Source organism: Coffea arabica, chromosome 8c, assembly GCF_036785885.1.
Source record: "Coffea arabica cultivar ET-39 chromosome 8c, Coffea Arabica ET-39 HiFi, whole genome shotgun sequence".
Classification (NCBI taxonomy): domain Eukaryota; kingdom Viridiplantae; phylum Streptophyta; class Magnoliopsida; order Gentianales; family Rubiaceae; genus Coffea; species Coffea arabica.
In genome coordinates, this window is record NC_092325.1 from 3960414 (window position 1) to 4019101 (window position 58688).

General features: G+C 39.1%; 5 protein-coding genes and 1 non-coding gene across 7 annotated transcripts; 3 read left to right on the forward strand and 3 right to left on the reverse strand.

Moving 5' to 3' along the window:
* Positions 1-7224: 7224 nt before the first annotated feature.
* On the reverse strand, positions 7225-8511 carry LOC113707109 (uncharacterized). Its single transcript, XM_027229269.2, has one exon. It carries the CDS (start codon positions 8509-8511, stop codon positions 7225-7227), a length of 1287 nt encoding a protein of 428 aa, XP_027085070.1.
* Positions 7892-7998, forward strand: LOC113707496 (small nucleolar RNA R71). Its single transcript, XR_003452225.1, has one exon. It is a non-coding gene; the product is annotated as a small nucleolar RNA R71 (small nucleolar RNA).
* Positions 8512-14316: 5805 nt separating the features above from the next.
* On the reverse strand, positions 14317-15162 carry LOC113706468 (dirigent protein 23-like). Its single transcript, XM_027228375.2, has one exon. The coding sequence runs from the start codon at positions 14951-14953 to the stop codon at positions 14390-14392; it is 564 nt and encodes a 187-aa protein (XP_027084176.1). The 5' UTR covers positions 14954-15162; the 3' UTR covers positions 14317-14389.
* Positions 15163-25519: 10357 nt separating this feature from the next.
* LOC113707274 (uncharacterized) lies at positions 25520-27992 on the forward strand. The gene has a single exon (XM_072063336.1). The coding sequence runs from the start codon at positions 25601-25603 to the stop codon at positions 27779-27781; it is 2181 nt and encodes a 726-aa protein (XP_071919437.1). The 5' UTR covers positions 25520-25600; the 3' UTR covers positions 27782-27992.
* Positions 27993-30751: 2759 nt separating this feature from the next.
* Positions 30752-35133, forward strand: LOC113707110 (receptor kinase-like protein Xa21). Of its 2 annotated transcripts, XM_072063651.1 has the most exons (3): positions 30753-31186; positions 31376-33732; positions 34329-35133. In XM_072063651.1, the coding sequence occupies exons 1-3, from the start codon at positions 30945-30947 to the stop codon at positions 34715-34717; spliced, it is 2988 nt and encodes a 995-aa protein (XP_071919752.1). In that variant the 5' UTR covers positions 30753-30944; the 3' UTR covers positions 34718-35133. The 2 variants fall into 2 exon arrangements, with proteins under 2 accessions (XP_071919751.1, XP_071919752.1); XM_072063650.1 differs by having other exon boundaries at positions 30752-33732.
* Positions 35134-44036: 8903 nt separating this feature from the next.
* LOC140013774 (uncharacterized) lies at positions 44037-44603 on the reverse strand. The gene is made up of 2 exons (XM_072063885.1): positions 44231-44603; positions 44037-44167 (listed from the first exon to the last, which is right to left on the reverse strand). Exons 1-2 carry the CDS (start codon positions 44601-44603, stop codon positions 44037-44039), a joined length of 504 nt encoding a protein of 167 aa, XP_071919986.1.
* Between the last annotated feature and the right edge of the window lie 14085 nt (positions 44604-58688).

A 58688-nucleotide genomic window follows, 5' to 3' on the forward strand; every position in this document is an offset into this window, starting at 1 on the left:
TTTCCTAACTCTTACTCTATAATTTCTGTTAATGAGATTGATTTTGTTATACCGGAAGTTTTTGAGTCTCATGGCAGAAATAAGTTAAGAGTAGCTATGGTCAAATATCTTTAACCGTTGAGTGCTCTTGATGGAGGAGTGGATGAAGAATTGAGATCACTACTTGATTATTTGACCTCATCTACTAGTCCAAGGAAAACCGTAGCTCGTGTGCTCAAGAATTACTCTATTTATTAGGGTTATCAGGACTATATAAATGATGAAGCATTGAAACGAGACACAAGATTTTATCCTCCCTGAGCAAAGATGACAATGTCTAGCCAAAGACATTAAAAAAAAAGGCGCTTTTTGGGAGGCAACCCAAATATTAATTTTATTATTTTTCGTTGTTCATTTCTTTCGTTTTTTGTTTCTCAATTGAGCAGTAATGGTCTTCATATTTTTCTCTACTGTGGCAGGAAGTTCAATCTTGGCGTGCCCACGCGGTGTTTGTGTCTCTTGAGATCAGTGGACGTTTTATAATCTTGGCGTGCCCACGCAATGTTTGACGACCCAAAAATGAATTCAAAAAATTTTTTTTTTTAAATTTACATTGAAAAAGAAAATTGAAAAAAAACATTTTTTTTCTTTTTCTTCAAAAATTCAGATTTTGAAAATTTAAATTCGGGAAAAAATTTTTGGAAAAAAAACATTGAAAAAAACCCAAAATCTATTTTTTTTCCTTTTTCTTTTTTCTTTCTTTCTTCTTCTTTCTTTCTTCCCCGCTACCCTGCTTCCCTTTTCTTTTATTTCTTCTTTCGGCTGCCCTCCATTCGCCACCACCTACTTTGCATCAACTCCCCATCGCACGCCATTGCCCATCGCCAGCCACTCGCCTCGCCGACCGCCGCTAGTGACGTCCTCCAGAAGCCCCGACGCTCGCCCACCCTCGCGGCTGAGCAGCGCAGCTCGTCTCTCTCCGCCACTACTCGCCGCGTGCCACTGCCTCCCTCCAGCTCGCTTCCAGCTCTGCCCAGCCGCACCTAGCTCGCCGTTCTCCGCCCGTCGCACGCGGCCCTCTCCCTTCACCTCGCGGTCCATCACTCACCTCGCGCCACCTGAAGCCCGCCAAGCAGCCATGCGCCGCCAGTTCCCCGTTGCCCAGCTGCCATCGCCGCCGCCTCCAAGCTCCACCCTCTCGGCCACCTCAGCTCTTATCCCCTCACTCTCCCTCTCGAGCTCACACTCTACCGCGCCTCGCCGTTTGAAGCCTCCGCCACCAGATATTTCTCCCTCCCACGCAGCTCACGCTCCACCAACGCCACAAGCAGCCGCGCGCCTCCCTCGCTCATCATCGCGAGCTCACAGCCGCACACCGATAGCCGCACACCACCAGCAGCTCCACCCCCTCCACGAGCTCACTCCGCGCGCATCTCTCTTTCTCCTCCATCAGCACGTCGGAGGTACTCGCTTTCTACCCTTGTTTTAGTATTGTTTTGATGGATAGAGCAAGAGCTGAATTGGCCGTTTTCTGGGTTTAATTTTCGGGTGATATTATGTTTCTTTGCTGCTCCATTTGGGGATATTTTCTGGTACTGATTACATTGTTAAGCATTGATTGGGTTTTGACTACTCGAGGCCTTTATTTTCATCTGTGGGGATAAAATTTGAGTTGGCAATTTGATTTAGTTTTTCCCTATGCATTCACCAGTGGTACTGGCGATGGTAGTTGTTTTACCTTTTGTTAATTCTGTGTTATTGGTTGCCTAATTGATCGAGTTGTGACTACCGAGCATTTGTGATTGAGCTGTTTCTGTCCAGCTTCTAAACCGTTGTTGTTGGAATTGCCCTCTTCTTGGGTCAATCGCTAATTTTAGCAGGTTGAATTGGGTAATTGACTGTCCAATTGGAGACAATTTTTTACGATTTTGGGTCCGATTGTGTCTAATTTGTATAATTTGTGTCGAACTGTGGGTAATTTTCTGCGATTGTTTGTTAAATTGGGAGGTGCCTGCGACACTTATCTTTGCTTATTTACATTGGTTGCGCTTTCTAAGAGGCTCTTGTGGCTGATTTAATTTTTGTTGTGCACCAGTGGTATTGGTTGGGGTATTATAACTACATTTGTTGATACTTGGTTCTAGTTGGTTGGCCATCTGATTGCAAACTGACACAACATTTTGATTTAGTTGTAGTCCAAATTTTGAACTACTATTGCTTGTTTTGTCGGTTTCTTGGGGCATTTGCTAATCTCAGTTGGTTAAGTTGTGTAAAACTGTGATAGTTTTTTACGATTTTGGGTGGAACTGTGTCTAATTGCTGAAATTTGTTAATTTGTTTAGACATGAACGCTGCTCATAGTTTGAGTGAAATTGGTTGGACGTCCTTTGCCCGTGGAGTTTAGATGTTACATTGTTTGGGGTGGTTTCCTGGTACTGATTGAATTATTGGGCATAAATTGCTCAGGGCTTTACATTGCTAATTTGGTGGGCCATTTATTATGCACTACCCTTTTGAATTGGGAGATACCTGTGCTTATTGGGTTGATTGTTGACTTCACTAGAGGATATTGATTTCTACTGATCTGCATTTACTTGTTCCTCTATATGTTTGACAGGTGCCGAACCTGTGCAATAATAATTACTAAAAAATCCTAATTACCACCTTAATTAAATAATTATAGAACAAATCCAAGTACTGGAGCAGGGACCCTAGGTGTGCAATGGGTTACTTGATTCACCCTGTTCCCGAAGAGTTTGCTTGATCCGATATACCGGATTTGTCTATAAAAATACTAATTTTGCGTACAATGGCAAGTAGGGTCGATTCCACAGGGAGCAGGTAGAAAATTATTTCTTTCCAAATTAGTAGAACGAAATTGGGGGATTTTCAATGGGAGGCAAATAAAAATAACATAAAATAAAACAAACAAAATTCAAAACTAACTCATAAAGCACAATTCACTAAAAATAGCAATTAACAAAATTCCACCCAAAGGATCAACTGCTCAGGCACGGTCCAATTAAATGATCATCGATGCAAAGATATTTCACCAATTCATCACTAGATTGGTTATAGTTATCAATAAGCTCTGACAACCAATTCTTCCTTACCTTTTCGACAGTCAAGGTACGACCATTGACTGCTTCCCTAATCAGATAACAACTCTAGGTACGACCGTAGGAATTTAATTACCCAATTGCATTAAAACTAGAAGAACCCAACTCTAACCAATAAACACGCTAAGAGGGTTTATTTAAGCTAGATCTTGCGTTTCCCCATCATAAAACCAATTATGGTGGTTGCCACGAGGTGTCAATTAAATGAACAATTACGGATTCTATTTAATTAATGTGGCAGTAGGCTATTAAATTAAATCAAATACCCGGCCGTTGATATTCAATTAATCAAATACCCATGAACAATTAATTCAGAAAATACACGAATAGCAATAAATTGGAAGAAATAATGAAGATTCGATTAGATCTCACAGATTTTATGGACCGCGCCCTCGCGTCAACCTTTGGGTAGACGAGAAAATTAGCCGTTCCTCATCATATCAATCCCGCGTGACTTAATTGAATTCATTCAATTAATTGCCGAAGAATTGAAAAAGATGAATTAATGTAGGAACTGCTGAAAAAGCTTCGCTTCCCTTTGTTGGGTTTCGTGTTCGTACCCCTGGAGCGAGAGTAGAAGCAAAAGTCGAATAGGAAAAATTGTACAGAAGCCAAAAGCAAAAGCTACAGCAACGGAGAAAGTCTCCAATGTCTGACCCAGAGCCGCAGAAGGAACAAAAGAAAAACCAAAAGAAAACCGTCTGACCAATCTTCCCCAAAAAGTAGAAAAAGAGAACCTAAGGCTAAAAAATAGATGATGCTCAATCTTGCTTTGTCCTTTTCTTTTTATAGCCGCCGTCCAAGAAGAGTCAAAGAAGGAAACGTCTGGTGCAATTGATTCTACAAAAGCCATTTCCCTTTTGGAGTTTTGATCCCATGTGCCTGGTCCACATGGACCACGGTCCGTCTTTCGGTTTCGTCCACCTTCCAAGGCGTGGTCACGCCCTGGGACGACAAGTCTTCTGGAAATCTACCCCGCGAGATCATTTTTAATGCCGATCACCTATAATTCATACGAATGTGAGATATGAGTTAAATCTCAGTATTTAGCACCGTAAATAGCCAAAATTAGGCCAAAATAACACTGCAAAATATGCCCAATAACTGCTCTATCAAATCCCCCCACACCTAGACAATGCTTGCCCTCAAGCATTTCAAAGCTCAGAAGTACAACCAAGAGAGCGGAGGTCATGCAGTAGTCTATACTAACACAAGCATCTAATGTCCCTGACAATATCACCAAAAGTAGAGCACACCAGACCTGTTGTAATTCAAAGAATATATATGAATACTAAGAACGCTCAAATCAACATCACGGAATGCCATTACCATACGCTTGCACATTCATCATATCTCCACCACTTAAAAGTGAACTAAACACATAAATCAAAGGGGCTTTAATAAGGTTGTAATGGGGCTCAGGTGAAAGGCGGGTTAAGAAGATATAGATAGGGGGTAAAGTGTCAAGAAAATGTCCGAAACCCACCAATAACCACAGTGCTTCACCGGAGGAGTTTCACAAACAAGGCAGTTTTCATTTGCTGTACCCTTTGTACAAGTGTCCCCAATTTTTTTCTCTTTCTCTCTTTTTTTTTTTTGGATTGAATACTGCTCGCAAGGCGTGGGCACGCCTTGTACCCCATAGTCCTCTGGTCACGAGGTCTCTTCAGGATTTTTTTTTTTTTTTAAGGAGAAAGTCCTGTAAGGCGTGGGCACGCCCTGTAAGCCAAAGTCCTCTGGTCAGTGGCCTTTTTCCAATTTTCCCTTCTTTATACAAGGATAGCATCATATAGCTCCTAATCTAACAGCACTTGCAACCCCAATTTTGTTTGCTTTGCACAAATGATGAAATTCAGGCATCCCTTGACAACACAGGGGTAAACAAGAAAGTTTAAAGAGGGTTTGGATTAACAAACACGGATAACAACCAGAAACGAAGGACAAAAGCTCAAATTAGTTCACTATTGGGAGATAAGATGAGGGCTTGATTTTTTTAGATAGCTAAAGAGGGTTAAATCCTAAATGCCCATATCATTTCAAATGCATCCAATTCAACAAAAATGTGGCATTGACATGTATAAACTAGCAAGTTCTAGAATGCCAATACCATGTGTGATACCCACTCAATCAAACAAAAATAGAGCAAACAAGAATAATGTGCTCATATAAGGCTCAAAAACTCCCCCAAAAGTTACAAGAATGGGTCAATTCCAGCATATTCAACATTCAACGACACTACCAAGGGAAACAAAATGCACAGCTAGTATATTCGACCACATACCCACTCACTTTGATTGTGTCATTCATCACAGCAACATGCCCTAATACTAACAAGCATAGAAATAGCCAAAAAGCCGCCTAACTACAATATTTTATTTTATTTTTCATTTTGTTTTTGTTTTGTTTTTGTTTTTGTTTTTTTTGTTTTTTGTTTTTTGTTTTTTTTTAAGTAACAAAGAAAAAAAATAATGGAAGCCATTAATCCCCCCACACCTAAAACCTACATTGTTCTCAATGTAGAAAAGACAAATGAAGTATTAGGGGAAAAGAAAAGAAACTTCCCTGACCACTGGGGAGAGAAAGTGAGACACTAAGGCGGAGGAGGTGAGACGGCTGCGTGTACAAGGTGGTGTGGTGGCGGCGGACGTAACACCAACAGGAAGGAGAAGACTGAAGTTTCTTTTTCGGAAGTGTTGGAAGGCGTGGGCACGCCTTAGAAGTTATAGTCGTCTGACCGTCAATTCCAAAACTCCATTCCTTAGGTGTGATGACCTAGCGTGGGTATGTCTAGCTGCCAACTTCCTGTCACAAAATAACAACCCACTAAATGACACTAACACTTAACAAAAACTTCAAAAATATAAGAAAACTAAAACAAAAGAAGGCTTGGGTTGCCTCCCAAGCAGCGCCTTTCTTTAATGTCTTTGGCTAGACATAACACCACTCTTTAGTCTGGATGTAATTGAATTTTCCTTGTAATTGGTGGCCCTCCTCCAGGATCCACATGGCCATTGAGTGCAACTTTTTTCCTAAATTTTCTCTCCATTTTTACCTCATGAATTGCTTTTATCCTATAGGACTTGTTCGCAGCAACCTTGGATTTACCCCTATAAGGAAACTTAGAAAATTCTTGCACAGAGGGATTAGTGGCATACATAGCAAACACAGAATGAGAGTTAACAGGATATTTCATTGTATCAAAAATATTAAAGTGGACTATTTCTCCATCAAATTTCATCGTGAGAGTACCCTTACTAACATCAATTTTAGTTTGGGCAGTACTCAAAAATGGTATTCCTAATATAATGGGTGATGGATTTAGGGCACTTCTATCATCCATGTAAAGCACATAAAAATCAGCAGAAAAAATTAATCCATCTATTTGCACTAAAACATCCTTAACTATCCCATCCGGATAAGCACATGTACGATCAGCCAATTGAATTATTATCCCCGTTTCTTTTAAAGGTCCTAAATTTAGCGAATCATAGATTGACTTAGGCATCACATTAATAGAAGCTCCTAAATCTATCATGGCATTTTTGATACTAGAATGACCAATCTTACAGGGGATAGCAAACATACCTGGATCTCCGCATTTGGGTGGGAGTTTCCTTTGAAGTACAGCTGATACATTCTCTCCTACCATCACTCTTTCATCACCCCTTAACTTTCTTTTGTTAACGCACAAGTCTTTCAAGAACTTTGCGTACTTGAGTATCTGCTTGATCGCGTCCAATAGGGGGATGTTTACTTGAACTTTGCGGAACACATCTAGGATTTCTTTTTCCTTTTCTGCCCCCTTTGTTTTTTCCAATCTGCAAGGAAAAGGAGCTAGATAAGATTTAATAGGGATCGAAGGAATAGATGTTACCTTAGACTCTTTCCGAATACGCTCTTCCTCTTCAATTCCCTTTTCTATCTATTCCTCACTTTTGCTTTTCGAATTTACCAACTTAGGTCCTTCCACCTCTTTGCCACTCCTTAATGTCATGGCGCTTACATTCTTGGGATTTGCCTCGGATTGTGATGGCAATTTCCCATAGACGTGGGACTCCAGGCGGTTAATGGCAGTTGCCATTTGACTCATTCGAATCTCCATGTCCTTCATGCCTGCTTTGGTGTCCTATTGGAACTGAGTAGTACTCGCGACTAAGGACCTTGTCTCCTGCTGGAGCTGAGTGGTGGTTGTGACGAGTTGAGTGGTAGTCATGGCCAAACTCTTGACAATTTCCTCCAAAGAGCTTCCTGAATTGGAGGACGAGGGTTGAGACTTTTGTTGCCACGGTTGCTGGAATCCTGGTGGACGATCAGAAAATGAATTATGTGGCTTATTACCATAACTGAAATTGGGGTGGTCTCGCCAACCCGGATTGTATGTGTTGGAGTATGGATCGTACTGTCTACGAGGCGCGGGCACGCCTCCAGCCATGTTCACTTGTTCAGCCCCATTCTCTTGCAACAGAGGACATGAGTCAGTAGGGTGGCCCATATTTGTGCAGATTCCACAGGCTTTTACTTGGGGCACATTTCTCACAGCTAATTGTCGAACAATGGATGTCAGCTCCGACAACTGTTGCTGAATAGATGTCGTCTCCACCTCATTAACCCTACGGGTAGGGTTACTCTCACGGAAGCCAAACTGTTGAGAATTTTCTGCCATCGACTCAATGAGTAGCCATGCTTCCCTTGGTGTTTTGTTTGCTAATACTCCCCCACTTGCTGCATCAATGATACTCCTGTCGGACGTCTGTAGTCCCTCATAAAAGTATTGGATCAATAGTTGTTCACTAATTTGATGCTGTGGGCATCTAGTGCACAACTTATTGAATCTTTCCCAATAATCATATAGGGACTCCCCGGGATACTGTTTAATACTACATATTTCTTTTTTTAGACTTGCAGCCCGGGAGGCAGGGAAGAATTTTTCTAAAAATTTCTTCTTAAGTTGGGCCCATGTTGTGATACTACCTGTGGGTAGGTAGTATAACCAATCCTTCGCTGCATCCTTGAGGGAAAAAGGGAAGGCTCTCAGTCTAATTTGCTCTTCAGTGACCCCAGGAGGTTTCATACTAGAGCAAACCACCTCGAACTCCTTGACGTGTTTGTGGGGTTCTTCGCCAGAGAGACCATGGAAAGAAGGTAAGAGGTGAATCAACCCCGACTTCAGTTCGAAAGCCGTATTCTCAGCCAAAGTAGGGAATGTGATGCACAAGGGCTGGTGAGTCAGTTCCGGGGCAGCCAACTCCCTTAATGTTTGGGTGTTGGCCATGCTTATTTCGTCTTCTACTGACTCGTTTGCAATAAATGAGTGCCCTTCTTTTCGTCTCTTGGTCTCTTGCCTCCGCTTACGCGCTACCTTCTCAACCTCCGCGTCGTATATCAATTCACCTGTGCGAGAAGAACGGGGCATAAACTAGCAAAAATACCAAGAAGAATAAAATAAAATAAAAACTGAATTTGAAAAGAAACAAATAATCCAAACGCCAGCTCCCCGGCAACGGCGCCAAAAATTGACAGGTGCCGAACCTGTGCAATAATAATTACTAAAAAATCCTAATTACCACCTTAATTAAATAATTATAGAACAAATCCAAGTACTGGAGCAGGGACACTAGGTGTGCAATGGGTTACTTGATTCACCCTGTTCCCGAAGAGTTTGCTTGATCCGATATACCGGATTTGTCTATAAAAATACTAATTTTGCGTACAATGGCAAGTAGGGTCGATTCCACAGGGAGCAGGTAGAAAATTATTTCTTTCCAAATTAGTAGAATGAAATTGGGGGATTTTCAATGGGAGGCAAATAAAAATAACATAAAATAAAACAAACAAAATTCAAAACTAACTCACAAAGCACAATTCACTAAAAATAGCAATTAACAAAATTCCACCCAAAGGATCAACTGCTCAGGCACGGTCCAATTAAATGATCATCGATGCAAAGATATTTCACCCATTCATCACTAGGTTGGTTATAGTTATCAATAAGCTCTGACAACCAATTCTTCCTTACCTTTTCGACAGTCAAGGTACGACCATTGACTGCTTCCCTAACCAGATAACAACCCTAGGTACGATCGTAGGAATTTAATTACCCAATTGCATTAAAGCTAGAAGAACCCAACCCTAACCAATAAACACGCTAAGAGGGTTTATTTAAGCTAGATCTTGCGTTTCCCCATCATAAAACCAATTATGGTGGTTGCCACGAGGTGTCAATTAAATGAACAATTACGGATTCTATTTAATTAACGTGGCAGTAGGCTATTAAATTAAATCAAATACCCGGCCGTTGATATTCAATTAATCAAATACCCATGAACAATTAATTCAGAAAATGCACGAATAGCAATAAATTGGAAGAAATAATGAAGATTCGATTAGATCTCACAGATTTTATGGACCGCGCCCTCGCGTCAACCTTTGGGTAGAGGAGAAAATTAGCCGCTCCTCATCGTATCAATCCCGCGTGACTTAAATGAATTCATTCAATTAATTGCCGAAGAATTGAAAAAGATGAATTAACGTAGGAACTGCTGAAAAAGCTTCGCTTCCCTTTGTTGGGTTTCGTGTTCGTACCCCTGGAGCGAGAGTAGAAGCAAAAGTCGAATAGGAAAAATTGTACAGAAGCCAAAAGCAAAAGCTACAGCAACGGAGAAAGTCTCCAATGTCTGACCCAGAGCCGCAGAAGGAACAAATGAAAAACCAAAAGAAAACCGTCTGACCAATCTTCCCCAAAAAGTAGAAAAAGAGAACCTAAGGCTAAAAAGTAGATGATGCTCAATCTTGCTTTGTCCTTTTCTTTTTATAGCCGCCGTCCAAGAAGAGTCAAAGAAGGAAACGTCTGGTGCAATTGATTCTACAAAAGCCATTTCCCTTTTGGAGTTTTGATCCCATATGCCTGGTCCACATGGACCACGGTCCGTCTTTCGTTTTCGTCCACCTTCCAAGGCGTGGTCACGCCCTGGGACGACAAGTCTTCTGGAAATCTACCCCGCGAGATCATTTTTAATGCCGATCATCTATAATTCATACGAATGTGAGATATGAGTTAAATCTCAGTATTTAGCACCGTAAATAGCCAAAATTAGGCCAAAATAACACTGCAAAATATGCCCAATAACTGCTCTATCAATGTTGGTAATTTTGTTTCTGTTGATTGGGTTACCTGTTAGCGACAATGGTGAGATCAAAGTTCTCTTCTAGGTCCGGAACCTCTCGACCTTAGCCTACCCCAACCCAACTCAACCATTTCCCGCCTCACCCACTGCTGTGGCCCCGTCATGACCCCCGTGATTTCAGGGAAGTACCGTTGCTCTTTTGCTAAAGAAGGGAAGTGGAGTACCACAACCTCCTTCAATTGGGGAACTGTCAAAGGGCTCCCAACACCTCGACAATTCTACACAAGGGCTCTCATTGGGGTTTGGGAACCCCATTAAGGGAGGGCTCCACCACCTCAGACACATCCATATAACACACCTCCTGATTAATCTTCTTTACTAGTATCAGTACACTGTCCATCCCCATTTCAATACTAGAACCTTTCCTTTTCCCTGGTTCAGCCTTATTAATACTGTTCGAAATGTCACTAAGAGGTTTCCTTCTCCCTACTTCTTGCACTAACCTCTTCTAGCTCCTGCAATTCCTTTCTTTACCCTTCTCCCTAGGATTACTACTGGCACTATGCTCCTCATTCTTTACCTCCCACTTGTTTTTTACATTTAGAATGACCTCTCTTACCTCAACAGATATAAGTTGTTCCGTCCCCTTGTTAGTGTCACAGTCCATCCATACCTGATCATACCCCAACCCCTCTTTTGATTTTTCCCCACCTATCTCCTCTACCCCTCTCCTTCTTGCTCTCTGACCTTTCCCCTTAGTATTAACTACCCCTTCTTCTTCTATATCTTGCTTTCCTACCCCCCTTCTTGTTCTACTTCGTTCCTCCTGTTCTTTCCTATCCATACTGACCTCCTTGACTTGCAATCCTCTTTACCCTTTCTAACCTCCTTATCCCCCACAGACCCTATTTATTTTTCTACCTCTTTCCCACCTTTTTTATGGAACTCCTCTGTATATGTCAAAAGTAAGTTCTGAATCCTTCTGTAGGAATTATTTTGGTGTGTATTATACTTCTTAGGGTTGCTATTATCTTGTTTTTGCTCTTTCTCACTTCCTCCATATCTACTATTAGTCTTCCTATTCGGCCTTCTAAGAAAGCTAGCTCTCAGCCAGTTACCATATTGCTGTTCACCTTTCATATCAAAGCCTTTAAATCCACAATTCTTCTCATTATGACCAATGGCTTCACAACAAAAGCAAAAATTCGGGCATTTTTCATATCTAAATTCTACCCATCTCATCATGCCATTACATTTGACCATAGTGCCTCTAGGAAGAGGTTTAGTAAGATCAAATTCAACTAGCAATTTCATGTTTTTACCTTCTTTCCCCCTACCTCTCTCTGGTGATTACCTCAATGACTTCATTGAATATTCCTCCCATCTTCCTCCCTACCTCTTTGGTGATCCAGTGTAGAGGTAGGTTCCAAACCTGCACCTATATTCTGCACTTGTCAAAAGCATTTTGCTCGTCTTCAATTCCCTCCGTCCATTTCACAAGTATTAGCGGTTGGCCATCATAGATCCATGGCTTGTCGTTCAATGCTCGTTCCAAATCTGATTTCTGAACAAACGTAAATTGAAACATATTAGTACGGATCTCCGTTACCTTCAAATTTTTCAGATGAAACCACATATGCTCCGCAAAACTCCTAATCCCATTTATATTCGCTATCTTCTCTCCCTAGATATTCCCCAACAAGCTCAGACTACATTCGTCAACTCCCTTCGTGAACTCCTCCTTCTCCAACCACACGCCTTCTTTCTTTGTACTTGAAAGAGTAAATTTCTTCATCACCCTCTCCAGGTCGTCCATCCTTCACAGAAACCACAGTCCTCCAGTGATCCAAGGTCAGCAACCTCTCCTTAGCTAAGCAAGAAGGAGCTGTAACTTCTATGCTTCCTCACTAATTACCTAAACCACAAAACAAATAGAGATAAGCTAAAAGAAACAGACGCTAAAATCTACATAATAAGAGAAATAACCAGAATCAAATTTGGGTATCTTTGAATGCATTATAGTTCCTGTTGAATGCGAGATCTAGCTCAGAGTTCAACCCTAGGCTCCCAAATTAGAAATTCCTTACATAGATCAGGGAAATGGAAACAATCTATATTGGGAAATAATTGAATACGATTCTGGATTATAAATGTGGAAGCAGTTATGGAGACTTGACGTTAATTTTTGAAAGGAGTAAAAACACCCACTACGGGAAAAAGACTCTCTAGAGAGAGAAAGTACTCTCAAAGAGAGAGACCTCTTACAGCGGTTCTTTTGGAAGCACAAGGTTGTAGAGAGATTTGATGGCAAAATTACAGATTTTACGTGTAACTTACTATGCGATTTCACCTAGCTTTGAGTGGCCTAAATTGTTTGTTGGGCATAAAACGAAACTCTTCGTACTATGGTTTGAGGTCAAATTCACTTGCCTCCCCTCCCCTCGTGTATTCTTCCCAGGATGTTCAAAGTGCTTGCTTTATGCTTTGCACACAGTAAAGCAGCAAGTCATAATCATTTAGGTGACTGGTTCGATATCATTCTGGTCAGCAAGACTGCAACATCGTTAGCCTCTGCCTACTATCATTAAAGTTGTCTCGGGACCATTGGTTGATGGATTATTAGGCCATATTATTTAGGCCGAACAGAACCACTCATCAATGCTTCACTGGCTACAGATGAAATTGACATAAATCAGTATTAACCGAATTGACTTTAATCAGGCTAGCTCGAAGTTCGAGCTCTTGCTGGAATGGATTATTGTATTCTTTTATATGTGTATTAGTTGTCCTATACGATTAATGTAAAATTTTACTACACTAATACATTGGGATGCACGACATTTAAGTTATGTTCAAATTTTACTTACGTGAGATGCATCTAAATTTGCTAATAAGAAAGGATATTTATCTTGATGATATCAAATGAATTAAGATATTTATCTTACTGTTTGCATTTATCGATATAAAGCAAAATCCATCTTATATGATGAAATTATTTATTTATATTACTTCACGTTGATTAGGTTCAATTAGTCTCGATCAGTACTCATATGAAAAGATCTTTATAGTCACGATATCAAATGAATTAAGATTTTTATCTTGCTATTTTCATTTATCGATATAAGTTGAAATCCATTTTACATTACAAAATTATTTATTTATATTACTTCGCATTGATTAAGTTCAATTAAGCTCTATTAGTACTTAAGACAGAGCTTATTTGAGTCGAGCTCAAATTGTTATATTTTATCTTAATGCTTGAGCTTAAGATCTCATATTTCAGTCGAGTTGAGGTCAAATAGTTTATTGCTCAAATTCAACTCCTTTAATTGTTTGCATCCTTCGACAACTCAGTTAACCATGCAACTGCTAGTCTGCTATGCCTGTCAGGGTCAAAGCAAAGCATGACAGCTTAGATGTGCTTAGGCATCTAAACAAGAAATTTCCTAATAAAATACTAATTTCTAAACAATAAAATTACTATAGCTTAACCCCAATAAAACTATCGAAAATTTGATTTAACCAAAACACTACTAAATAACAATATGAAAATTTCTATTTTTGAGTCTTGATTTAATATGCTAACATCTTTTAGCTCAAAAGATTTCAACCTTTGTTGTTGCTAACCATTCGCCTATCTAAAACATGCCCAATATAAATTATTTCGTAACGTAATGCCTTCCACATTAAAAGATTAATAGAACTCACAAAATCATAAAAGAAAAGTAGAAATGCAACATACCACAAGTATTTTGTCTCCCGCATCAATCATGAATAGGAGAATTACAATCATTTTAAAGATCTCTGCTTTGATAACAGATAGGGAGGGGTTGAATATTGAGTTCCAACTTCTTACTTTTTTTATGACAAATGGATGGAATTACCATTTCCACAATGCTTAAGGCTTCAAATCCTTCTTTACCACCATCAATGTGATCAACAGGACAAGGCCATCGAATGAACTAAACTCACTAGTCTCTGATATAAAAGATTCCTAAAGGAAGAATTTAATTCAAAGTCAAAAAAGTGGTCACCAAACTCCCAACAAAATGAATAAATAACAAGCACAGGCAGAAAGTTCAATTGGGAATGTATTTCAACGTGGCAAACCTAGAAATGATCATCTCTTATTCAACAAATGCAAATTAAAATTGAGTACTCAATAACTCAAATATATGTGGCTAAGGTCACATTATAGCCCACGACTGCATCACCGGTTGTGGGATCCAAAGAGTAGGTTTGGGCAATAGCATATCCCCGAGCCAACCGGAACAAACCGGTTCCACCCACTACGGTCATTTCTCGAACCGGATTTAATGCCGGGTTGATGCTGAGAATGCTAAATGAGCTGTCCTTGTATGTCCCATCTAGGAACTCATAGCACATCACCATTACGAGCCCGAAATCGGTTTGACCGGCTGAACCGTACATTCCCCTTGCCCGCCCCACAAGTCTCGAGTTAGGGTCCGGTCCTACCGTTAATGGATCATCCACCATCATCAACGATCCGAACCCATTGGGCGTAGAGTTGGCCTGGGAAGCTTGGGCTATCCTTACTGCACTAGGGTTTCTTCCGCTGAGCACGTCGTGAAAGTAGAATTGAAGAGTGGAAACCACTTCTTTCCCGGAATCAACCCGCTTGGCCCATGTAGTGTCATCTTGGGCTTGAGCCCATGAAGCCATTGCTGCCACCAGGGTGATCAACATCGCTAGGAGGACTAGCCTGGCCATCTCTCAATCCCTCTCTCCCTATCTTTCTGTCAATTTTTTGAGCAGCAGAATTTGAGCAAAGAAACTCAGGAGAAATGGAAAGCTGGGGCTCGGCAATTTATACTGGCAGGAAGTACGAAATAGGAAGTAAGCAAAAGTGTTTCAAAGTTTCCAAAAGATATTCTGACCAAAAATAATACATAGTTGTTAAACCGACTCAACTAGTTTAATGTCAGAAGGTGGCAAGTGTAACTAAAGCTCAATTGGACAAAGCGAACAATTTAAGTAGTTGGCTGGTAAGTGGCAAACTGGAACTATAACCCTACAAGAAAGAGCCACTATAGTATGGAAAGTCCAAGTTGGACCCCATGAAACTGTCAACATCTAACCTCGTTTGTTCCCTTTTTTTTTTTTTAAGTTATTTGCAAAGTAATAATTGTTGGCAAAATAAAAGAAGTTTAGAAGTATTTATTTACTTATTTACTAACTAGTTTTATTGGAGTCAAGTTTTTAGTAGTTGTGTTATTTAGGAGTATGTGTTTTATTTGATAATTGTTGATGTAAGTGGTTTCTTTTTCAATAAGTCTGATAGGTTATAAATAGAGAATTAATTGTAATATTTTCTTAAGAGAGTCCAAAATGAGTTTGTAAGATTTTATTGTGGCGCGATTTTCTTACACTATTTTGAGATATCAATAATATTGTGAGTTATTTATTACTTCTATCCCACATAAATATTTCGAGCGATTATTTTATTCCTTCAGTTCTATAATCCTGCACGTAATTATTATTAGAACTCTAAATTTGGGTTCTACAATAATTTATTTGGTAGTTGATGTGTATTAATCTAATCTAAGCATGCATTTGTACGTAATAATATGTATGTCATAAACTACTAATCAATAGTAAATCACTAGTCATAGACTTAACTGATAAGCAATGAGGATTGTTTATTCTAATCCGACAATGTAGTACTAACAAAACAATATGTAACTCCTCAATAACAAGTTAGGCACAAAATAGGGTGCTTAGTGAAGAGGAATAATTTCTTATCCTCCCCAAATAAATTTGATATTTCCTAGTGGTTAAATCTTTAAATAACAATTTAATACTAGCACTCTTTGTAAATTTTGACATTTTCCACCTTTTAGCATTTTTTACGGTCTTTAATGTAACCCTTTATATATATATATATATATATATATATATATATATATATAGCGCTAACGATGTAGTTTTGAAAATACTTTATTTTTGCTTTCACCAAGTTATTGAAAAGTGTGAATTTCGCTAGTTTTGTAATTTGATGCAAATGAACATGTTATTGGAACTTCTTGTCGTTTATCAGTCATTAGGAAAATAAGTTACGTGGATTCTTTTCTTTTTTGATATGTTACAAATTAGCATTTTAGGAATATTAGAATCTAATCATAATTGGTGGGATGAAAACTAAAACAGTAAAACATAAGGTTAGACTGTGTAGAACCCAAAAAAATTTTAACAAAAGAGTATAGGAGATAAATTTCATAGAATCAATGTATATTGGGATGCAATTTACAACATACAAGTATATGTGAGAGAAGATGAATAATACCAACAATAATATATTAATCACACACCTTAATAACAAGTGATAGGTTGCAATTTTATCATTTATTTTATTATTAATTTTCCCTATTACTTGACCTGATGTGAATTAATTGTTAGATTCTACTCACTTTTCGTAATTTATATTTATTTCAGGGAGTAGAACAAAAATATCACAATAAAGGCCAATTTGATAGTTATCGGGAAAGAGTTCACATAGCAAGCAATCGAGGATATTTTTGGAATAAGGAGATACAAGTCCTTTTTGGTAATTCGCAGAGGGCAACATTAAAAGGAGGAACGAAGGGCTGAAGTAGGGAGTCTTCTTCCCCCTGGGGGAACCGCCGCACAGCACAGGGCTGTCTGGTCCTCTTAGTTTTTCCGTTTCTTTAGTTTTAGCTTAGGATTTTGACTTTTCTTCTCGTAGGAATTTTGGGTAGCCTTTAGCTTAGCAACTTTTGTTGACCCCTTTTTTTGGCCTTTTAGCTAGTTTGTTCTTACGCATGGAAGATGGCTGAATAGCTGAGGCTTGTTCTTTGTTTTTCTTTGACTTTTCCTTTTGGTTTGCTTCCTGCGGACGCCCAGACCGAAGGAAAACTATGAAGTCCCTTTTGTAGCTTTCTCTCTTTATTAAATAGACGAATTGAATTCCCTCAACTTGCGAATTGCTGGCCGCAGCTTTTGCTTCAATTTCTTGTGGGTTTAGTTCATTAATTATGAACTAATTCTACAATTCTAGTCAAGGGACAACGGATGCTTTGATTCGCCTAAAAATTGTGAGATCGATTTAATTTTATCTCTTTATTTTATTTATTGGTATTTGCATATTCTCTGATTGTATTGCTTATGGTTGTTTAATTAATTGATTGTCTTGGATCCGGATAATTAGTTAATTTAATAATCTATTGTCAATTGAGGTGTTAAATCCGTAATTGTTTAATTACCTCAAAATAGTGACAACTGGCACGATTAGATTCGTGTCAGGGGGGTATGCGGGCTAATCTAAAATAACCCTGGTAGTGCGTTATTTGGTTAGAATAGGGCTCCTCTAATACGTAAGGCAATTGGGGAATTAAATTCTACGGGCGTACCTAGGATTATTTCTCAATTAGAGCAGTGATTAACGGGCGTACCTTGATCACCGACACAGTAAGGAGGGGTTGACTGTCATCGCTTGTTTGGTAGTTATAACCTATTTATTAGTAAATAATTGGAATTGCCTTTGTTTATCGATAATCAATTAGGTGAACCATTGCTGAAGTTATTCCTTGGCTAGATCCTTAATTATCACTCATTAGATTTTAGTAATTTGTTATTTAATTTTTAGTAGTTTCTTAGATTTTATTTGAATTTATTTGATTGTCACTTTCTGCATAAAAACACCCACTTGTCACTGTGAATTTGAAAGAAACAATTACTCCCAGTCCCTGTGGATTCGACCCTGCTTACCACTGTCTACAGAAATTATTTTTAGTTTGAGCAGGTATTTATTATTGCACAGGCTTCGACAACCTGTCAATTTTTGGCGCCGTTGCCGGGGACTGATGTCAGATTAATTTGTTTCTTTTTGAGTTCACCTTGTTTTCATTTTTAATTTATTTTTTTTTCTTATTTTTTTTATGGCTTCTAACACTTCGTATTTTGGTGAAATACTGGATTTTCTTTCCGGGAAATGCGATATGACTAGTTTTATTGCTGAATCTGCATATGCAGAGGCAGTAAACTCTATTAGAAAAAGAATGGCTGCTGCAACCTGTAAAATTTGTTATGCCAGGGATCATTCAACAGGTATGTGCCCCGAATATCAAGATAATCAGAGTGTCCCATTCAATAATTACGGAGATTTTTCACCCTGGTCTCAAACGTGGTATGACCCTAATCCATACGGGTATGATCAAGGATGGTGGGATAACTCCAATTATAATTATTCAACGGGGCCAATGAATTTTCAGCAGTATGAGTCTCAAGAATCGTCATCTATGTCAGGTATGTATCCTGAAGAAATAGTTGAACCAATAGCTACTCACACATACCAATTCTAACAGGAGACACAAATGGAGGATGAGATGATGAAGGATGCAATGAATTATCTGGCAGATCAACTATGTCTATTGACATTCAGAGTGAATCGATTGGCTTCTCAAAGGGAAGAATTGCCCTCGAAAACCATTGTTGATCTAGAAGAAGATGAGAGTGCAATTGTCCGGCCAAATGACATGGAACTGCAAGAGTTTCAAGAAAACGGATTTAAAGATGCAGTTGAAAAGGAAGCTGAAGTGCAAGAAATGAGACTCCAGGATCAACTCATTCAAGTGAACGAATCCAGTGAACAATTTCCAAATGCGGTGACATCTTCTCCACTCCTTAATCAATATTTTCCTAATTCATCTTCTTCAATTCCTGTTTACTGAAATTGATTTTATTATACCAGAAAATTTAAAATTTCATGACAGGAATAAGTTAAGAGTGGAGATGGCAAAATATCTTGAACCAATGAATGCGTGTGATGGAGGAGTGAGTGGAGAATGCAGATCATTGTTGACTTGTTTAGCGCCATTTATTAGTCCATGGAAGCCCGTAACTCGTGTGCCCAAGAATTACTCCATCTATGAGGGTTACCAGGATCACGTTGAAGATGAAGCATTGAAGCGAGCCACAATATTTTATCCTCCATGAGCAAAACATGATAATGTCTAGCCAAAAACATTAAAGAAAGGCACTCATTGGGAGGCAACCCAATTTCTTTTAGTTGTTTGTTTGATTTTATTTGTTAGTTTAAATCTGTCTTCCTTGAATTTGACTGATTTTGGGTGTTAATTTTCGTTTTTGCTGATTTAGAGGTGCCCTGCAGTCATGACGCGCCCGCGTGGTGATGTGCAGGACGCTCCCGATCAGAAAGTTCTGAAACTTCTGGGAGCTCTCTTGCCCTCATGACGTGCCCGCGTGGTGATGTGCAGGAGGCTCACGATCAGAAACTTCAGAAACTTCTGGGAGCTCTCTTGCTCTCTTGACGTGCCCGCGTCAAGTTCACGGGAAAGGTAAGGATTAAAAAAAAAAAAAAAAATTTCAACCGTAGCAAATATTTCTCACTAAAAAAAAAAAAAAAAAATTTCTTTTTTCTTTCTTTCCTTTTCTTTCTTTTCTTTCTTTTTTCTTTCTTTCTTCTTCTTCTTTCTTCCTCCCCTGCTCCCTCTCTGTTGCCCGAATCTCTTCGCCGCGCGCCGCCACTACGTGGCTCTCTTCTTCCTCGGTCTCCACAGTCGCGCCGCCACCATCTTCACCACGAGCTACCATCGCGCGCCATCGCAAGCTGCTGCCCTCTGCGCAGCCACTGCCGCTTCAACGCACGAGGCGCGCCCCTCCCATCTCTCTCTCTCTCTCTTCACGAGACCGTGGCCGAGCAACCCACGCCGCCTCCACTCCAGCTTGTTCGCCGCTGAAGCTCGATCCGCCGCCCACTGCGCGGCTTCCTTCCATCTTCCTCTAGCTCTGCTGAGCTCCGCTGCCCCCGCTACTGTCCGCCGACCACCGGCCATAGCCTCTCGCTCGTAGCCACCACAGCTCCGTGCTCATCTCCCTCGCTCAACCGCACGCCACCTCCGCAGCAGCAGCCTCCACCTCGCTGCACACGCTCTCACCTCACGCCTCCCTCGCCTGCCACCACCACGCGAGCACCACCAGCTTGCCACCCTTTCAACCACCGCCGCACGCCAACAGCCCAACCTCCCTGGTGCCAGGTTTTTCTTTATTAATTTTCTGGTCCCCGATTCCAATTTCTTGATGTTGATGGGATTTTGATGATTGCGATTTCATTGAGTAAATTTGTTTGGATTGCATCTGTGTTACTGGAGCCAGTGGGTTGGGTTATGTCCTGCAGCTGATTTGCCTAGTCTGATATAACTGCCGGTTGTTTAGGCTCTTGGAGTATTGTCTGGTGCTGTTTGTATTTTTTAGTGGCTTTGGTTGGCCATTTGATTTACTTTTTCCTTGAGCATTTACCAGTGGTACTGGTAGCAGTAGTTGGCCTCAAATTTCTTAATCTTAAGTGCTTGACTGCCTAATTGACTACTGGGCTCTTGTGCTTAAAGTGTTGCCCGAATTCTGCATTGTGATTGCTGGAATTCCCCCTCTCTTGGGTCATTTGCTGTTTTTAGTCGGTTGAACTATGTAATTGACTGTCCAATTGGAGACAGTTGTTGAGATTTTGGGTGGAGTTGTGTCCAATTGCTGAATTTGTTATTTTGATTAGCCACTAGCACCGCTCTTCGTGGTTCGAGTTGTTGTTTTGTTGCATTGTTGGGAGCTGTGCTCGGGTATGGTGGGTCCTTTTCTGCGTCCATTTGCTGAATTAGGATATGAATGTGACTTTGCATTTGCTTATTGAAGTGAGTTGCCTCTAATTGCCTTGTGTGGGAGTATTTTGTCTTGTTCATCTCAATTACTTAGTTCATTGGGGTACCTTTACGGCCTTTGGGTGCCTTAGGTGTGCATTTTACTGTTTGGTTTGGCCGCGTGATTTACTTCTTTTCTGCATGTGCACCAGTGGTACTGGTTGAGGTGTTTGGCTTATAATTTATTCATCTTTTGTGCACTAATGATACTGGTTGGAATATTTCCCCTTGCATGTGTCAGTTCTACTTGGTTGGATACTTGATTGACTGCTAGGCATGTGTGACTGAGTTGTTCTTGTACAATTGGAGATATTTAGAGAGATTTTGAGTGGGCGAGTGGTGTCGCTTTCTATTGATATTTGGGAGGCATCGGTGGCTATTAAATTGTTATTGCTTTGAATTTGCTGTTTACATTACCTGTGGGCAATTTTTGTCTCTTGTTGATTGAAATGACATTTGGAGAAAATGGTAAGACCCGAGCCCTCTTCTTCTGCGCCTCCCCCATCGATGGCCTCCACTGTTCCCTCCTATCCCTTAGCTGTTCAACAGGGAAGTTTCATTGTTCTCTTCGCTTTCATTACTTTATTATCTCCATTGAGGACAATGTAGGATTTAGGTGTGGGGGGAGCAGTTATGGTGCTAGTGTCTTTCATTCATTTTTTTTTTCTTTTTAGTGATTGGCTCGTAAGTGCATGCCAAGGTTTGATGTTGGATTATTGCCTCTATTTCTACTATTACCAATTTTAATAATAAAAGGGTATCAAGTTCATGTGGTTGAATCCAAAAACATCTCTTTGGTGAATATCGATGATTGTTTTACTCTTATAATTTTGGGTTAACTTTCCTAGACATAGGGAATGATTATTGGCATTTTCATGTGAATTGGTCCGGTTATTAACTTTAGTTCTCCATGTTTGAAAATGAGGCAGGCTGATGCAAGTTTCTTTTGGTTCTTGTGTTATATTAAGTTTTTGTGATTTTTAGTTATGAATAAATTTGACTGTACTCCGCTATTAGTTACTACTGAGTAACCGGGGATCTGCACCTAAAAGTGTTGATTCTCGCGTCAAAAAGTAGTAATTGCTATGAGTACGTGGTCACGTGGCGATAGAAGCTGAGTAACCGGGCTCCTTCATCTGGCCAATGTTGGAGTTCGCGTCAAAAGGCTCAAATGGCTAGCGACTAAGTCTTTTGTTACTATTGAAAAACAAAAAAAAAAACAAAAAAAAAAGAAAAAAAAAGAAAAAAGAGAAAAGTAGGAAAGTGTGAAAAAAAAAAAGAAAAAAAGTGAAGGTTGTGTTAGTGTGTAATAAAAGTCAGCTTGCCGAATTATGGATTTAATGTTGAGATTTTGGTTAATAGTTGGACCATTTGCTGATAAATGTTATGCGTTATTCCTTTTTCTTAAATTAGTTAACCTGAAATTAGAGCAGTTTGTGGTTTAGAAGCTAACCGGAGTGATGTTTCTTGGACTTGACCATTGATGCTTGATTATTATTTTTCTTGGTACCTTGGCAATTTGTTGGATAGAGCAATGACCATTATCAAATTTTGGTGTCTGTGTACTTTTCTCATGCTTGAGGACAAGCATGGTTTAGGTGTGGGGGAAATTGATAGGTTGCAATTTTATCATTTATTTTATTATTAATTTTCCCTATTACTTGACCTGATGTGAATTAATTGTTAGATTCTGCTCACTTTTCGTAATTTATATTTATTTCAGGGAGTAGAACAAAAATATCACAATAAAGGCCAATTTGATAGTTATCGGGAAAGAGTTCACATAGCAAGCAATCGAGGATATTTTTGGAATAAGGAGATACAAGTCCTTTTTGGTAATTCGCAGAGGGCAACATTAAAAGGAGGAACGAAGGGCTGAAGTAGGGAGTCTTCTTCCCCCTGGGGGAACCGCCGCACAGCACAGGGCTGTCTGGTCCTCTTAGTTTTTCCGTTTCTTTAGTTTTAGCTTAGGATTTTGACTTTTCTTCTCGTAGGAATTTTGGGTAGCCTTTAGCTTAGCAACTTTTGTTGACCCCTTTTTTTGGCCTTTTAGCTAGTTTGTTCTTACGCATGGAAGATGGCTGAATAGCTGAGGCTTGTTCTTTGTTTTTCTTTGACTTTTCCTTTTGGTTTGCTTCCTGCGGACGCCCAGACCGAAGGAAAACTATGAAGTCCCTTTTGTAGCTTTCTCTCTTTATTAAATAGACGAATTGAATTCCCTCAACTTGCGAATTGCTGGCCGCAGCTTTTGCTTCAATTTCTTGTGGGTTTAGTTCATTAATTATGAACTAATTCTACAATTCTAGTCAAGGGACAACGGATGCTTTGATTCGCCTAAAAATTGTGAGATCGATTTAATTTTATCTCTTTATTTTATTTATTGGTATTTGCATATTCTCTGATTGTATTGCTTATGGTTGTTTAATTAATTGATTGTCTTGGATCCGGATAATTAGTTAATTTAATAATCTATTGTCAATTGAGGTGTTAAATCCGTAATTGTTTAATTACCTCAAAATAGTGACAACTGGCACGATTAGATTCGTGTCAGGGGGGTATGCGGGCTAATCTAAAATAACCCTGGTAGTGCGTTATTTGGTTAGAATAGGGCTCCTCTAATACGTAAGGCAATTGGGGAATTAAATTCTACGGGCGTACCTAGGATTATTTCTCAATTAGAGCAGTGATTAACGGGCGTACCTTGATCACCGACACAGTAAGGAGGGGTTGACTGTCATCGCTTGTTTGGTAGTTATAACCTATTTATTAGTAAATAATTGGAATTGCCTTTATTTATCGATGATCAATTAGGTGAACCATTGCTGAAGTTATTCCTTGGCTAGATCCTTAATTATCACTCATTAGATTTTAGTAATTTGTTATTTAATTTTTAGTAGTTTCTTAGATTTTATTTGAATTTATTTGATTGTCACTTTCTGCATAAAAACACCCCCTTGTCACTGTGAATTTGAAAGAAACAATTACTCCCAGTCCCTGTGGATTCGACCCTGCTTACCACTGTCTACAGAAATTATTTTTAGTTTGAGCAGGTATTTATTATTGCACAGGCTTCGACAACCTGTCAATTTTTCAAGACTATCAAATTTCGCTCTTTACAACAATAATAAGACTTCTTATTTATATATTAGATGAATCGATAAACATCTTTTACAACCACAAGAAATTTCCTAATAAAATGCTAATTGTTAAATAATGTAACTATCATAATTTGACTCCAATAGAATTACTAAAATTTTAACTTGATTAAAACACTGCTAAATAATAATATGAAAATTTCTATTTTTGAACCTTGATTAATATGCTAACGGACTACAATTCATATTTCATGAAATTTGAAGCAAGAATTTCTAATTTTGGGAGCTTCGGCTTTGGTTATTTTGCCACCAAGCAGAATTTTAGGCCTTGTTTGGAATGCAATTTTTCTCCAAAAATTTTTTACGTTTTTCGTGAATATATTCCTAAATCACCTTTTTATCTCACACATATTAATCGTTACAATATTTTTTTTAATAAAAACTCCAAAAAATAGGAATCCAACCTAGAGTCTCTAATATTCTTTCACCATACAAAAAGAGCAGCTTTCTTCTAGTCTCTCCCCAAACCTTCCGCCTCTTTTGATCACCTCCTCCGCCCATTCACCTCTTTGTATATTTGTAAATGAGGGGATTATAAAACACACAATATGAACGTAGCATTGGAAAGGATAGTGTAAACTTTTCGAGAGAACAGGATAGTTTGGTAGTGAATTCAAGTATATCATGTTACGTTGTATTCTTCATGGAATAGTTGCATACTTGTACTTTTTATGCGAATATTTCTAAAAAAAAAAAAGAATCAAATTTTAATTATTTGTAACTCCACTATTATAACATGTTCCAAATGTGCAACGTTACATAGAATTTAAGAAGTATGAAAGTTTAGACAAACAATTGTGATGTGTATTTCTGATGTATATAAGAACTTATAAGTTCATTTAAGTGGATATAATTAGGTAATGGTAATTGTACTTTACTATTTATAACGGCACTTTTACTATCTTTGTTATGATATGATTTTTGTTTATTAGATCATATGATCAAGAAGATAGTTAGAATGACACTATAAAACACGTGAATTGTGATTAATATTTTTTTATAATTAAACAATTTCAAATTTATAACCCTTGCTTTCCATTTTTTTTTTTATTTTTGGGTAAATATTCTAAAAAAAATTTCCTTTTCTCTTTTTGACTAAATTATCTAGATAGCCACTAAACTTTTAAAATACTAGAGTTTTGACCATTTAATTTTTAAGAGTATGTATTTACCCATTAAACTATCAAAAGAGTGAAGTTTGAGCCATTTCGTCTGTTTCCATCGTTAAGTCATGTCTGCCAAATCTAAGGGCTACACCAATCACAAGACATAATAAAATCTAGCAGATTTAATGGTAAAATTAGATGGAATGATCCAAAATTTATAATTTCGATAATTTAGTAGGTAAATACATATTTTTAAAAGTTAAGTGGCTAAAACTATACTATTCCGAAAGTTCAGTGGCCATCGAGTAATTTGCTCTATCTTTTTGGTTAGATATCGCGTAAGCGTCCCTACAAACGGCCGTCATTTTACGTCCCTTCTCCTTCAACTCGAGCTACTGGTCGCTAAGAAGACCCTGACCCTGAGGAATAATGGCAGGCGAAAACCCGGGCCGAAATAGCCCACCCGAACCCGAACCAGAATCCGAAGCCCTCCGCCTGAAAAACCAAGCAGAGCAAAAGTACGTCGCCGGAAACCTCAAGTCGGCGTTAAAATACGCCAAGCGAGCTCACCGTCTTCAATCGTCTCTTGAAGCTCTGCCGGAAATGCTCACCTCCTTCAAGATCCTCCGTACAGCCACCAAGCCGTTCACCTCAACTCCACCAGAGCGAGGCGGCGGTGACGGGGCCGCTTCAATTCCCCCAGCTCCGCCGGACTACTACAAAATTCTTCAGATTGAGAGGTTTGCTCATATAAATACGATTAAAAAACAGTACAAGAAATTGGCATTAACCCTACACCCCGATAAAAACCCGTTTATTGCCTCGGAAGAGGCTTTTAAGCGTGTAGGGGAAGCTTTTAGGGTTTTATCGGATAGAATTAGGAGGAAGGAATATGATATGAGCTTGAGAATTGCTATGCAGAATGAGGCTGAGGCTGCGGCGGGGGCGGCTGGAGGTGGGGTTGAGGAGGTGGAGACGTTTTGGACGGCGTGTTCGACTTGTAGATTGTTGCATAAGTTTGAGAGGAAGTATTTGGGGCATAATTTGGTTTGCCCTAGTTGTAAGAAGAGTTTTAAGGCGGTCGAAGTGGAGGTGGAGGAGGAGGAGGAGGAAAATGCTAGCACCGTTCAGAGGGGTGAGGAGGGGGAGAATGTTGGTTTGAGAACAAGTGAGAGAATTAAGGCGAGAAGGCTTGGGAAAATGAGTAGTGTGGGGGGGGTTTTGGAGAGGTCTGGAGGGAAGCATAAGGGATTGAGAGAGAAGCTGATGGTGAAGGATTTGGAGAATGTGGGGAGGAAAAGGGGGTTGGAGGGTGGTGGCGATGATGGGGTGATTGAGGAGTTGAGGTCGAGAAGTAAGAAAAAGGAGGGGAGGACTGGTGGGGTTGAGATGGAGGAGAGAGCGACGACGCGGGCAAGGACGAAGAGGGTGAAGGTTGATGAAGAGGAGACGATGACATTGGCTGAAATGCAAATGTTAGCGAAGAAGAAGGTGAGCCAGCAGAAGATGAAGTTGAAAGCAAAGGAAAAGGAGGTGGAGGAGAGGGAAAAGGAGAAGGATAAGAATATGGGAAATGAGGAGTTAAAGGAGAAGGAGAATGAGATGGAGACGCAAAATGAAAAATCAAAGGAGAAGGAGATTGAAATGGAGAATGAAAAGGAGGAGGAGGAGATAGAGAAGGATACACAAAAGAAGCAGCAGAAGTTAAATGAAAAGGAGAGCAACATGGGATTGGAAAGAGTCAATGAAAGGGAGAAGAGGGATAGAAAAATGGGAGTTTCATCAAATGAAAAAAGCATGGAAGTTGTGGGCAGAAGGGCTTCTAGAAGTAGTAGGGACTTGGTAATTGAGAAGCGAAAAAGACCAAGACAGAACAATAGGGAGATTGTGGCAGTGGAAGCTTCAGATTTTTACAATTTTGATGAGGACAGAGTGGAGAGGAGCTTTAAGAAAGGCCAAGTTTGGGCTATTTATGACAGTGAGGATGGAATGCCAAGGCGTTATGCTTTGATTGATGAAGTTGTTTCTCTGAATCCTTTCCAGGTGAGATTGAGTTGGTTAGAATTTCAGAACAACGGTGATGAGCAGTTAATTGGTTGGGAGAAAATTGGATTTCATATTTCTTGTGGCAGATTCAAGGTTTCTGAAAAGGCTTCAGTTAAATCTCCAAAAATGTTTTCACATCTTCCTGATTGTGAAAGAGCAGCAAAAGAAGTATATAGGATCTATCCAAAGAAGGGTTCTGTTTGGGCGCTTTATGATGAAAATGCTTTGGATTCAGGGAGAAACCAAATGAAGAATAAGGGGTGCTATGATATTGTTGTGTTTTTAACTAGCTACAGTGAGATACACGGCTTGAGTATGGCGTACCTTGAAAAGGTTGATGGATACAAGACAATCTTTAAGAGGAAAGAATTTGGGGCTCATGCTGTTAGATGGCTTGTAAAAGATGAGTTCAGACTGTTTTCACATCAGATTCCCGGAAGGAAGCTTTCTGGAGAAGAGGCCCCTGGCCTTCCTAGAGACTGTTGGGAGCTTGATCCTGCATGTCTTCCTCCTAACTTGCTTACTATTGGTTGGGTAAATAAAGATGTTGGAACAAAACTATAGTTAGGCAAGTGAATGGATGATTGCTTCCTTGCTTTAAATATAAAATGAAAGACTGTCAGACTGCAAGGGATGTGACTAAATAGAAAGATGTCGAAAAATTTTCTTTTGATGTAAATAGTCACTTCCGGATACACTTCTTGTTGTACAGCAACATATAATGTTTGGTCTTCACTCTCAAATTGGATTACTTAGGCCTTCTCAAGCTTATAAATCTTGCTCTTTCTTAAAATGAATGAAGTGCACGGCCTGTAAATTATTGCACTAGTCAAAGATCAAGGGCAAGGGGAGGGGCAAAATTCTATAGGCTGAAGGAATGCATGCGCCTATTCTTTGTTAGAAGTAGTCATTATTGTTATCCCTTAAAAGTCATGTGCATCTTTGAATTGATCTGTTAGTTGCAGGGAGAAGATATATTTGTTCTGTTATTTGACAAGAAATGATGATTACAATTGAATGTCCTGATTTTAAGCTTAAGCATGTATAGGACTGCAACACTTAATGGCTAGTCTCAGCTTCTTTCACCTATGGTTTCTGATCTTGGCATCCACCTGAAGCTTTTTGCCTAGTTACTCTGGACCCAGTCAGGGTGTATTGCAACAATTAGAAGGTTGGAGAAGTAAGAATGGTTTGCAGGGGAGTGCTAAGACTTCTGATATCAAGTCATTAGAAATATGACTTGGGCTATTTTGGCCGCAGATTCTGAGGGGCTGTGAGCCAACTCCGCTTCACTTCCTGCAAGTTTGTTACTATTTAGTGGAAGATTTCTACCTGCGCTCTGTTGAAGAGCGGTGGCCTTTTGCGGAGGATCATTTGGCACTGGGTCCTGCTAGACAAGCATCTATTTACCCATTAACGGGTAAATTTTCCCTTTTTATCAGGTTCTGTTTCCTAGTCGCTTAATTCCAAACGAACTTCATACAAGAGATTTTACTCTTCTGACGTCTGCCATAGTTTGAAATTTAATGTCTGATGGCCCTAATCTACAAATAGAGCTTCCATACCACGAATAACATGATAAAAGCGTAGTAATATCTGTGTGCATATTTAAGTAAATAGAAATAGATAAATAGCAGTTGGAGTTATTATTATTATTATTATTATCTCGTAGAAGTGATCCTTCTTGCCAAAACCTTGCAACTATAAATTTTTTGCCAGGAGAAAAAGATTTTTGCTTTAATGCAGGGGAGGGTTTATGGATAAAAAATTCTGGGCTTCTTAGTGATTATGTCGTTGTTAGTTGGATGCTTGAATTGCCCTGTACTTTCTCCTGTTTGTTTAGCAGCTCCCAATTCTGGTATCAGACTTTAGGTTTTGAGTCATGAATTAGAATAAGAAAGGGTTTGTTTGGATATCAAATTTTTTCAAATAATATTTCGTTTGCATTATAAACACATTTTTCAACCTATCTTTTTATATTTATAATCACATTTTTATTTCATATACATCATATCATGAAAAGTGTTACAATAATTATTTCAAATGCGATCCAATTTTTTCCATTCTGTTGGCTTATGTCTTTATGGTAGTATTGGCCGAAAGAAACTTTCGCTTAATGGGGGAAAACATCTTCGCTAACTGAAGAAGACCGGTCTACTGTTTGAAAAAGAATTCCTAACATTGACCGATTAAGAAATCCATGGAAAAGACCATTGACTTGAAGAAACAAAAAGAACAAGAAACAGAGAGTGAAGTGAAGCAAGGGTTTTATAGCAAAAGATTACATTCTCATAAAGTATTCAGAAGCCCATTAAACAACCTGTAGATGTTTTACCCAGAGACATGTTCAAATGGTTAGGAAGGAGGAGGAGGAAGGAGAGGGGAGGGGAGGAGGAGAAGAGGAAGATGGAGGAGGGGGGGGGGAGGCTGGTGTGTGGTGATTTTTTTTTAATTTTTAGAAAATACTTCAATAAAATTTTAAATTTTAAAAGCACCCCTCCAAATAATTATAGTGTAAGTTTTTCATATATAATATTATGGATTTTTGACATGTGCTCATTAATACACGTAATATTCATCTTTTTTATTTTTTTGTTTTTTTTAAGTGTAAGCTAGAGAACTCGAGCGCGGAACCTTTCGCTTACACTCCCTCCTCCCGTACCACCCAACTCATCCCTCCCCCCACGTAATATTCATCTAACTTTTGTTTGGATTGCAGTTTTCTGTCGAAAAATTACGTTGTTTTCCGTGATCACATTTTTCTATTACCTTTTTCCCTCACATATATCAAATCGCTACAGTAATTTTTCCATGAAAAATCATGGAAAATGCAATCCAAACACAACCTTATCATTTATATACACACGCTAATAATTATTATCTTCCGTTGCATTTATATACTTTCCGTATTTAATCTTATCTACCATTTCTTGTATTTATTTGTGAAGATGCTAGAATGGAGATTTGAACTTGGGATCTCAAGGAAGTAGACTAGCCACCCATTTGTTTCTTGTATTTATTTACTTTGTCTAATTAATGTTATATTTTAAAAAATATGATATTTGAAATATATTTTAACAGGTGTCAATATAGACAAACCCTAATATTATAGTGTAGCCTTTTTTGCAAAAAAAAAAAAAAAAATCAAACTAACAATATTGGCCTGATACCCATTTTCAATAAATGACCGAGATTGAGCCTCACATACGTGAGTTTTGAGCAGGATGAGGCCTTTATTATTTTTTATTTTCGGTTGAAGTCTGAGTGGGTTGGGTTCAAATCAACAAGTCAGATTTTTCCATTGCGCTGATAGGGTCTGCAAACCCAATTTACTAAGCCCAAATGATGATGGGCTTAAGGCCAGGTTCTACGTCGAGCTGGATCGAACTAGGTGGAAATAGTTTCAGTGTGAAGTGGTGTAGTATGGTACAATGGGATAAGAGAAAATTTTTAAGTGAACATGATAATAAAGGCTTTGAATTTTCAATCTTTAAATTAATCTTTATTTCCTCTGTCCCTTCTTTGTACAGCTGTCATATGTTTCCAATTTTTTGATAATCTAAACTCAAACAAACCGATAATAATCAGTTGATAAGTTTGCTTTAATTTTTTGCCGGAAGGCAAGAAAGTTCCTTTAATTTGATTTTCTTTTGATGAGTTTTCGTCAAGAAAAATACCTTCAATTGACAAGAACTAATGGTCCTACAGGCATCTTGACTTTGACTGAATGAGCACCATCGCTTCTACGCTAGTGAAATTTCCTGAAAAGAACGATCAGGTTCTGTTACCTTACCTCAGTAGTCAATATGGTCAATTAGGTAGTTCTCAATCAACCAACTGTTTTCACTGGGATTGGAATTCCACACGGCATTGCTTCTCAAGTCCATCAGGTCTTGCTGAACACATTGCATTTGCTCCTCAGCAGTCAGCGCTTCCACCCTGCAAAATGAGTTTTCGGCTTCAATTTTGGTCTGCTTTCCTCTGTTATTGTCTATATTTCCTATACTCCGTAGCACTAATCAAACCAACTACAGCCAGCAGTTTATTCAGTTCCTCAAATGAGACTGACCGGCAAGCTTTGCTTGCCATCAAGTTTCAAATTGAGAGCGATCCTTTCCAGTTCATAACTTCTTGGAACAATTCTTCTCATTTTTGCAGTTGGCATGGTGTCAGGTGCAACACCATGGATCAAAGAGTGACTGCCTTGAACCTGTCATCGCTGGAAATCAAGGGAGCTTTGTCCGCTTCCATAGGCAACCTGACTTTTCTTGAGGAACTTATCCTTGATAATAATTTCTTTCGTGGCACAATACCATATTCACTGGGGAATTTATCCAATTTACGCATCCTTAGTGCATCAGATAACGTTCTTGAAGGGAGGATTCCTGAAGAACTTGGAAAGTTATCCAATTTGGAGTTTCTTAAATTGTCTTCCAACAAATTGTCTGGTGAAGTACCCTTGCAGCTTTTCAAAATCTCATCAATTCGGTATCTTAATCTTGCCTCCAACTATTTAAATGGTTCTTTCCCCTCAGATTTCGGCCTGAACCATTCAAAACTTCATACTTTCGTCGTTGCAGAAAACCAGTTTTTTGGACCTCTGCCTGTATCCATTACCAATGCTTCAGGACTTGTAATCTTGGACATTGGTACAAATGCTTTATCTGGACCGGTACCCATGAATATGGGAGACCTTAAACATTTGCAAAGGTTAGATATTTCAAAGAATCCTCTTGGAACTTCCGATAGTACTGGCTTAAACTTTCTGACTTCCTTGACTAATTGCACTATTCTGAGAATTCTGCATTTGTATGCCAACAATCATGGAGGCGCTTTGCCCAATTCTGTTGCAAACCTGTCCACCAAACTCACATCTCTAAGGCTTGACAGAAACTATATATCTGGGGAAATCCCTGATAACCTAGAAAAACTTGTCAACTTAGGGAATTTGGCAATGAGTCAGAACATGCTGACAGGGCGCATCCCTGAATCTATTGGGAAACTAACCAAGCTAGAGGGCCTCTATCTTTCAGGAAACAAATTCATCGGTAAGATCCCTGGTTCCGTTGGAAATATTACTCAGCTAAGTATCCTTGAAATGCGAGGAAACAAGTTAGAAGGAAGAATACCTGTATCTCTGGGTAACTGTAGAAGATTGCAAGGATTGGATCTGTCACGTAATAGGCTTACTGGCACAATACCTAAAGATCTTTTTGGCCTTTCTTCACTCACTTACAGTCTCAACTTAGCACACAACCTTCTCAGCGGAACTTTACCAATAGAGTGGGTAAACTTGACACATCTTGGGAGCTTGGATGTTTCAAACAATAGATTGTCTGGAATTCTTCCAGTTACCATTGCCAATTGTGTATTTCTGGAGTTTCTTAGTCTTCAGGGTAACGGTTTTAGCGGTCAGATCCCTGAAGGATTGAGCAACTTGATTAGCATTAAACTCCTAGACCTTTCCAGAAATAACATTTCTGGTTTCATTCCTCAGAGACTGGAAAGCCTTCGCTATATACAGTATCTGAACCTTTCATTCAATTCTCTGGAAGGCGAAGTCCCCAGTGAAGGCCTCTTTTTTAACTCTACAGCTTTTTCAGTAACTGGAAATGGAAAGCTTTGTGGAGGTGTGAAGTCTTTACAGTTGCCTAAATGTCAGTGGCTATTACCATCAGCGGAAGGGAAGAAAAAGGTTTTGCGAAAACCATTGTTTGTAGTTCTGATCCTTGTTTTCGTTATTTTCCCTATTGTTTTGCTGCTAGCTTACGTTCAGCAAAAATGCCAGAAAAAGGTAATTTTTGGTTATTTTCTGCACGTTCCTTGTATCCGTTGGTGGCACAAAAGAAATACAAGAATTTCCAGCATAGAGCTAACATCAGATTCTCCTCTGGGAGATCAATTTCCTAAGATTTCTTATACAGAACTTTTTCAAGCTACAAATGGCTTTTCTGAAGGCAATTTGATTGCTAGGGGAAGATATAGTTCAGTCTACAAGGGCAGTCTTAATTACAATGACAAAACAGTTGCTGTGAAGGTAATCAACCTTCAAAACCAAGGATCCAGGAGGAGTTTTACTGCTGAATGTGAATCACTGCGAAATGTTCGTCACAGGAACCTTGTCAAGATCATTACAGCTTGCTCAAGCAGGGACAATGAAGGCAATGAATTCAAAGCCTTGGTATATGAGTTCATGGCTGGTGGGAGTTTGGAGAGCTGGTTGCATCCAAGTTCAAGTAACTTAATGCAGCCAAAGAACTTGAACCTGATTCAGAGGCTTAATATTGCCATAGATGTTGCCTCGGCATTAGTGTATCTTCACCACTTCTGTGCCATTCCAGTCATTCATCGTGATATAAAGCCAAGTAACATTCTTCTTGACAGTGAACTCTGCGCACATTTAGGTGACTTTGGCTCTGCGAGGTCTCTTTTGCTTGCGATTGATAGATCAAGATACGAAGGAATCGGTGCAAGAACAATTGAACTTGTAGGAACTGTTGGATATGTTGCTTTAGGTAATTATGATACACGTTTTACTTCAATCTTTACTAATGAAAATCTGGTATACTTTTTCTTGGTATCTTTTTGAGGTTAATGAGAATCTAGGAACACCTTAACTCAGCCAAATACCTGCTAATCCTATGCATTGATGCCAAAAATTTGCTCTACCAGTTATGCCACAAAAAAAAAAAAAGCATGGGTCTTGATCTGGTTTAACCAGTTAAATCAGTAAAAGAGGGCGGAGCTTTATCCTTGGGTCAACCTCATATACTTAATCAAGTGATTATTATAGTGATGAGCTCTCATAATATAGAAAGTGCTTAAATGAAAATGGAAAACTAACTTCCCTCTAACAGAGAATTGGCATGGAGCTAAATGGGCTCTCATGGTTCTTTCGGTACTGGATCTAAACTTCAGCTGGAGCCTAATTCTTCTTATGATTAGACCCATTGATTTATTTTGGACTCAACATTATGCAAAATCTGTTGAAACCCACAGCCTCAGTTGAAGCATTGCTGCATTTTTGTCACTTTTAGATTGTTATATATGTTTTTCAAACTGTTTGAGCTCACTGATTTCTTTGTTTCCCCGCTCCTTTTGGCAAAAACAGAATGTGGCATGGGGGCACCAGCATCAACACTTGTTGATGTCTATAGCTATGGTGTTCTTTTGCTGGAGATGTTTACTGGAAAAAGGCCCACAAACAGCATGTTCGAAGATGACTTTTCCCTTCGTAACTATGTGAAGATGGCACTCCCAGATCAAGCTATGAGGATTGCTGATCCTAAACTATCATCAGAATGCGAAACTGAGTCAGGCATGATGGCCACTGACACTCAGACCAGATCATGCGCCAGACATAGGTTTGAAAAGTGCCTGGCTTCAATTTTCCATATTGGGGTTACATGCTCAGCTCATTTGCCAGAGAGAAGGATGCACATAGCAGATGTTTTCATGGAACTGCAGGCTGCTAGAGACTTGTATTTGAGGTGTGGATAACAAGGTAAAATGACTTTATGGATGATAACATAGCAATTTTAAACCATAAGATATTTAGGGTCACCACATTTTAAGATAACATAGCAAAGTATGATCTAAGGACGAATCCCTATTTAGAGTTAGAAGAAATGAGTAAACGATTTTTTGTTGAACAGCAATCAAGTAAATCTTATTATGTATTTACTTGTTGGTTTTTCTAATGTTATATTAGTTCTAGGATTAAAGTACTAGTCTCCGTTCCAGGATTAACTAGAAGATTATGGCTGGATTAGGGGTTTTATTGTTAATTATGTTTATTTGTTTTAGCGAATTTCTAGTGGCAATTTTGTAAAATAAAACAAATTTGTGGGCTATAGTTCAGATTAGCAGAAATTTCGAGGTTGAATTAAAAAAGAAAAGGAAGGATCACCGGATCATTTTGCTGTCGGTGCCTCTCTCGGCTCGCTCTTGCTGCAACCTTGCCCTAAATGAATAAACAACCTTGCCCTAATATAGATGGACTATTATAAAACTAATGCTAATGTGATGTAAGATTTGAGTTGTTTTTTGTGGTGGATAATATGTTAAGAAAGCAAGAAAAATTAAAGAGTTCAAGCAAAAAGAAAAAGTAAGAAAAGAACTATTCTTTCATTCAATTCAATTTTCTATATTTTTGATACAAGGGGGGTAACCCAAGGGGATTAACTTATAGGGAAAAAGTACATCAACTAGTTTCCTCAAGATTGTGATATGATCTTCTCGTAAGTTGTGACGAGCCTATCACCTCGTAAGTTGTAATAGTTTTATTGATAGTTGTGCCAATTTTATCACTTTAAAGTCATGATAACTTTATCAACTTAAAAAAAGTGAAAGACTTGTTACCCATAGGAACGCCAACGGGTCCGATTCGGATCGAAATTGAAAATTTCGGAACCAAACCCATTTTTTATATAGTAGACCTGGACCTGACCCATATATCTGATGAATCTTGATCTTAGAGTCCCGGAACTGGGTTCGACGAGTCTTGGGTTGGATCTGGGTCTACCCGAAAAGAAAAAGGTTGAAATTTAAATATTTCAAAATTAATCACAAGTCTAATCTCCAAACTTAAACAAATTAAATTACAAAGCTAAATCACAAATAACTCGTAATAGTCAATACAAAACTAATCATAAATCAATCTACAAGGTCATTACTAAATTGTTAATCTGGTAAAAGAATATATTTAGAAATATTTATATTTTATAATTAATAACATATTGTTCGGATTCGGATCGAAATCCTATATTTCGTATCCGACCTGTGTTTGTTAGAGTATTTGGATCTGAATATCGAAATTATTTTTTAATCCAAACGCGAAAAAAGTTATCTGATTCGGATCAGGTTTGATCCAAACCCAATCCATTGACACTCCTAATCACCCATAGTGTGGTAAACATCCATAATATTTAATTATTTCATAATATGGACAAGCACCATTGGCCTCAAACTGATCGAGTGAAGAAATGCTAAGGTGCCTTGTAGTTGTTTAAAACCTATAGATCAATAGTGAGTATATCCGTATTAGTTCTCTATCATATTTTTCGGATACATATTACTATGCTCAATAACCCTTACAAACATGTTTGGGCTTTCTATGAAAACTTCTCAAGATGGAAGATTTCCCGATTTGAAAAGTTTCCCGTTTAGAAAAGCGTCAACAGATCCATCACTTTGGGCTGAACACGGTTCGGGCGCAGCCCTTGAGGTAATTCCTAAGTTATGAAAACTTTGTCTCTAATTAATCTTGGGTTTTAAAAACAAATTGAACCCTCTTGAAAACATCCTCTCAACTTTATATTGGGCTATAGTGTAAGAATTGGACCTTGAATGTCCATTTCTTTTCCTACATTTTTTTTAATTTTTAAAAAGTTGATATCAGTAAATTTGCTCTGCATCTTCTTATGGCCAAATGTCATCACTTTAGTCTAAATCAACTTCATTTGATTAAGAAAAAAACTACTTTTAAATTAATTGTAAAATAATCCTCAAATGCGATGTCACGTAAATGCCGTCAAGAAAATTTTACAAGTAATGAGTAGTCATTTATTATCATAAAATGTTTTCCTACTAAGTGTTATTTAATTTCTAAAATCCTTGGTAAGAAATTTTATTTGCATTCTTATTCTAATTCTAAAAGCAATAAAAGAAAATTTCTTTCCACTCTTGTTCAACTTCTAAAAGCAATGATTGTAGAAACTTTTTTAATTTCACTACAACATAAGTGATCCAAATATTTTTTTTTTTTGCGTAAGAAAAATTATTTGTACAAAGTTATGTTCTATGAATAAGATTCTAAGTTTGCATCACATAAATAGCACCAAAAGTCTTGAGACATGCGCTTGTGGATTAATGTACAGGCTTCTCTGATGCAATAATCCCGCCCAGAGTAAGCTGCTGTGTTGAGAATACTATTGAAAAGAAAATCTAAATCACGTGATCAAATTCCAACATTTAATCTAATGTAAACTAATTTCAAAAAAATATGTGAAAAACAATAAATGAAAGAAAGAATGGCATACTTTATTTTTGCAAAATTTTGATCGTTTTGGAGAAGTCTTTCAAGTGTAAATCTTCAAATAACTTCCAAATCCAGAACCCTAATTAGATCAAATTAATCCAACCTAAAACCCTTTACCCTTTTTTAACCATGTTTGCTCTGAAATTTCAAAAATATATTTGTCATCAAAGTGTATGGGGTTTGTGTTTGCATGTATGGTAAGGAACGATTAAATTTAACAAAATATGAACGCCTACAATTAAACAGTCTACCCCAAGATCGGGTTTGACTAAGATAGTTTATTAGGTAAGATGTGATTTTGTTACATCAGCAATGATGTCGCATTCATAATAAGTTAAGGATAAAAGTAACAATCCACAAAGAATAATCTGGACAGTGCTAAAGAAATTGACAAGACAAATTAGACAAGTGACAGGTCGTCAGCCTGTGCAATAATAATGATAAACATAGAACCTAACTACCACTAAAAGCAGTCAATAATTAATCATAGGTACTGGAGCAGGGACTCTAGGTGTGCAATGGGTTACTTGATTCACCCTGTTCCCGAAGAGTTTGCTTAACCCGATATACCAGAATTAATTAGTTGACAAAAATTACTAAATAGTAAATAGTGGCAAGTAGGGTCGTCTCCTCAGGGACTGGAAATATATGTCTCTTTTAAAGTCCAATTGATAAGGGGGGGATTTCACCGAAATGAAGCTAAGAACAATTAAACAATTTAACTAAAAATGAATAAATAACTAGCACAAATATAGCAGGAGTTAAATCAAGAATAAATAAATTCTAACCAAGAATGCAACTACTCAGGCACAGTCCATTTATCCGATCATTGATGCAAGATAGGTTCACTCAATTTATTAATAGGCTAGTTATAGCCATCGATGAACTCTAATGACCAATTTTTCCTTAATTTATAGGTGACCAAGGTACGACCATTACTCACCCCTAACCAGAAAATACTCCTAGGTACGACCGTAGGAATTAATTTTCTAATTGCATTAATAACTAGAAAAACCTAGCCCTAACCAATAACACGCTACGAGGGTTATTTAAATTAGATCGCACGTTCCCCTAATGTGTAAACACACCAGTTGCCACTAATATTAATCAATCAAACAATTACGGATTTAATTGACTAAATTGGCACGAGATTAATAAATCACATTGAACATCGGACCCTTGACATCCAATTAATAAAATAATCCCATGAAAATACAAGCAGGCAACGTGCAAATATTAATAAATTAAGGAACGCGTGAAAACTAATTAGATCTCACAGGTTTTCGAGACTGCGCCGTCGAGTTGACCCTTGACTAGATGGAAGACTTAGTCACGCCGCATAATTAAATCACCACACGAATTAATAATTTGCGAAGGCATTGTTTTTTTACTAACAAGTAAGGAATAAAGGATGTTTTCCCCGTTGGGGAATATTGTCGAACACCTTGCGTGTGTTAGAGGCCAGTCCAAAGGAAAGTAAAAGAAAAACTCAAAAACTGAACTAAAGGCTAAAAACTAAAAACTCGCCGGCTGTACTTAAAAGCTAAAAGCAAGAACCTCATCTTCTCTCCAGTGGTCCCCACCCAATTGGTAGTCAAAGCTACCCACAAAGAAGGCCTGCCGAATTTCCTTCTTGTTTTGCATCTCTGTACGTTGCTTTCTCCTTAAGAGCCCAATGACTAATGCTATTCCGTGGGCCTCCACCAATTGGCACAAGACTCCAAATTTCTACTTAAAGTCCCTCCTCTTTTGGTATATTTCTGCTTCATTCCTGAAATTAAATCCAGATACCAAATATAAGTGGATATCAGCCATTAACACAATATTTAGCAGGGATAAAAGGGGAAATTACTAATAAAAATTACTAACAAATGACATCCTATCAATTCCCCCCACACCTGAATCATGCTTGCCCTCAAACATGGGGACAATTCAACCCAACAATGGCCAGCTTTAACAATATCATTGCCAGCTGTGCTTATACCGAAATCAAGATCTAGTGGCTAAGTGTCAAGACATATCCCTCCCGGTTAGCTCCCAAGTTCCTAGACCTGTCCAATTCATGGCTAACTCACCTATGAAATTCAAATATTAACTAGCAACAGTCAGCAATTCAGTCAACTGACAACCAAAATCTCAACAGTGCGAACCAAGGATCGGCAGGCCAATATGATCATAAACTCACATATTTGCCACATCTGAGTGCTTTCCTTTTTGTTTTCTCTTTTTTTTTTTAAATAAATTGCACGAATAATACTTAGTCCCGAGCTATTCAAGTCTTTTGACGTGAACTCTGACATTTTTAGATGAAAGAGCCCAGTTACTCAACTTTTCACAGCTCCAGGACCACTTACTCATAGATATCGCCACTTTTTGACGCGAGAGCCGACACGTGTGGTGAAGACCCCCGGTTACTGGGTGGCGACACTAGCGGAGTAAAGCCATACGTTATTCACTAATAACACCAAAATATCAAGTATTTAAAGATCATAGCCTGCGTCATTTCCTAAATATGGAGAACTAAGGTCGACAGGAGACCAATCCACACAACAATGCCAGCAAAATATTTGCATTGCCTAAACAAATTAGCCATAAATTGCACCAAGTCGTTAAACTCAAAACATTCACCAAGACAACATGCTCTTACTTGCCACTAAAACCCAATTCATAGTATAAACTACCACTAGCAATGAAAAAATGAGCTGCCAAAATATTCACCAAGATAACAATAAAGGAAAAACACCCAAAAGGGACTAAAGGAATGTTGACCTTGGTCGATCAATCCTTGGTTTTGATGATTAACAAACCAAAATGTAGATTTGGGCTAATGTTTTTATGTGAGCAATTTGTTAGAACAGATTCTTGTGGCACAAAAGAAGAAGCAAAAACAGGGCACTCATGTGGGACGTCCGAAAGGAAGCTATCGGACGTCCGAAAGGATGAAGAACATCAACGGATGCACGCATCGGACGCACATCAATCGCATCGGACGTCCGAGAAATTTCGCAAAGATTTGATGACTCTCTGACTACGTTCGGACGCAGGGTTCGGACGTCCGACAGGTGGTTTGGACGCAGGGTTCGGACGCTCGACAGGTGGTTCGGACGTCCGACAGGCCAACGGCTAGTTTTGACAGCATTTAATATTTGACCGTTGGAGAGCCTTTTGGAGCCATTTCTCACCTTCTATAAAAACCCCAAAGCACAAGAAGACAAGAGACTTTTGCCAACACAAAATACAAGCTTACAAGTGAGATTTTTGAGTAGAAAGATTCTTTGTTGGTTGTATAAAGGGTTGGGGAAGTTGGGTTATGAGGTTGCTCAAGTGAAGGTTACTCTCTAGCAGGAGTAAAACCTTGGTGAAGGTGAACCTATCACTTGAAATGGTAAAACCTTGGTGAAGGTTGCCTCATTTGTATAAAATAGTTCTTAATTGGGTGAGTGATCTTTCAAGTGTAGGTTGTTGAGGGTTAACTAGAATAGTTGTAAAACTCCTTGGCTCAACCAAAGTGTGTTTGGGGTGAGGAAGGAGTGAGCCTTCACTTGTACATCTTGGTTAGCATCGCCATCTATTGAAGAGTCTATTGGATTGATATTTGGTTTGCATTTCTTATCTTTTCTCTTTAATTAAGTTTTCTTTATTGTGCTTAAATTTGATATATCTTTGTGCATCATTGTGATATTGTTTGTACTCATTGGGTTGCACCAGGCCTTACAAGGAACAACACCTCAAACAGAAAAAAAACACTTAAACAAGAAACATAGGAAAAACACCCCAAAAACGAAAAATTGAAAATATCTAGCACCCAAACTGACCCCCCACACCTAATGGACACATTGCCCTCAATGTGATAATGGAAGAGCAGAAAAAGGGGAGGGGCAACGGTACTTCCCTGAAGTCGTCAAAACATGGGAGGGTTAGGCGGAAACTGAGGAGTGAACCCGGCTTGCTGCATAAATGCCGCCAGATTCTGCGCCATATTGTGCACGTTAACGTCAATGTGTTTCTGCCTCGTCTCAAGCCTCTCGACCGTGTTTCGGAGCTGGAGCCATTCCTCGGCCGTTGGGATGGAATGGGGCGGAGCAGAGGAAGACGGTCCAGGATCGCCGCCATCAGTGGAAGCTCGGGCAGAAGATGACCGAGGGGGAGGGCGTAGAGGCCCCGGGGGAACAAACTCCCAACCATTGTCGCCCTCTCGAACTAAGCCCATTTTCTTTAAGCACGGGATATCCAAAGGCTCCATTTGGCAGGCTATATGCAAGTTATGGTTAGAAATATCAAGTACATGCAAATTAATCGCCAAGTGAGTAATGTAAAACCCAAGAATCAAGGGGCGTTTCTTTTTAGGCAAAATGTACTTGAATTGAGACGCGAGCCAACACCCAAGATTAACCTTAATATTGTTTTGCATGCACCATATAAAGAAAAATTCGGGCTTAGACAGAATGCCCGAACTATTTCGCCCACCAGAGAAACTGTAAGCCAAAAAACGGTGGATATAGCGAGAGGCCGGGTCCTTCAGATAGGACCCCTTTGATAGACGAGGGTCATAGTTATCCCTGTCTACAGACATATCATCCCAAAGAAAGCGATAGCGGGAGAAAAACGGCTGGACATAGTCACATGCACTCTCGGCATACTCCCTAAACTCAGCATAAGCAGGATCAATGAAACCAAAGGCCAGATTGAAGTCGGTTATGGAATGGTGGAATTCCTGGCCCATTAAACAGAAGCGGATGACATCAGGGGTAGAAACTGTGTAATTAGTGGGAAGGTCAAACTCAAACGTGACATAAAACTCCCTAACCAACTCGACAAAAGCCGGGAGGTCAGTGATACGAGAATAGGGGCGCCACCCGATGGCTTCAATCAAATCGTGAAAGGGGACGCTAATATTTAGAAGGCCCAAGGTGGCGGGGTCCCGATAACGACAAGGAATAATCCGTCGTTCACAAGCCGCTTCATAGCGCCGCTTGTCGGCTGCCCTGGTGAAAACTAAATGACCCCCAAAATGTGCAGGGTCAGAGATATGGACGCCTCTTTGTCGCCCAAGACGAGCCCGCCTCCCAGAGGAGGAAGGGTCATGCGAGGGGTCAGAGGCGGGAATGGAATGCTGGGGTGGAGGGGGCTGAGGAGTCCTAGGGGTCCTAGTCTTAGAAGAAGATCGAGGTTTCACCATGGTGACCAACAGGCAAACCAAAACAACCAAGTAGCAAATATAAGCGTCACGGGCGCCCCCAATAAACAAGTACAAGCGTCACGGGCGGCCCCAAATTTAACCAGCAATAGCAGCAATTCACCCACAATTGGACACAAATTTCAGCAAATGAGACACAATTGGACCCCAAAGTCGTAACAACTGTCTCCAATTGGACAGAAAATTACCCAGGACAGGTTACTAAAATCAATTAGGCAGCCAAAGGGTGAGACAAATGTCTCAACAAAGCATCAATCACAGGCAATGAGCAATGGGGATCCCACGGTAGTCGAACGCACAATCAATACAGCCCTACTATTCCAGAAATATCAGAAAACACCCCCACATTAAACGACAAAGATATGCCCAGCTAGCTAAAATGAGCTGCAGCCCTTACCCAATGAAGTTAACTATCAGAAACGCCCTCGAAAATCAACCCTAAAATTTGTAGGAGGACCCCAAATAAATCAGCAGATGACAAATCATTACCCCGATTGCCAATCAATTTCAGCAATTAGTGTCTAGAAATTGCGAAGGGGGAAGGGCAAACAATACCTCCACCTGTCAATTGATGATAGGTGGCGACGTGCGGCAATGGAGTTGGTGGTGCCCGCGAGGGGAGGCAGGGGAAAGGAGAAGGCCGCGCGAGTGGAGATTCGGCCTTGGCTTTGGCGGCGCAGGCTGAGGTTGTGCACGCTTGACTGCTGGCCGTGGGCTATGGGCTGCGGGCTGCGTGGACTTGAAGGGCCGGTGGTGGCGCGCAGCTCAGCGGAGAGAGGCGCGCGAGCTGGTGGCGCAGCTATGGCTGCGCGGCTGTCGAGGTGCGGCGGTGGCGCAGGCAGCCTGACAAGCAGCGGCGTGCGGGGCTGTTATCGCTGCGGCGGCGCGCGAAGGGCTGGTGACGGTGGTCGCGGAGCTCTGTCTGGCGACGCGCGTTGGTGGCCTGGGGCGCAGTGGAGCTTGGAGGCGGCGGCGGCTCTGGTTGAAGAAACAAGAGAAAGGGGAAAACAGGGGGGAAGAAGAAGAAAGAAAAGAAAGAAAGAAGAGAAGAAGGAAAGAAAAGAGAAAAAAATAATACTAATGGAAATTTCCTTATTTTAACCGAAATTGTCCAACATTTGAAATTGCTTTGAAAATTTTTTTTTTCGAAAGTCTATTTTATCTCGGATTTTTTTTATAGAAAGAAAATAATCTGTTTTCCTTTTTTTAATGAAAGTAATGATAATAATAATAATAATAAAATAAAATCTTTTTTTTTTGTAACTCATGGTTTGGGTCGTCAAACACCGCGTGGGCACGCCAAGATCAGCCTTCGTCCTCTGATCTCAGGAGACATCAACGCTGCGTGGGCACGCTAAGATTGGTCTTCGTCCTCTGATCTCAGGAGACACCAACGCCGCGTGGGCACGCCAAGATCTCACTTCCTGACTGCAGTGAAAGAAATTTTAATACTGATACTACCCAACGAGGAAACGGCAAAATGAAAGAAATGAACAACTAAAAACAATAAAATCAATTTCGGGTTGCCTCCCAAAAGAGCGCCTTTCTTTAGTGTTTTTGGCTAGACACAACCTATAATTTGCTTAAACCAAGCAAATGGGGTCCTCCAAATGCATTGTCTCTACCCGTTCAACTGGAGCCCCATCATAATATGGCTTGAGACGATGACCATTCACCACAAATTTTTTCTCTGTCCTTAGACTCTGGATCTCCACTGCACCATAATCAAAGACATTAGTTACCATAAAGGGACCGATCCACCGAGAACGTAACTTACCCGGAAATAACTTCAATTTGGAGTGGTACAGTAGAACTTTTTGCCCACATTCAAACGTCTTTCTGGAGACCTGCTGGTCATGAAAAAACTTGTTTTTCTCCTTATAAATCATAGCATTCTCGTAGGCTTCATTGCGAATCTCCTCCAATTCCTGTAACTGTAACTTCCTTTGAATTCCCCCCTCCTCGATATCCATATTACATTGCTTAACCGCCCAGAATGCTTTATGCTCGAACTCCACTGGAAGATGGCAAGGCTTACCAAATACCAACCTATAGGGAGACATCCCTATAGGTGTCTTGTAAGCAGTCTTGTATGCCCACAAAGCATCTTCCAACCTGGAGCTCCAGTCCTTCCTATCAGGGCGGACCATCTTTTCCAAAATAGACTTTATTTCCCTATTCGAGACTTCAGCCTGGCCATTGGTCTGTGGATGATAGGAAGTGGAAACCTTATGAAGTACACCATATCTTCTGAACAAAGCAGCAATTGTCTTGTTGCAAAAATGCGTCCCCTATCACTCACAACTGCCCGTGGCATTCCAAATCGCACAAAAATGTTAGACTTGACGAAATCTGCAACCACCTTAGAATCATTAGTGCGGGTGGCTTTTGCTTCCACCCACTTCGAGACATAATCCACTGCTAGTAAAATGTATAAAAATCCACAAGAATTTGGAAAGGGACCCATGAAATCTATACCCCAAATATCAAAAATTTCAATGAAAAGCATGGGCACCTGTGGCAATTTATCCCGAAATAAATTGCCTACCCTCTGACATTTATCACATGTCTTACAAAACAAGTAAGCATCCTTAAATAAGGTAGGCCAATAAAATCCACTTTTCAACACTTTTCTAGCAGTCCGTTTAGGTCCAAAATGACCCCCACATGCAAAAGAGTGACAGAAAGTCAATATAGATTGGAATTCACTTTCACTTACACATCGCCTCATTATTTGGTCAGCACCTTGTTTCCACAGATAGGGATCATCCCAGACATAGTACTTTGCATCGCTTTTTAGTTTGTCCCTTTTTGCTTTGGGCCAACCTGCGGGCAATTTGTCAGTAACCAAATAATTTACAATATCTGCAAACCAAGGAGGGGATGAATTAATAGAAAGTAAATGCTCTTCAGGAAAAGACTCCCTTAATGGTAATTCCTCCTCTGCTACCAGTATTCGACTTAGGTGGTCAGCTACTAGATTCTCTGCTCTTTTTTTATCTCTGATTTCCAAGTCAAATTCCTGCAGGAGCAATATCCATCTTATCAAGCGGGGTTTAGCGTTCTTTTTGGTCAGTAGGTACCTCAAAGCTGCATGGTCAGAATACACAATTACTTTAGCCCCTAACAAATAAGGTCTAAAATTTTCCAAAGTAAAAATAACAGCTAAGAGTTCTTTCTCCGTAGTAGAGTATTTGAGTTGGGCGCCATTTAAAGCTCTAGAGGCATAATATATTGTGTGCGCCGCTTTCTCCACCCTTTGTCCCAAAACTGCTCCCACGGAGTAGTCGCTGGCATCACACATAATTTCGAACGGGTGATTCCAATCAGGAGGTTGGATGATAGGTGGAGAAGTGAGTAATTTCTTCAACTTCTCGAACACTTCTTTGCACTCCTCGTTGAATTCATAACTGACATCCTTTTGCAAAAGCCTAAAAAGTGGTGCCCCGATTTTTGAGAAATCCTTGATAAATCTGCGATAGAAACCTGCATGTCCTAGAAAAGAACGAACTTCCCGTACAGTTACGGGGTAAGGTAAAGCAGATATCACATCTATTTTAGCTTTATCAACTTCAATTCCTCTAGATGACACTACATGTCTTAGAACTATCCCGTGCTCAACCATGAAGTGACATTTTTCCCAATTGAGCACTAGGTTAGTCTCAATGCATCTCTTCAAAAACAATGTCAGGTTATCTAAGCAATCATCAAAACTATCACCATAGACACTGAAGTCATCCATGAATACCTCAATTATTCTCTCCACATACTCAGAAAAAATGCTAATCATACACCTCTGGAATGTTGCAGGGGCATTACACAATCCAAAAGGCATCCTTCGATAGGCAAAAGTGCCAAAGGGGCAAGTGAAAGTTGTTTTCTCTTGATCCTTTGGCGCAATTGCTATCTGAAAATAACCAGAGAAACCATCTAAAAAACAATAATAGGCACGACAAGCTAACCTTTCAACCATTTGATCGATGAATGGAAGCGGAAAATGATCCTTCTTGGTCACTGCGTTCAATTTACGGTAATCGATGCACTGGCGCCAACCCGTAGGCTTTCGAATTGGAACAAGGTCCCCTTCATGATTTTCTTCCGCAGTTACCCCTGCTTTCTTTGACACCACTTGGACCGGACTCACCCATGGGCTGTCTGAGATAGAGAAAATAATTCCTACGTCCAGAAGCTTGATTACCTCTTTTTTGACCACTTCCATCATGATGGGGTTCAATCTCCTTTGTGGTTGTCTTATCGGCCTAGCATCATCTTCCAGGCGAATTCGATGCATGCATACAGACGGGCTTATACCCTTGATGTCTACAATTGTCCACCCTATAGCTTCCTTATGCTCCCTTAAAACCCGCAGCAGCTTGTCCTCCTCCGTGGGTGATAATTTGGATGAGATTATTACTGGTAACGTCTCTTTTTCACCTAGAAAGGCATACTTTAAATGCTCGGGCAGGGGTTTCAAGTCCACTTCAGGTGCCTGCACGATAGAAGGTAATAGCTTTAGGTATGGTTCAGGCACAAATATAGGAGCAACATCATACCTTAGAGGACTTTGGCCTAGTGAATACAAGGCTCCAACCATTCTTTGCAAATTGATGTCTAACTCCATTTCGCAGGCTGCTTCCAGATCCAAATGTTTGGTGATTGCTACCTCCAATTCATCCCTGCCATTAATCTCAAACACTTCTTGCACCAAAGGGTCAATTATACTCACAGCAAAAACAGCATTAGAATGACACGGATATTTCATGGCCTCAAATATACTGAAATGAACTATTTCTCCATCAAATTCCATCGTTAGGGTGCCCTTACTAACATCAATTTTTGTACGAACCGTACTCAAGAAGGGCCTCCCCAACAAAATTGGTGATGGATTTGGAGAACGTTCATCACCCATATCAAGAATATAAAAATCAGCAGGGAACACTAAATTGTTCACTTGTACTAACACATCTTCTATCACCCCATCAGGATAAGCATTAGTCCTATCAGCCAATTGAATTATAATGCCAGTTTCCTTTAAGGGGCCCAAATTCAAAGAACCATAAATAGCCTTGGGTATCACATTTATAGAGGCTCCTAAATCTAACATGGCATTCCTAATGCTAGTGTTCCCTATTTTACAAGGAATAGTGAACATACCCGGGTCTCCGCACTTGGGTGGAAGTTTTCTTTGAAGCACCGCAGATACGTTCTCTCCCACAATTATCCTTTCATCTCCCCTCAATTTCTTCCTATTGATGCATAGGTCCTTCAAAAATTTGGCATACCGGGGTACTTGCTTAATTGCGTCAAGTAAGGGGATATTTATCTCCACCTTCCTAAACATTTCCAAAATTTTCTTTTCCTTGTCTTGCTTTTTAGGCCTTTCCAACCTGCTAGGAAAAGGTGGTGAGTTAAGCTTAGTTGGACCCACTGGGTTACGTATTACCTCTTTATTTGTGCCGGGAGTTCCTTCTTCCTCAAGCTCCTTCTCAATACGGTCCTCATTCTTGTCCTTCGGAGCCACTGGTGCTGGACCTTCAACCTCTTTCCCACTCCTGAGGGTCATTGCACTTACATTCTTGGGATTCACCTCAGGTTGGGATGGAAGTTTTCCCTTTTCCTGGGAGTCCAGTCGGTTGACAATTGAGGCTAATTGACTCATCTGATTTTCCAAGTTTTGCATACGTGCTTTCATCTCTTGATTGCTGGCCTCAGTGTCCTGTTGAAATTTCATAGTATTAGAGGCTATGGTTTTAACCATGTCTTCTAGGGACATACCTGAGGCAGAGGAGGGTTGATTCCTTGTTTGATATTGTTGCTGGAAACCCTGTTGTCTATTGAGGATGAAATTTTGTTGCTTATTTCCCCCATAGCTCAGATTTGGATGATCCCTCCAACCCGAATTGTATGAGTTGGAATAGGGGTCATACTGTCTACGTGGCATGGGCATGTTACCAGCCATGTTTGCTTGCTCAATTCCCTCCTCTTGTAACTGTGGGCACGAGTCAGTGGTATGACCAATATTCGTACAAATCTCACACACTTTGGCCTGCTGTACATTTCCTACAGCTATCTGTCGAACAAATGAGGTTAATTTAGATAATTGCTGTTCAATGGAAGAGGAACTTACCTCGTTGACCTTTCTCGTAGGAACATCTGCTTTCGTACCAAATTGCTGGCAATTCTCTGCCATTCGCTCGATTAAGTCCCATGCCTCCTGGGTAGTCTTATTCACCAGTGCACCACCACTTGCTGCATCAATGATATTTCTATCGTTCATCAGTAGTCCATCGTAGAAGTACTGAATCAGCAGTTGATCACTTATTTGGTGATGCGGGTATCGGGTACGCAGCCTGGTGAACCTCTCCCAATATTCATATAAGGATTCCCCGTGAAATTGCTTGATGCCACATATTTCCTTTCGCAAACTAGCAGCTCTGGATGCAGGGAAATATTTTTCAAAAAATTTTTTCTGCATCTCTGGCCACGTGGTGATAATGCCTGCAGGTAGACAGTATAACCAGTCCTTTGCCGAATCCTTTAGAGAGAAAGGGAAGGCCCTTAATTTAATTTGTTCATCAGTTACTCCCGAAGGCTTCATACTCGAACACACCACATCAAATTCCTGCATGTGTTTGTGGGGTTCCTCTCCTGGCAGACCATGAAAAACAGGCAACAAATGTATTAAACCAGGTTTTAATTCAAAAGCTGCATTCTCACTAAGGCGAGGAAAAGTTATGCAAAGAGGTTGTTGGGTCAAGTTTGGAGCAGCCAACTCCCTTAATGTTTGTGTGTTTGCCATGGCGACGTTCTCTTGATGCGAATCACTTGAAGTGTCGCCAAACGAATATGCTGGTTCAACTTCGGGCTTAGGTCTCTGAGATATGGCACTGGAGTGCTCCTCTCTGAACTGTCTGGTTTCTTTCCTTGTTCTACGCGCGATTTTCTCCACTTCAGGGTCAAAAACCAATTCACCTGTACGAGAAGACCTAGGCATACACTAGAAAAATACCAGAAAATTAGAGGAAAAATGAACTTATTTAAAGAAACAAATAATAACGCCAGTCCCTGGCAACGGCGCTAAAAATTGACAGGTCGTCAGCCTGTGCAATAATAATGATAAACATAGAACCTAGTTACCACTAAAAGCAGTCAATAATTAATCCTAGATACTGGAGCAGGGACTCTAGGTGTGCAATGGGTTACTTGATTCACACTGTTCCCGAAGAGTTTGCTTAACCCGATATACCAGAATTAATTAGTTGACAAAAATTACTAAATAGTAAACAGTGGCAAGTAGGGTCGTCTCCTCAGGGACTGGAAATATCTGTCTCTTTTAAAGTCCAATTGATAAGGGGGGATTTCACCGGAATGAAGCTAAGAACAATTAAACAATTTAACTAAAAATGAATAAATAACTAGCACAAATATAGCAGGAGTTAAATCAAGAATAAATAAATTCTAGCCAAGGATGCAACTATTCAGGCACAGTCCATTTATCCGATCATTGATGCAAGATAGGTTCACTCAATTTATTAATAGGCTAGTTATAGCCATCGATGAACTCTAATGACCAATTTTTCCTTAATTTATAGGTGACCAAGGTACGACCATTACTCACCCCTAACCAGAAAATACTCCTAGGTACGACCGTAGGAATTAATTTTCTAATTGCATTAATAACTAGAAAAACCTAGCCCTAACCAACAACACGCTACGAGGGTTATTTAAATTAGATCGCACGTTCCCCTAATGTGTAAACACACCAGTTGCCACTAATATTAATCAATCAAACAATTACGGATTTAATTGACTAAATTGGCACGAGATTAATAAATCACATTGAACATCGGGCCCTTGACATCCAATTAATAAAATAATCCCATGAAAATACAAGCAGGCAACGTGCAAATATTAATAAATTAAGGAACGCGTGAAAACTAATTAGATCTCACAGGTTTTCGGGACTGCGCCGTCGAGTTGACCCTTGACTAGATGGAAGACTTAGTCACGCCGCATAATTAAATTACCACACGAATTAATAAATTGCGAAGGCATTGTTTTTTTACTAACAAGTAAGGAATAAAGGATGTTTTCCCCGTTGGGGAATATTGTCGAACACCTCGCGTGTGTCAGAGGCCAGTCCAAAGAAAAGTAAAAGAAAAACTCAAAAACTGAACTAAAGGCTAAAAACTAAAAACCCGCCGGCTGTACGGCTCTTTTCTTGTCTACTTAAAAGCTAAAAGCAAGAACCTCATCTTCTCTCCAGTGGTCCCCACCCAATTGGTAGTCAAAGCTACCCACAAAGAAGGCCTGCCGAATTTTCTTCTTGTTTTGCATCTCTGTACGTTGCTTTCTCCTTAAGAGCCCAATGACTAATGCTATTCCGTGGGCCTCCACCAATTGGCACAAGACTCCAAATTTCTACTTAAAGTCCCTCCTCTTTTGGTATATTTCTGCTTCATTCCTGAAATTAAATCCAGATACCAAATATAATTGGATATCAGCCATTAACACAATATTTAGCAGGGATAAAAGGGGAAATTACTAATAAAAATTACTAACAAATGACACCCTATCAACAAGACAATCATGGGAAAATTTCTGCAAAGAGTGCGCTAAAATAGTAACTTAGTGACATGTGTCGAATCTGTACAATAATAAATATCTATTCAAATAAAATACAAACTTTTGTATATAGCGATAAACAGGGTCGAATCCATAAGGATTGGGAAAATTCATTTCTTATAAAGCTCAGAGTATGGGGGATTTTTATAAAATTGAAAATAGTTAAATAACTAAAATAAAGGACTAAATTATAATTAATTGACATTGAATCAATAATAAACAAATTCTATCTAAGAAATAATTTCGGAAATGGTTCACTCAATTGATCACTGATGTAATAATAATTTCATTTATTCACTAATAAATAAGTAATAATTATCAAACAAGCAATGACAATCAACTTCTCCTTATCGTATTGATAATTAAAGTACGACTGTTAATCACTGTCCAAAATAAGAAATAATCCTAGGTATGGTTTTAGAATTCAATTTCCCAATTGTTTTAAAAATTAGAGAAACCATGTTTGAATAAAATTAGCCCATATGTTCCCCTGATACAAATCCAATCATATCAAGTACGACTATTTTAAAATAATTAAACAATTATGAATTATCTGCTCTAATTGGTTCTAGATTATTAGATTAATTTAAATACCGGAATCTAGATATTCAAATAATATAATAATCATAAGAAATTAAATAATGGAACAGATGAATACCGGTAAATAAAAGAAATAAATATAATCAATTCGATCTTACAATTTTAATTTAACCAAATCCTCCATTTTTTTTTTACTAGAATGACACGTTTAGTTTATCTCTGTTGAAGAAATCACTCTCCAAATATGAGATGAAGTGTCAAGAGGAAAAAGAAGAAAAACAAAGGAATACGTGCCTTTGTTTCTTGCGAGAAAGGAGAAAAAATGTCATGATGTTAATGTTGCGAGTGTGAGGATTTGAAAATTTGCTTATATTTTTTTATAAGTCTTTTTTATTTTGAATCAGTTAATTTATAATTTCTTTAATACTAATTACTTCCCTTAATAGTTGTAATAAATAATAGAGTCAAGAGTTTTACTTTTACTTTTAAAGTTAGAGTAAGTTAGGGTTTTGGTGCATTTTGGTAGTGTGATCAATCGATGAGGTGTGTGTGCTAAATTTGATGAATAAGAGCGGGTATTAAATAAGAGAAAGTATGTGATTAAAAGTGCTAAAAGTAAGTTAGTGAATCATAAGTTAAAACAAAAGTACAAGAGAGTTAAGGAAATAGGCTTGAACCGACGTGCGCCATTTGTTACCGATTGAGTACACCACCTGACTAATATTTTCTTACCCCAATCTCCTTGTTTTTATTTTATTTAATCCTCCCTAATTTAAATTTAGGGCCAGCTGAAATTTTTGACCAAAAAACAAGAGGAAAATTGGTGGCTTGCCAAGTGTTGGCCATCCATGCAACCTTTGACCAAGAAGCTTTCTTCCATTCTTATCTTTGCTAGCACAAAATTTCCTTCATTTCTTCATCTTCTTGGCCGTGAGTTTGGAGAGGAAAAGAGAGAAGAAAAATCACTAAGTTCATCTTGATTCTTGCCTTGCTTAAGTTAAAATCACAAAACTAAACCGAACAAACTAGCACTAAGGAAGCAAGGAAGCTTGTAGCGGAGAGTTTTTGGAGAGGAAGCCTTGGTTTCTTTATTTTCTTCAAGGGGTTGAAGGTATAAGATGAACAACTTCCTTTCTTTTTCTTATTCTTGCAAATCATGGTGAGATAACTTGAAATTTTATGGATGATAATCTAGATTTGGTGAAGATTGATGAAATTTCAGCCTACGGTTATGATTTTTCAGCCTTGATTTATGTTATTTATCCCTAATATGTTGGTATTGAGTTTGGCTATGGACTTGTGAGGTGATTGGTAGCTTTATTGTGACTTTTAAGTTTTCAAATAGGAATTTCCAGCTTTAATTCTAAAATTTCAGCTTTAGTAGTGAATTGTCCAGCCTAGGTATATGTTGATTATATCTAGTTTTATAGCTAAAATAAGTACTATATGTATCTTATACCTTGTGAACTTGATTTGGTGCTGTCTTGTGGTGAGAGTGTAGCCTTGAAAATGGTTGGAAATTAGGGAAAATAAGGGGAAGTGCTACTGAAAATTTTTTCCGTAGGAGACTTTAAGCAGTCTTGGAAAATCTGTTATATCTTGGTGTAGAAAAATCCAAATTGAGTTCCATTTATTGCATTTGAAACTAGACTCATAAATCTTTTAACCGTGTAAAAATCAGGGTTTTGTTTGACTCCTATAAATACCAGCAAATTTACAAAATTTCTTGAAAAACCATGACTGTTCTGTTTTTCACATGAGACAGCAGTGATTTTGAACTGAAAATTTGACTAACCTATGAGTTGAATTTCATGAAAATGTCTTCTAAAGTCTATTAATACTTTGAGTCTATTTTCTAATGGTATAAGTTTTGTAATTTTTTGACCTACAGAACTCAAGTTATACTTTTTCAAAGAATGTTGCCAAAGCTGGAAAAATTTGTCAAATGAATTGCATGGAACTTGGAAAATTTTGAGAAAACTTTTCTAAGTCTTAAACTTTAATTGGTGTGATTTTGGATGGTTTGTGGCCTTAAACAAGTGTACTTCATAGTCCTAAAATACACTTGGACACTCTTCGATTGACTTTCAAGTTTGTCTTTGAATTTTGTGTTTTGAGGGGCCGATTTTAGATAGGCTTATGGCTCATGATTAAGGCTCAAATGAGCACCTTATTAACCTAAGTTTTGAATGATCGGACCATGACATCTTGTCTTGGTTACTTTTAGGGTTTAACGGTGGGAACGAGCACGACCCAGAGTCGAATGTTTAGTTTTAGTCTACTTTAAAAGGTGAGTGTTCCTTGCATGTGTGTGCTTTAAATGACTATGTGGAATGTTGTCTGAATGTTAAATGCTTTCCAATGATTGTTAAATGGATTTTCGATGGGCGAGTGTGTTCTTTATCGCACTCGACCCAAGCAAAAATGAATTTTCAATGATTGAATGCTACTTGTGCATGATGTAAGCCTTTTGGCTGAACTGAGCCTTTGTCCTTCATTGCTAGTCAACTCGAGCCAGAAGCGAATTCGATCGGGCGGCTGGTGACCCTGGAACAAAGTTTGGTATACTCGAGTATTGATACGAAATATGGGCCGCTTATGGGCCATGTTTTGGGCTGCAAGAGATTGAATCTTTTAGTAATAGTTAGTAGTTTATTTTCCAGATCTCTATTTTATTTGCGAGGAATAAATTCGGTCCAAGACCTCATGTTGAGTTGGATCCGATTTATAGAGTCTAGCCTCACCATTACTTAAGTTGGTTAATTAGCTTTTATTGGGTTATGTTGGGCCAGCTTAAAAGCCTTCATTGGATCGATTATAAGCTGACCATTAGATAGTGGATTTGAGTAGTAGAATTGGCCCAAAGGCCTAGCCTAACTGAGTTAGGGTTTTCCCAAGTTACTTTAGGTTTTCAAGTTGTATGGCTATATATAGCCAAGGCAAGAGACCTTCATGATCAGTTTTGAGCATCAATAAAATTGTGAGTTTTCACTTTTCTCTTTCCAAGAGAGCCTCTTTGAATACTTGAGAATTAATCTCAAGTTGTTCATCGAACTTATCAATCAAGTAGTCTCCTTGATTGTGGCGTTCTTCTATCTATACTTTTGGTTCACTAAATTTGCTAGTCGTGGGTTAAGGAATCTCCTTAGTTCGTGGCTTGTGATTCTAGAAGGGTCAAAGTTCCGCCAAACATCCCAACTTAGTGTTCGTCTAGATCCGTCTCACATCAGTTGGTAATCAGAGCTAGTCGACAACCACCAGGTTATATCCTTCTTTTCTTTTGTGTTTCGAGTCACATACTCTTGTTTCAAATCAGTTTGTGTGTCAATTCAAAAAAAAAAAAAAAAGATACTGTGGCATCGTACTGTTCATCGCTACTGTAGTGATACTGTTCACCGGCCGCACTGTAGCGATACTGTTCATCGCACTGTAGCGGTACTGTTCATCCCAAAAAAAAAATTTATAACTTGTGTTTCTTTCTTATTTTGGTGTCTTGTTATATTGTTCTTGAAGTTTTGTGTTGGTTTAGAGTAAAAAAAAAAAATTTTTTTGCGACGGCTAGGGTTTTCACTTGCAACTAGGGTTTCCTTGGGCGCAAGTTTCTTGCCAAATCTGTCCAAACTTTAGTATATTCCACCAAGTTGTTTTCATTAATATCCTAAACTGATTTTTGTGGTTAAACTTGTTTGGGGTTGGAATCTTGAAGAGGAACTACAATAATCTAGGGATTCTTGAGTTTCTTGAAACTAATCTTGAAGTATCAAAATTTTGATACATGTTTTGATAGTTATTGGAGGATTGAAGGAGAACATCGGAGTGACATTAAATTCTGGAATTTTACCCAAAAAAAAAAAAACAGCCGAGTAAGTGTGTGTTCGTAGAGTCAAAAAAAAAAAAAAAAAGGAAAACACACAATCGGCTAGGACAAGGCCGAACAAGAAAGAAAGGAAGGAACTTGATTCTTTATTGCCAAAACCTGATTTGCTACACTTTGTTCCTTGAATTTGATCCGCAAAAGCAGAAATTTAAGGCAAGGAAGGATTTAAAAATTCTGACCAACTTCTTCTTGGAATCCTTGATCACCTTGAACTTTGACTACGTGCACTACCTTGCGAGGTTCTTGGAGTTCTTGATTACCTTGGGACTTGAACACTTGAACTTCTCTTCGGATAAAAAGTCTCTTGTAAGATTTTGCATCCATACATGGCTTCCTTATTTTAGGACTAAAATTCTTGAAGGTTGTTTGAGCAAGTCGCTTGGGGGAGTCTTGGGTAACATCACTTGCATCATCTTGGGAGGCCATTATCTTGACACAAAAACCACGGTTGCCTTGCCTTGCAAAGGAGGAAGGGAGCCGAATTGCCTTGTTTCTTGGGAGAGAGGAGTATAGCCGAGTTTATGGAGGGGTTTTAGCCGCAAGATTTCTGAAAATTGGAGGGAGTAGTCTCGGTTAGAATAGGAAACTACCAAAATCTGTTTGGCACTTGGTTAGCAGCCGACTTTAGGAAGGTTAAAGAGAAAGGAAATCTGGGAAATTTTTAGGAAGTTCTAGCCAACTTTGAGAGGGATTTAAGAAAAGGAAATTCTGGAAAATTTTTGGGATTAGGAAGCTGCCAAATATGGGAAAAATTTTAAGGAAGTCCTAGCCGACTTTAGGGAGATTTCCAAAGAGGTTCTACACCTAACTTGGTTCCAAAAAAAATCAATTAGGAAATTAAGTAAACACTTGGGAAACTCCATCATTGTACTTGGACATTTTTTGTACATCAATTCTTCCTCGTTCCATTCCTTGTCAAATTCATTACTTGAGCTTTCAGTTTCTACTCTTGCTACTTGTTTCTTTGGTACAATTGGATGCTGTTTGATCAAAGTTTGATTGAATTTCTTTGAGAAAATTTCTGATTTCTTCAAGGGGGCAATCAAGGGATTTGAAAGTGAATGGTGAGATCATTAGAGTGTTCTAAACACTTGAGGATACACGAGAGTGAGTGAAACACGTAAGGGAGCGAGTGAGGACTGTTCTACTAATTTTTGTTGAGTTTTGCAAGTAATAAAAGTATGAGACAAACGAATGCTCAACTGGAGCTTCACCATCTTGTGCCTAAAGGAGTAAATACTGTGGCATTGCGTGAGATAACTGAGCAATTGGAAATCATCAAAGCTCAAAAAAATGATTGGTTTTATACACGTTGCCATATCAAGGGTAAAGTTTGCAGCTTAGCCATTGATAAGGGTTGTGAAGTTAATCTCGCAAGTACAGTCTTGGTTGAGAAATTGAATCTTCCAACCATTGATCATTTTCGACCTTACAAGTTGCAAAGTGATAGGGGTGATATATGGATTACTAAGCACACACTTGTTCCTTTTCGTATTGGTCAATACGTGGATGAGGTGTTGTGTGATGTGGTTCCCATTCAAATGACGCATGTGCTGTTGGGACAATGGTGGATGTTTAATCGCGAAGTCAAATATGATGGATATACTAATAAGTATTCCATCACATTTAATGGCCGTCGTACCAGGCTTGTGTCGCTTAATTCTAAGCAACTTTGTATTGATCTAGCATACATGAAGAGTGAGCAAGAGCGTTATAGTATGAAAAAAGAGCTAGATGAGGGAATTGTGACTGAAGATGTAAAATTCGAAGGAGTTGAAAAGGAGAAAGAGATTGAGAATAATGAGGGGAAAAAGTCAGCTACTGAGCATGAGAAAGAGATTAAAAATTCTAAGAGTAAGCTGATTGCGAGAAAGGATGTGAGATCATATGTTTTTTCTAACGATCTTAACTCTACTTTGTTTAGTGTTTCTACTTTTATGCAGGTTAAGCAAGGAAAAATTGAATTGATCTTGGCATGTTCTATGCCTAAATCCATTGGTGAATATCAAACTTTTCATGGATTTTGCATCTTAGGTGTTGTATCCCTTTGTCATCCATTGATGTTCAACTTCAACCATGAGCCTGATTTGCTTGTTGGGAGGAATAATGAAGTTTCAAAGGGAGTTTCTACACTTGAAACTTGTTATAAACTCCCTTTTTATTTCATTAGTGATAATTCTTTCCTCATTGGTCCAAATTCTGATTCCTTACAACCTGATTTTATTCTTCAATTTGAAGGTTCAGAAGCTGCCTATCTCGATCTTACTCCATTTGTGCAAGATAGGCCATACCAACAACAACTTGCAATGAATTTTGTAACTTTGCAAAATCATGTCCGGGACTTTTCTAACCTGATTGAGCATCACTATGAAGATCCTTATCTTGTGAATGTGAATGGTAAGCTGTCAAGTGATTTTATACCTACAAATGCTAATCGTGTGATTTATTGTGTAGGTCCAAATTCGACCATTCATGACACATGACTGATTAGAGAGCTTTGGAGTGGTTGGAGTCAAGCCTTGAGTTTCCCATGGCAGATTGTGAGCATTTTCAAGCTGACCAAGAGACATGTGCACCGAATTACAATAATCATGACGTATGCAAGTATCATTCATTCTAAGAGAGCCAATATGTGGAGATTTGAAGTTTCATACTGCCAATTCTTGTAGTACTATTCATGTCCAAACACGATTTGAGGACAAATCTTTTTCAAGAGAAGGGGAATGATACGAAATATGGGCCGCTTATGGGCCATGTTTTGGGCTGCAAGAGATTGAATCTTTTAGTAATAGTTAGTAGTTTATTTTCCAGATTTCTATTTTATTTGCGAGGAATAAATTCGGTCCAAGACCTCATGTTAAGTTGGATCCGATTTATAGAGTCTAGGCTCACCATTACTTAAGTTGGTTAATTAGCTTTTATTGGGTTATGTTGGGCCAGCTTAAAAGCCTTCATTGGATCGATTATAAGCTGACCATTAGATAGTGGATTTGAGTAGTAGAATTGGCCCAAAGGCCTAGCCTAACTGAGTTAGGGTTTGCCCAAGTTACTTTAGGTTTTCAAGTTGTATGGCTATATATAGCCAAGGCAAGAGACCTTCATGATCAGTTTTGAGCATCAATAAAATTGTGAGTTTTCACTTTTCTCTTTCCAAGAGAGCCTCTTTGAATACTTGAGAATTAATCTCAAGTTG

What these genes read in the sequence shown, in the direction of transcription:
- LOC113707109 (XM_027229269.2), bottom strand. Translation starts at nt 8,511, where the DNA reads ATGCCCCGTTCTTCTCGCACAGGTGAATTGATATACGACGCGGAGGTT.
- LOC113706468 (XM_027228375.2), bottom strand. Translation starts at nt 14,953, where the DNA reads ATGGCCAGGCTAGTCCTCCTAGCGATGTTGATCACCCTGGTGGCAGCA.
- LOC113707274 (XM_072063336.1), top strand. Translation starts at nt 25,601, where the DNA reads ATGGCAGGCGAAAACCCGGGCCGAAATAGCCCACCCGAACCCGAACCA.
- LOC113707110 (XM_072063650.1), top strand. Translation starts at nt 30,945, where the DNA reads ATGAGCACCATCGCTTCTACGCTAGTGAAATTTCCTGAAAAGAACGAT. An exon ending in TGTTGGATATGTTGCTTTAG is followed by an intron (nt 33,733 to 34,328) that starts GTAATTATGATA and finishes TGGCAAAAACAG; the next exon opens with AATGTGGCATGGGGGCACCA.
- LOC140013774 (XM_072063885.1), bottom strand. Translation starts at nt 44,603, where the DNA reads ATGGTCCGCCCTGATAGGAAGGACTGGAGCTCCAGGTTGGAAGATGCT. An exon ending in CAAATTGAAGTTATTTCCGG is followed by an intron (nt 44,168 to 44,230) that starts GTAAGTTACGTT and finishes ATTATGGTGCAG; the next exon opens with TGGAGATCCAGAGTCTAAGG.